The sequence below is a fragment of the Primulina eburnea genome, chromosome 14 (assembly GCF_022965805.1).
Source record: "Primulina eburnea isolate SZY01 chromosome 14, ASM2296580v1, whole genome shotgun sequence".
In the NCBI taxonomy this organism is placed as follows: Eukaryota; Viridiplantae; Streptophyta; class Magnoliopsida; order Lamiales; family Gesneriaceae; genus Primulina; species Primulina eburnea.
This window is the reverse complement of record NC_133114.1, coordinates 18,445,019-18,517,107: the sequence shown is the minus strand read 5'-3', so window position 1 is coordinate 18,517,107 and position 72,089 is coordinate 18,445,019. Positions and strand designations below refer to the sequence as shown.

The following is a 72,089-nucleotide window of genomic DNA, read 5'->3' as shown; positions in this document are numbered from 1 at the left end:
CACATGTACTTCCTAGGCTAAGAATATATAACTTTGGATTACAGCTGGTTAGGGTATGATATTTTAATTCAATGCATTGAAAATGGGGTAAATGTAAAGTTCAAGGCAAATCAAATGTTCTCATTCAAGGTCCCAATTAGTGACTTATTTTCACGGGTTTACATGCTAAATCAACTCATAAATGATGCCTTTCAAGTTAACCACACACAACCTTCAAATTTCACCATTATTCCTACCAAATTCTAGTTCCCACACATATGTGCTCAAAAAGTTCAAACTTGGTACCAAAATTCATGCTTTAACAATCAAGAGTACCATTCATGAAGTGACCCAATCAATACTTTTGTATACTATCAATTCAACATCATCATTGGCTCATAAACTATGTCTTCTCACCATAAACGACACCAAACATGCAATACTATAACGGACTAAAAACAACCAACTCAAAACAAGCAATACTAACAACACAAAATAAACTCCCATAACTGAAACTTTACACCACCAAAGTAATATAAACTCCACCAAACAAAAGAAATGCAACTAACTTAAAACCAATTAACTAAGCAAACATAACAATCTACCCCCCTCATACTAGAGTTGTGCAATGCCCTCATTGCACAAAACGAAACAAACACTAAAAACATCAAAACTCATGAATGTAAATGCAAAGACAGAATATGCAAACTAAAAAGAAAGGGGAAACAGTAAACTCCCCTGATCAGAAATCATCCTCCTCCTCATTCTCTGGCGGTGGAACTCCCTCTTCAGCTGCTGGGGGCATAGGATAATTGTACTGAAAATGGAAGGGTGGCGGGTATGCGGGTGTAGGTGGCCGTCCGGAAGTGTCGATGCCCAGATGAGTTGAGATCCCCTGCACCAAGTATTCGATGTTCTGAATGTGAGCCTGATTAATGGCTTGGTACTGAGTCTGATAATTGGCCCAAGCGCCCAATTCGTCGACGCGATCTCGCATGGCACGGCGGCGTGGCTGCGGAGGTGGTGGTGCATGTCCTAAGGCCGGAGGTGGTTGAGCTGCTCTCCCATAATCGAAAAATACCTCCTCGGGCAGCTCAGCCTGCCTTTTCTCCCTCTTGGATTTATAAAGAGCCTCATCAATGGCTCTCATCGGCGGTGACCACTCAGCATCATCTGCGAATATCACCCCCGCTCGGGCACACAGCTCAGTCACTATCGTCGGGAAGTAAAAAGCCAAATTGCTGCTATTAATACACATGTTAAGCTGTCCGAAAATGAGCTTGCCCACATCAATCACCATCCCAGTACAGATGGCATAAAGAACAACTGCTCGCTCACGCTGCACATCACTCGTATGGCTGACCGGCATCAATCTCTTAGACAAGAATGCATACCACAATGCCTCTTCCACTTTCAAAATTTTTTCAAGAAAGATCGTATAAGTCCCCGGTTGTTTCCACGTGGTGCCCAGATAACAGAGTGTGCGAATGATCAAATCATAATCCGGGTTAAGCACCCACGCCTGAAACACCGAATCGTCCACCGACGGTAAACCCAACATTTCATTGATCGTCTTGGAATCATACGGGACTAGATGTCTCCTCACAAATGCCTTATACTCATTCCCTTCCGGAGTATTGGCATAAAATTCACGCACAACCGGAACCACTGCTGCATTCGGTTGTGCTACAAAGATATTCCACCCTCGTCTTTCTATTTGGGACTCCGAAAACTGATCGATAATGAACGAGCTAAATCCACGCTCAGGGATTGGTTTCCTATGTAGTCTAGCATGTTCAAATCTCTCCCTAGCTTTTTCATTCACAAACATAAATGGAGTGGATCGAGAACTAGAAGCACCATGAGTTACCTTAGATCTTTTGGGTGCCATGTCGAGACTGGAGTGCACAAAGTATCAAAACGCGGGAAAATTTTTGAGGGTTGCCGGAGATGCTCACCGGAATCTGTGGAAGATGACCGGAGTTGCTTGAAAGACCACCGGAGAAGAAAATATTGTAGCCTAAATGCTTCCTGGTGGAGTGTATAGACCAAGATTGAGTCTTTGCCCTGAAAAATCACCAAATAATAAGTCTTGAGCACAAAAGATGGAAGGAGGCGTCGAAAAAGAGGCGGCGGTGGCCGGAAATCGCTTGGGTTCGCCGGAGAGTTGAGTTCTTGACCGGAAAAATCGCGTCTTGATACTCGGTGAAGGTGAGGGTGCACGATTGTACCTGAAATTTGGTGAGAAGAGATGAATTGAGTGAGATTGAGAGAGTGGGGGCGAAAAATTCGGAAAGGGGGGCGAGGGTTTCGAGTGGGGAGAAGAGAAAAAAGTGTAGCAGATTTTAAGTCTGCGCGATCCGCCCGAGCGGCTATAAGTTTCCGCCCGGGCGGATATTCCTTGAATTTTTTTTGAAAAGGGAACGCCCGGGCGGATATAAATTCCCGCCCGGGCGGAAGCTTCACGGCTGTGCACACCAAAATTATTTTGTTTTTTGTTTTTATTTGTTTTTGTTTTATTTTTTTTTTATAAAACTAAACAAGAGCAAGAGAAAATAAACAAATCGACACGAAAGAAAAATTAAATCAAATGCAAGAGAAGGGGAAGAAAAGTAGTTCTCAATTTATAGTCGAGAGCTTGACTGTCGGTCCGTCTCAGTTCGGCATGTCTTGGAACCGGGTGATTCCAAGTTGTGGCTCGATTGTGCCACCCATGTAGTGCTTAAGGCGCTGGGCATTGACCGTAAATGTCTCATCCTTCCCATCTTTCAACTCTACCGCTCCCGATGGGTATACTTTCGAAATCACGAATGGACCGGACCATCATGACTTCAGTTTTCCGGGAAATAGTAGCAACCGGGAGTTGTAGAGCAGGACGTTTTCACCTTCTTTTAATTCTCTTTCGATGATCCGCCTATCATGAGCCTTCTTTGTCTTTTCTTTGTATGACAGTGCTAGATCATAGGCCAGATTCCGGAATTCCTCCAACTGATCTAGTTGAAGCAAACGTCGTTCACCTGCATCAATAAAGTTAAAGTTTAGTGCTTTTGTTGCCCAATATGCCCGATGCTCTAACTGCTACAGGTAGATTACATGCTTTACCAAACAAAAGCCTATACGGTGTAGTGCCTATAGGTGTTTTAAAAGCAGTCATATATGCCCACAGAGCATCGTCTAACCTCACCGACCAATCTTTCCTATTGACACCTACCACTTTCTCCAAAATTCGCTTTATCTCTCGGTTCGACACTTCCACTTGACCACTTGTCTGGGGGTGATAGGGGGTAGATATCTTATGTGTGACACCATATATGCTCAAAAGTTTTTCAAATAGTTTGTTGCAAAAATGCGTGCCACCATCACTAATGATTGCTCGTGGTGTTCCAAATCGGTTAAAAATGTTTTTCTTTAAAAATTTTAGGACCACTTGTGTCACGCCCCGAGTCCGAAGCATCGGTGACATCCGGCATTGTTTAACAATTAAATTGAAAACAATAAAGCCTCGTATCAAATCAAACCAGTCTTTTTCATAAATGAAATATTGTCTTACAATGACAAAGGAATAAAGTACATCAGAGTTTCTAATAGCGGAAACGAAAGAAAAGTAAAATGTTGAATTCTGATCTTGATCTCTGATTCACCAACCCCAGAAAGCATCTTGCTCTTCCTCATTCAGTTGCTCTTCATTCTTATCTGAAATTTGTAAGGGGTGAGTGTTTTGGGAAACACTCAGCAAGTGGGGGTCGATCGATTCCAAAGATACATATAGAACTTAATTCCTTAAAACATTTCTTTAACATACTTTCAAAACTAATATTCTTAACTTGGCACAACGGAAACGAATCGAATAAGAGACAGAACTTATCGAATGATTCAGAACAAAACAGAAGCAATACCGATCATTTCAATTCAGAACAGAACATATCAGAACAGATAGAACACTGTTACTCATCTCATTTCCATGGTCAAATTGTCCTCAATATGTTAGTCCTCTAAGGGGTGAGGCCAGAACATGGTTTTATACCCACCAATGGGGGCCAGACAGAACATGGTTTTATACCCACCAATGGGGGCCAGACAGAACTACAATTCTCGTCCCATTTCAATTTGAGTCGTAACAGTGCAAACAGAATTCAGACAGAACTTTTCAGATATTCAGACTTCAGAGTTATTCGTACTGACACAGCGGAACCAAGAATTTCGATGCACAAAGAGAACACATAATCGATCGAAATTTTAAAATAGAACACAGTTATTTTCGAAAATGACATACTAGCATGCATGTCACGTTATTTCATATCAAATTTAAAAATAGAAATGAATTATATAACAAAAGCCCACTTACTTGAATTGTTATATGAAATTCTTTCTTGGAATTCCGGCAGCACCTCGGTGTATTTTTCAAAAATACTGCTTTCACTTCGACAGTATGATGACGCAAAACTCCAGCACGTCAATCGCCCGAGCTTCTTCTCTTCCTTGAAATTTCGGCCGAGTGGTTTGAGAAGGGGGAAGAAGCCGAAATTTTGAGGTTTTCTTGGGGTAACCTTTTCTATCATCCTAGAGTCCTATTTATAGAAAATCCCTTGCCCCTTTGCCTCCCCTTAGCCGTCCCCTTGGCCTCCAAGAAATCGAGTAATGGTGGTCAAAGGTTATTAAATCATCAAGCTCCATACCAAGCATCAAAAGCCATTTCTTGCATCATTATTGTGTCTTGATCTCCTAGCTCATCCTTTAGCTCTTCCATGGATTTCCTCAAAGATCATTTCTTGCACCATTAGCTTGTCCAATCCTTTAGCTCTCATTTTAGGACAAACATGGTTGAGCTTCCTTTAGCTGAAAGATTGTGTCCTTGAGCTGGGGTTTTACTCCTCCCTTGGCAACACTTAAATGGATACGGTTACTTGTAGCTTGACCTCCTGTTGAGCTAATCCCCGAGCTTAGAATCTACTTTCTCGAGTTAAATTTGATGAGATTTAAGTTATTATTCCAGGTGTTTAGTTAAAACAAAAATTACTGAACTCATTTTAAATAATTTTTATATTACTTACTTGATTTGCTTCGGTCGAAATTTTCGGGTTCTCACATCCCTCCCTCCTTATTGAAAGTTTCGTCCTCGAAACTTGCATTAACTTGATCATTCAAATAGGTGAGGGTATTGCGACCGCATCTTTTCTTCGAGTTCCCAAGTTGCCTCTCTTTCAGTATGATTTGACCATTGTACCTTGACATAAGGTATTGTTCGGTGCCTCAACACTTGGTCTTTGGTGTCCACTATTCGAATAGGGACTTCTTCATATTTGAGTTCCTCGTTCAGATTACCTTCGATCATTAGAGGTGTAACTTTAAGTGCATGATTCGGGTCCGGGACATATTTTCGTAGTTGTGAGATGTGGAAAACATTATGTATTCTGGACATCTCCGGCGGTAAAGCCAGTCGATAAGCTAAATTTCCCACCTTATCCAGTATTTCGAACGGTCCCACATATCTTGGGTTCAACTTGCCGGATTTGCTGAACCGAACTACTCCTTTCATGGGAGAGACTTTGACGTAAGCTTTTTCTCCGATCTCTAGTTCCAAAGGCCTTCTTTTCAAATCAGCCCAACTCTTTTGTCTGTCCTGAGCTGCCTTGAGTCTTTCTTTGATTATGGCTACTTTATCGACAGTTATTTGAATGAGCTCTGGCCCGGTGATAGCTTGTTCTCCGACTTCATCCCAGTATAAGGGCGACCTACAGTTCCGACCATATAGGGCTTCATATGGGGCCATCTCAATGCTACTGTGATAACTGTTGTTATAGGCAAATTCAATCAGAGGTAACTAATCGCTCCAATTTCCAGAAAAATCCAATGCACATGCTCTCAACATGTCTTCAAGGGTCTGAATTGTCCTCTCAGTTTGGCCATCAGTCTGAGGATGATAGGTCGTGCTGAGCGTAACTTTGGTTCCCATGGCCTTTTGAAAACTTTTCCAAAATCTTGAAACGAATCTTGGATCTCTATCAGACAATATACTTGCCGGTACTCCATGCAGTTTCACTATATTATCCATATACAGGGTAGCTAACTTATCCAAGTTATAATTCATCCGTACTGGCAAGAAATGGGCAGACTTGGTTAATCTGTCAATGATTACCCAGATTCCGTCATGACCCTGCCTCGATTTTGGTAACCCGACTACAAAGTCCATGGAGATATTATCCCACTTCCACTCGGGTATTTCTAATGGCTGCAGAAGCCCTCCAGGTCGCTGGTGTTCCGCCTTGACTTGTTGACAGACTAAACACTTTGCAACAAATACCGCTACGTCTTTCTTCATTCCATTCCACCAGTAGTTATTTTTCAAATCCCTGTACATCTTGGTGCTTCCTGGATGTACTGAAAATTTTGATTTATGTGCCTCGGCCATCACCTCTTCTCGAATTCCATCGATGTCTGGCACATATAATCGCCCTTTCATCCAAAGGATACCATCTTTATCAATTTGAAATTCTGGAATCTTTCCTACCTGAATTTGTTCCTTTATCTTGAAGATATTGGTGTCTTGACTTTGTTTTAGTTTGATGGTCTCTTGGAGATCTGGTTGCACTGATAATGAAGATAAGCTCACTTTTCCGGGGTTCCTCCGACTCAATGCATCTGCCACTTTATTTGCTTTTCCCGGATGATAGCTGATTACCAAATCGTAATCTTTAAGAAGTTCCATCCACCTTCTTTGCCTCATGTTTAATTCCTTCTGAGTGAAAATGTACTTAAGGCTCTGGTGATCAGTAAAAACTTCGCATTTTACTCCATAGAGATAGTGCCTCCAGATTTTAAGCGTGAATACTACTGCGGCTAGCTCCAAATCATGAGTGGGGTAATTCTGCTCGTATGGTTTCAATTGTCGGGAGGCATATGCAATTACCTGACCCTCTTGCATAAGCACACACCCTAACCCTCCCTTTGAAGCATCACTGTAAATGGTAAAATTCTTACCATCCTCGGGAAGAATCAGTACTGGTGTGGATGAGAGTTTTGTCTTCAGGGTTTCAAAACTCTTTTCGCAAGCTTCATTCCCAATGAATTTCGAATTTTTCTGAGTAAGTTTAGTGAGTGGGATAGCTATTGACGAAAATCCTTCTACAAATTTTCTATAATAGCCTGCTAATCCCAGAAAACTTCTTATCTCTGTCACTGTTTTAGGTTGAGGCCAATCTTTAATTGCCTCCACTTTCTTAGGGTCTACTGACACCCCTTGTTCTGAGATTATATGACCTAGGAACGCCACACTTTTCAGCCAGAATTCACACTTCTTGAATTTGGCATAGAGTTCTTTCTCTCGTAATGTTTGCAAAGTAAGACGCAGATGCTCACTATGTTCTTCCTCACTTGGTGAGTACACCAAGATGTCATCTATGAACACTACCACGAACTTATCGAGATACGGTTTGAATACTCGGTTCATAAGATCCATGAATGCTGCAGGAGCATTGGTTAGACAAAACGGCATTACCGTGAATTCGTAGTGCCCATACCTTGTCCTAAAAGCAGTCTTAGGGATATCTTCTGCTTTGACTTTTAACTGATGGTAACCTGATCTGAGATCAAGTTTTGAGAAAACTTTAGCTCCTTTTAGCTGATCGAAAAGATCATCTATTCTCGGGAGTGGGTACTTATTCTTTATGGTGATCTTGTTTAGCTCCCGGTAGTCGATACATAGCCTCATGCTTCCGTCCTTTTTCTTTACAAAAAGCACTGGGGCTCCCCACGGTGATGCACTGGGGCGAACCTGCTTCTTGTCCAGTAGCTCTTGCAGTTGTTCCTTCAGCTCTTTTAATTCAGCTGGAGCCATTCGGTATGGTGCTTTAGAGATTGGTACAGCACCAGGGACCAAGTTGATTTCAAATTCTACTTCTCTATCGGGTATCTCTCCTGGTAATTCTTCGGGAAAAACGTCTGGAAATTCTTTAACAATTGAAATTTCTTCCAACTTTGGAACTTCTTCTCCTTTAACTTCATTAAGTACAGCTAGGTAAATATCTTCTCCTCCCTTTATAGCCTTCCAGGCTTGTGAGGCTGACAGTAGGGATTTTCTTTCTTTGGATTTCCCGTGAAATAAGACTTCCCTCTTTGCTGGAGTTTGAAGTCTAATTTCTTTCTTCTGACAGTCTACTATGGCATGGTTCTTAGCTAACCAGTCCATTCCAAGAATGATGTCAAACTCCACCATATTGAGTTGAATCAATTCTACTTCAAAAATTTGTTTGCCGATACAAATTTTACAGTTTCGATATACTTTGTGTTTCGATTATTTTACTAGCCGGTGTTGCTACTCTTAACGGTTCACTAAGAATATCATGCTCAAGTTTAAGCTTCTTAGCATATCTTCTAGACACAAACGAATGGGTGGCACCACAATCAAACAAAGCATATGCAGGCATTTTATTGAGTAAGATGGTACCTGCCACAACTTCGTTGCTATTATCGGCTTCCTCTTGTGTTATGGCATAAACCCGAGCATTTGTCTTGTTTTCATGTTGTTTGTTGGGCCCCGACCCTTTGTCCTTGTTGTCTGGACAGTCTTTAATTCTATGGCCCACCTTCCCGCACTTGAAACAAGCGCCTGTCTTCCGATAACATTCTCCAATATGTTTTTGACGACATGTATCACACCATTTTCCTTCGGTGTTACCAGTCCTGCCAGAACTTCCCTTGAAGGACCCTCCTGAATAATTTGGTTTCTTGAACTTGAGATTATTCTGTGTGGATTGATTGTTCATTGGTCTCTTGTTCTTGTTTTCTTCTTCACGTCGCTTGATATCGGTTTCTGCGCTCATTGCAGCGCCCATCAAGTTTGCAAAGCTGCTTGGTTTGTACACTGCCAGTGCCGACTGAATTCGACTGTTGAGTCCCTTCTTGAAACGGTGCATTTTTAACGTCTCATCTGACATGATTGTCGGGACGTAAGTTCCCAAATCGTTGAATTTTGACGTGTACTCCATTACCGTCATATCTGGTGACTGTCTGAAATTCTCAAACTCATTCAACTTTTGTAGACGAAACTCGGCCGGATAGTTTTGTTTCAGGAATTCCCTCTTGAAAATTGGCCACGTGATATCTTCTACTTCAGCTAAAGGTAGCGACACAGTTTCCCACCATTTCCTAGCTCGATCTTCCAAAAACGGGGTTACGACTTCTACTTTTAATTCTTCCGGTATTTCTAGCAAATGTAGTTGTGTTTCCACGTTCTTGAGCTAGTTGTGACTGACTTCGGGGTCTGGGTTCCCATCAAAAGTTGGAACTCGATTCCTCCTCAGAGATTCGTAGTGATACTTGATCCCACGAGGTTGAGGTTCTTGGGGTGGTTGGATGGCATTGGCCAGTGGATTCACAAATCCTTGTAATGTTGCCGCAACGATAGTTGCTATTGCCATCATATCCTCTTGACTAAGGTTCACTCTGGGTGGTGGCGGTGGTGGTGGATTATTGTTTTGGTTGGCGTCTCGAGCGTTACGGTTGTTTCGGGGTGGTCTGCCTGCCATTTCCTATAAACATGTATTTTTTTATTAATTTGTTTGCCATAACATTTAATCAAAGAAATAATTTCATTAATATTGAAAATGATTTGCATACAACCAACGACTAAATCAAATAATCCTAGATACAATCAAGATTTATTCTAGAGTTCTTTTCTCCCTATTCATCTAACACTTCGCCGTCTCCTATAGCTTCGTTAATTTCTTCTTCTTCTTCTATTGGATTTTCTTCCATTTGCTCCATGAGTTCTTTCATGTTGACCATCTCATTTTGTAGATGCTCGATGTAATTCTGCAGTTGCGTGTTGTGGTGATCAAGGTTGTTCACTTGGGCTTGCAGTTCTTGTATTGTTGATTGGCTTACTTTCTCATCGATTTCTTGTTCTCCAATCTTTTCCTCAAGACGATGTTGAATACTGAGAAGGCCATCACTTCGGATTTGGAGCGTAAGAATCCTATCTTGCGCCTTCTTCAGTTCTTGTTTGGTGATCTCATGCTGTCGTTCCGACTCTAGATGATAAGCAGCGTATCGTCTGACATCATCGCGTAATTTCTTTTCCTCAACTCTGGCTTCCCGAAGGTCTTCCCCTATACATATATTGTTTCCATCCAATTGGTAGTTATCTCTCTCGAGCTTATCATTTTTTTCTTTTAGTGATTTAATTTCTGACTCCTTTTCTCGAAGTTGACTCTGAAATTCATTTATAACGTTTTGGAGGTCCATGTTGTTCCTATAAAGATAAAAAAAAACCTTTTATAGATAAGATACTTATCAAATTTTTTGTAAACATGCAATAATATAAGTTGATAGAAAGTTTCAAAATAATTTGGTACACATAATATTTTTCTCAGTTACAATTTATTACAATTCAGATACTTTGATATAATGCTAATCTAGTCGAACAACTCTCCGCTGTCACTGTCGCTGTCGTCCACAAATACTTCCATGGGTACCACTTCCTCCTCTGCCATGTTTTCTGCCACAAGATGTAAATAGTTGTTCTGATCCTGCAGTCCGTCCATAGTGGCGTGGATCCTTGAGATGTAGCGCTCTTGCTTTGCAATAAACTGGTCCTGACGCTGACGAGCCTGAGCAGCGTGATCCTTCTCTATCTCTATCCTCTCGAGTAGATCCATGTTGAGTGCCACCAAGCGCGCAAAACGAGTTGCATTAGTCGGTGTCTGCATCATTTGGCTCTCCGCCACATCCAAGTGATGTGTGAGTCGCTGCACGTCCGACTCCAGCATAATCCTGATCTCAGTAAGCTCTTGCTTTTCCAATTTCTCCTTGGCGAGTTGCGCCTTCAACGTTGCAATTTCCCTCTTCTGATTGTCTATGGTGAGCTTACGCATGCGTAGGGCAGCCTGGGCACGAGTACGGGGAGCATCCATTTCCTAGAATTAATGGAGGTAAAATATCAGATTCTCATCAAAGATAGAAAGGCACAAATAATAAAGTTGTCGTGGAAATTTTTGACGCTGAATATTTTCGGAACAATTGAAGGGATAGATTTTTGGAAGCTGATCGAAATTTTTAGGGAACAGATGAAGGTTGGTTTCAGATTGGGATGTACTAGGCTTTTGCCAAAATTTGACTTTGTCAAATTTTGTCTGTCAAAATCCCAGCGGGATTATGAACCTGGCGGCTCTGATACCACTTAAATGTCACGCCCCGAGTCCGAAGCATCGGTGACATCCGGCATTGTTTAACAATTAAATTGAAAACAATAAAGCCTCGTATCAAATCAAACCAGTCTTTTTCATAAATGAAATATTGTCTTACAATGACAAAGGAATAAAGTACATCAGAGTTTCTAATAGCGGAAATGAAAGAAAAGTAAAATGTTGAATTCTGATCTTGATCTATGATTCACCAACCCCAGAAAGCATCTTGCTCTTCCTCATTCAGTTTCTCTTCATTCTTATCTGAAATTTGTAAGGGGTGAGTGTTTTGGGAAACACTCAGCAAGTGGGGGTCGATCGATTCCAAAGATACATATAGAACTTAATTCCTTAAAACATTTCTTTAACAAACTTTCAAAACTAATATTCTTAACTTGGCACAACGGAAACGAATCGAATAAGAGACAGAACTTATCAAATGATTCAGAACAAAACAGAAGCAATACCGATCATTTCAATTCGGAACAGAACATATCAGAACAGATAGAACACTGTTACTCATCTCATTTCCATGGTCAAATTGTCCCCAATATGTTAGTCCTCTAAGGGGTGAGGCCAGAACATGGTTTTATACCCACCAATGGGGGCCAGACAGAACATGGTTTTATACCCACCAATGGGGGCCAGACAGAACTACAATTCTCGTCCCATTTCAATTTGAGTCGTAACAGTGCAAACAGAATTCAGACAGAACTTTTCAGATATTCAGACTTCAGAGTTATTCGTACTGACACAGCGGAACCAAGAATTTCGATGCACAAAGAGAACACATAATCGATCGAAATTTTAAAATAGTACACAGTTATTTTCGAAAATGACATACTAGCATGCATGTCACGTTATTTCATATCAAAGTTAAAAATAGAAATGAATTATATAACAAAAGCCCACTTACTTGAATTGTTATATGAAATTCTTTCTTGGAATTCCGGCAGCACCTCGGCGTATTTTTCAAAAATACTGCTTTCACTTCGACAGTATGATGACGCAAAACTCCAGCACGTCAATCGCCCGAGCTTCTTCTCTTCCTTGAAATTTCGGCCGAGTGGTTTGAGAAGGGGGAAGAAGCCGAAATTTTGAGGTTTTCTTGGGATAACCTTTTCTATCATCCTAGAGTCCTATTTATAGAAAATCCCTTGCCCCTTTGCCTCCCCTTAGCCGTCCCCTTGGCCTCCAAGAAATCGAGTAATGGTGGTCAAAGGTTATTAAATCATCAAGCTCCATACCAAGCATCAAAAGCCATTTCTTGCATCATTATTGTGTCTTGATCTCCTAGCTCATCCTTTAGCTCTTCCATGGATTTCCTCAAAGATCATTTCTTGCACCATTAGCTTGTCCAATCCTTTAGCTCTCATTTTAGGACAAACATGGTTGAGCTTCCTTGAGCTGAAAGATTGTGTCCTTGAGCTGGGGTTTTACTCCTCCCTTGGCAACACTTAAATGGATACGGTTACTTGTAGCTTGACCTCCTGTTGAGCTAATCCCCGAGCTTAGAATCTACTTTCTCGAGTTAAATTTGATGAGATTTAAGTTATTATTCCAGTTGTTTAGTTAAAACAAAAATTACTGAACTCATTTTAAATAATTTTTATATTACTTACTTGATTTGCTTCGGTCGAAATTTTCGGGTTCTCACAACTTGAGCATCATTAGTGGCATACGCTTCCGCCTCTACCCACTTAGACACATAATCCACCGCAACCAAGATGTATTTTTTCGTGAAAGAACTAGGAAACGGTCCCATAAAGTCTATCCCCCACACATCAAAAACCTCACACTCAATGATATTATTTAAAGGCATTTCGTGACGGTTAGAGATGTTACCTGTCCGCTGGCATTTATCACAATGTAGCACATAAGAACGAGCATCTTTAAAGAGAGTTGGCCAATAAAAGCCACTTTCAAGTACCTTGGATGCCGTCCTTATTGGTCCGAAATGACCACCTACCTCACGGTCATGGCAATGGTTGAGAATTTGATCAAACTCTTCCGCCGCAACACACCGTCTTATCATGGAATCTGCACAAATTTTAAACAAAAACGGTTCCTCCCAAAAATAGTATTTCACGCCAGAAAAGAATTTCTTTCATTGGTGAAACGATAGGTTTGGTGGAGGTGTGCCTGTGACAAGAAAGTTAGCGAAATTTGCATACCATGGACAATATTTCATCTCAAGCAATTGTTCATCAGGAAACCAGTCATCTATATCATCGTCACTGCCCTTAATTCTAACATGCTCAAGCCTAGACAGATGATCAGCAACTACATTTTCCACACCCTTTTTATCTCGAATCTCGAGATCAAATTCTTGCAATAATAAAATCCACCTAATTAACCTAGGTTTCGCATCTTTCTTAGCAAGCAAGTATTTTAGGGCAGAATGATCTGTATACACAGTTACTTTAGACAGAACAAGGTATGAATGAAATTTGTCGAAAGCAAATACTATAGCAAGTAATTCCTTTTCAGTAGTAGCGTAATTCAATTGAGCATCATTTAAAGTCTTACTTGCATAGTAGATGGTATGAAATACCTTGTTCTTCCTTTGACCCAGCACCGCACCAACAGCTGTATCACTAGCATCGCACATCACCTCAAACGGTAACTCCCAATCAGGGACAGTCAGAACAGGTGCTGTCACCAAGCTTTCCTTGAGTATTTCGAATGCATGCAGACAAGTAGAATCAAAATTAAATTCAACATCTTTCATCAACAAAGAGGATAAAGGTTTAGCAATTTTAGAAAAATCTTTAATAAAACGCCTATAAAAACCAGCATGCCCTAGGAAACTTCTAACTCCTTTTGTTGATGAAGGTGGTGGTAGGTTTTTGATTACTTCCACCTTGGCCTTGTCGACCTCAATTCCATTCTCTGATACCTTGTGTCCTAACACAATCCCCTCTTGAACCATAAAATGACACTTCTCCCAATTTAACACCAAATTGCTCTCTTCACATCTAATTAACACCAAGTTCAGATTCTCTAAACATTCATTAAATGAGGAGCCAAAAATAGAGAAATCATCCATAAAAATTTCAAGGAAATTTTCAATCATGTCATGAAAGATAGCGGTCATGCATCTTTGAAATGTTGCAGGTGCATTGCATAAACCAAAGGGCATACGCCTAAACGCAAAAGTACCATAAGGGCAAGTGAAAGTAGTTTTCTCTTGGTCCTCAGGTGCAATTGTGATTTGATTGTATCCCGAATATCCATCTAAAAAGCAATAAAATTCATGACCTGCTAATCGTTCAATCATTTGATCGATAAATGGCAAGGGAAAGTGGTCTTTACGGGTTGCATCATTCAATTTCCTATAATCTATGCACACACGCCAACCCGTAACAATTCTAGTGGGAATCAACTCATTTTTTTCATTAGTAATAACAGTAATCCCACCCTTTTTAGGCACACATTGTACAGGACTTACCCACGCACTATCAGAGATAGGATAGATAATACCTGCATCCAGAAGTTTAATTGTTTCAGCTTTTACTACCTCTTGCATCTTTGGATTGAGTCTCCTTTGTGGTTGTGCTAGAGGTGAGTATTTATCTTCCATCAGAATTTTGTGCATGCATATCGAAGGACTCATCCCTTTTATGTCCGAAACCTTCCAAGCGAATGCTCCTTTATGCTCTTTGAGGACTCCCAAGAGCTTACTCTCCATATCATCTGTCAAAGAAGAGGAAATAATAACAGGAAATTTATTATTTTCTCCTAAATATACGTACTTGAGATGTGGAGGTAGTGATTTGAGCTCCAAAGTAGGTGGCTCCTCTAGGCTTGACTTTTGAGGCATTAAATCTTTTCTGTCTCCCAATTCCTCTAGTCTAAGCCTCACTTGCTTTCTCCAAGGTGGAATGGCGTTCAAGTGAGCTACCATCTCCATCTTTTCCTCGTCTAGCTCGTCCTCCTGCTTTTCAGTAGTGAGAGTGGCCTCCAATGGTTCTTTCAATCCATCCTGCATAAAATCACAAACGAGAGAATCCAAGACATCAATACGAAAACAACTATCATTGTGCATTGTGTGCTTGAGAGTATTGAAGACATCAAAAATAATTTCTTCTTCTCCAACTCTCAGTCTCAATTTCCCCTCTTCAAAATCAATCAGTGCTTTCCCTGTAGCCAGAAACGGTCTCCCTAGGATTAAAGGCATCTCTAAATCTTCCTCCATGTCAAGTACCACAAAATCTGCAGGAAAAATAAACTTATCCACTTTCACCAAAACATCTTCGATAATCCCACGTGGATACTTGACAGATCTGTCAGCCAGCTGTAACGACATCCTAGTTGCCTTGGGTTCACCTAATCCCAGTCTCCTAAACACAGAAAAAGGCATCAGATTAATACTCGCACCAAGATCACATAGAGCTTTATGAAAATTAATGTCACCAATAATGCAAGGTATAGAGAAACTCCCTGGATCTTTTTGCTTAGGAGGCATCTTGTTTTGAACTAAAGCGGAGCAATTTTCAATCAAATTCACCGTCATATGATCTTCTAGCTTCCGCTTATTTGCTAAGATATCTTTCAAGAATTTTGCATAACTTGGCATATTCAATAAAACATCAGCAAAAAGAATGTTAATATGCAATTTTTTAAATATCTCAAGAAATTTACCAAATTGTGCATCTAATTTAGCTTTCTTCATTGCTGCAGGAAAAGGTGGAGGGATAAAATTTTTATTTTGTGCAATAGGTGTAGATGTAGAGTTAGAAGACTTACCTCCTCGATTTTCCACCTCATCCTCACTGTGCTCGGTCTTTTCCTTATTAAACTCGAGTGCTTTTTCACTACGCAATTCCACAGCCTTCACATGTTCTCTTGGGTTAGTTTCCGTGTTGCTTGGCAAAGCTCCTTGCTCCCTATTAGCAATCAACTTAGCCAATTGTCCAATTTGATTCTCTAACCCCTTTATGGATGCATCTTGGTTCTGAAATCTCGTCTCTATTGCAGAAATAAATTTAGTCATCATTTGCTCTAAATTGGACTTCTCCTCCCGAGGCGGTTCTGGCTTGAATCCTTGGTGCATCCCATACGGTGGACCTCTTTGTTGGCGATTTTGGTTGTTTTGACCTCCCCATGAAAATTTTGGGTGATTCCTCCATCCCGGATTATATGTGTTCGAATAAGGGTCATTTCTAGGACGGTTCTGGAATCCCACTTGTTTTACCGGTGCTCCCTCAGGCACATAGAATGGATTGCCATCTTGGCAATCCTGCACGTCATGCTCACCCCCACACTTATGACAGAAAATTTCTTGCAGACGTATAGCCGACCCACTCATGCTCATCCCATCAATCTTTCTATTCAAAGCCTCTAACTGTGCTGAAACCGCCGACAAATCATTAACTTGATTAACTCCAGGACCTCGTCTCTGCCTATCAGACTGAGGATGATAGCTACTAGCAGCCATCTCCTCCAATAACTCATATCCTTCCTCAGCCGTTTTTCTCAGCAAGTTACCACAGGCAGCAGCATCTATCATAGTACGGTTAGGAGTAAGCAGACCGTAGTAGAAAGTTTGAACAACTAACCCAAGCGGCAGCTCATGGTGTGGACATCTCCTAAACAAGTCCTTGTAGCGCTCCCATGCCTCGTAAAGTGACTCTTGCTCAAATTGAGCAAAAGTAGTAATGTCGGCTCTAAGCTTCATAGTCTTCGACGGAGGAAAATACTTGATCAGGAATGCCTTTGCCATATCCTCCCATGTAGTAATAGACCGATGCTTGGACGTGCTCCATCAAGAGACGGCTGTGCATAATCCATCATCGGTATACGCCTTGGCTCCTCTCTGTGTTGATCGTCTTCCATTCTTTCCTTCGCTCTTTGCTGATGTAGTCGACGTCTAGCTGTGCGTTCAATCTCGGGGTCAAAAGGCTCAAGCTTAAACTCGAGTGATCTTCGCATGCACCACAAGAAAAATCTGCAACACAATGAGAGTATCAAATAACAATAAAATAAATAATACTAAAGAATTTAATTGAAAAATAAAAATATTGTGAATCAACAGTCCCCGACAACGGCGCAAAAAACTTGATCGAGCAAAACTTGCACAGTGAATAGTCCCAAAATTTATTTTATAAATGAAAGCTCGATTTAAATATCGCAAGTGCACGATAGTCAAGTTATAATAAACGTAATTGAATACGAGTATCGTTCCACAAGGACTGCGTTACACTATTTTTTATTTTCAAGTAAAATTTCTTTAGCAACGATAAAATGAGTTGATGATTAAATTAATGTAAATTAAACAACTAAAATAATTAAAATGCAAAGAAAAAGTATTCAAGAATGCAATGATTAATTTGAATTAAATCAATTGAGAAATGAATTTGTTGGGAAATAGCAGTTCACCTACCACTCGTGTTTAAATAATTACACTCGACTTTTACTCGTGCATTCGACGGAATTCCCTAGACTAATTAATATACTCTCTCGAGCTATATTGATACTAATCATAAACATGCAGTACTCAAGTGTCCTCAATTATTTAACAGTTCAAGATTGCATTACTTTCTATGGAATCCACTAGCTTTCATCCGGGTGAACTATCACTATCGACACGTACCCAATTCCGTATATCTACTAAAATTGTAAATCCGTGGTTTATACTATTTGATCCTATTGTTAATTGTTCTATCGAAATCATCAACAACATGAAATAATCAAGGGAAGTTAGCTAGGCTTCGATTGAAAAAAGAAAGAACAATAGCATAAACAAATCACTAATAAAAACGTCGAGAAATAATGTTAAACACCGAGTACGGGGTAGGATCCCCTCAAATCCCAACAAATCTAGAGTTTAGCTACTAGATTCATGATAAAAACCAACAATCAATGTAAGAAATAAAATACTGAATAATGAAAATACTAAAGATGACGATGGATGACGGCCACGACGCGTGGAAATCTCGAGGTCTTCGAAATCTCCTTTCTCTAGCCTCCCCTCCAAGAAAAGTGATGAAAAAAAATATGATAAAAGTCCGCCAAAAGGAGGCTGATCTCGTGTCTTAGGTTTTGGTGTAGGATAGAGTCCATAAAAAGTTGGAAACAAATCTTCCCGAATCTCGCTTCTCGCTAGGGCGGTATATTTTGACCGCCCTAGCGAGAGGTCCTCGCATAAACTTCCTCGAGCATGTCCCTGATTTCGCTGGGGCGGTCACTTTTGACCGCCCTAGCGAGACACTTGCGCATAAAATCCTCGGCCAGACCAAAATGCTCGCTGGTGACCGCCCTAGCAAATCCTCTTCGATATTTTGACAAATTTTCTCCCAGTTTTTGGTTCAATTCCTAAAAAATAACCACAAAATACACGAGATCATACACATGCTAAATAATGCTAAAAAAATGCAGAATTAAACTAAAACAAACTAATATGATGCATGAATGCGACTCAAAACCAACACTAAAAACACCTAAAAACGAGTCCTGTCAATACTCTAGAACACATGAATTTAGTATAACAGAACAAGCAAACAGAACAGTCCGAATATCATATCCTGCAAAATCAAGAATGAATGACTGTTGAAATCGCCCCATAGGTTCAGACATAACAACAACAATCTGTCGAACAGGTCGAAGAAGTTCAAGTGACTCTGACTTTTTTGAAGGCCTTCCGGAAATACCATTGACTACAACAGCTGAGATGCTGAAAACTCTGGACAACAACATTGCACAAGAACTAATCCAAGTTTCTGCTCCACAGGAAAATTATTCCGTAATGACAATGGCCATTCCTCTACAGCAAGGGGTGGTAGTGGAATATGCCTCATATACATCTTCTCCAATCATTAAACATATTGAATCAACAAATAAGTGGATTATTCCAATTTTTCCTTAACAGAAAGAAGTAACAGAAGAACAGATTGTTGCATCTCCTCCGTCACTACCATCCTTTGACAATCTGATATGTAAAATGTTTCAAGATCTTCTGTTTCTGACTCTTCAGCAGTTACTAGCACAAGAAGGAGAACAACAAATTATTCCAAAGATTCAAGAAATTCTCACTGAAGAAATTGTTGATGACCCTGAACCACAAATGGGTCTTCAACTTGGTTTAGAACATAATTTGCTAGAACTTGAGATGCTGCAAAACTCTTCATCAATTTCTCATCCAAAAGTTCAAGAAGCAGATCAAGGAATTGAATCATAATTTCCACAATTTGATGACGTGAACATAGTTCATCGTTCTTTATCTCAACTGTAGAATGAAGTTTCCAGTATTAGAGCAGATCATATGGCGTATTCACTTGATCTAGATGTGTTCCAAAAATAATTCAATACCCAAATTCCTGAAGTGCTTCAAGTGGTGAACATGTACTAAAGTCAGTTATTTGAGCTCATGAACTCTTTTCAAAGATCCAATGCTGATGTGGTTTTCCATATCGACAAGAAAGATAAGGTGATCACAGGTCATATTGAGACTTTGGGTAAACAAATTTCCGAGGTGGTTGTTTTTCTTCAAGAAGGAAAGGCTGATGTCAAAAAAGGGGAAAATCAAAATAATAGCCTAAGCCCTCTGCTTCCTTGTCTCAGAAAAACCATCTCATGGAAGTTCTCATGGTGGTGGTCATCATAACAGCTCAAGCGGTGGACATAGACCCAACTACTCTATACATCATTCTTTTAGAAATTGATAAAACAGGAGATATAATTCCATTTATCTATTGTTGTTATTTTTCTTAAATTATCTCTGCATCTTATTAGTTCAATTGTTAAAAAGTTCATATTCAGTTCAATCTTTATTAATTACTTGCACAAACAGCTTACTTTTGATATCAATAAAAAGGAGAAAATTGTTAAGATAAATTTTGAATACAAGTTTTGGTGATCATAAACTAAACTGATACTAACTTAAGAAAAATTACTAAATACATGAATTAGTGAACTGAATGACAAGACTGTAGATGAAAGAACATCATTTGTGTTGTTCAACCACGCTGACACAAGATGAAACAGACAAACTCATATAGACAAATCAAGTGATAGAACTTAACCGATCAGATAAGAATCTACGACAGCTCGAGTGGAACAAAATTGTTATAATTTATTCTTTGAGCATAACAGATAAACTTTAGAATAATCTGACAACATTCTATGAATACAAAATACTATCTCCGAGTTTATTTCAAGAGTTGTCAGCAAAAACTAAATGAAGATCTATTGGTTACTCCTTTCAGCTAATGTCCAAGGAAATTGAATTAACCGCTACTATATTTGGAAACACGACAAGGACACATGGCATTTTATGCTTAATTTCATGCTATCCAGTAAATTTGTGACTACCATATCTATTTATTCCCAACATCTATAAAATGGGTTGCATCAGGAACGAAGACACCACTGTGACATTGATCTTCATCAAGCATTCTCAAATCGCACATCATCTCTTACAAGATTTGTTTAAGTTGTCCTTGCACACACACACAAATTTTATCATATTTATAAAGGATTGTATTGTGCACTTTGTATTCTCACTTATCTTTTGATTACACGAGTTTCATAATATTGTGAGAATCACTGTAATTATCAGAAGCATGTTTCTGAATAGATCGAGTTAATAAAATAGTGTACTAGGAGCTTCGATTAGGTAAAAGATAAGTCCTACATCGAAGTGAGTTTGCACAAAAGATTGTACCGATCAAATTTTCTAGTGAATCTTTTTTGAAACAGAGAAACGAGAGACGTAAACGTTTAGTCTTTGAACTTCCATAAACTCAACAAACTTTTACCTTACTTTACTTTCGGTCATTTTACTAATATTGTTTGTCATCATATGTGATATTGACTCTTTGACTTGAACTGATCTGTTGCACTTTCATATCATATTTATTTAGTAACTTGAAATGTTTCCACGCCTTAGTATTTCAATAACTTGCTTTTCTAAGTCTGATTGAAATACTGAATAGAGTTGTTAACACAATTTAAGTTTCACATTATTTGTCATAATTTTGTAACAGTTATAGTTCATTCATTCCCTTCTAAATGTTATCTTTGATATTAACAATTAACGGTAAATTCCAAAAAAATGCATCTGCCCATTTTTCAATTAAGAATCAGTACCTAGTCATAATTTTTTTGAAATCAGTACCTGACAAATCTATGCTTTTAGTTTTAACTCCTCACAAAACAAAATTTACATTTTTACCCTTTATTATTTAAATAAATATATTATTTTAGTCACAAAAATTACATATATATTCTCCATTTAAAATATAATTTTGTAAAAAATTTGTTTCTCAATTATCATGGAATAAAAGTAAATACTTATTTTGATATATAAAGTACCTATTATAGGATTTCAGATACTTGATTTCGCTATTTGAATACTCCAAATATATAAGAAAATAATATATTTTCGAGCATTCACCATAAATTTTGTAATTGTTAGTCTTTTCATGAAAAATGCATTATTTTTTATTTTTTTTATAAAAAACATAGGTCATCATTCATCTTGAAATAAAATTAAGTATTTATTTTGACCTACAAAATACCTATTTTGGAGTTTCAAATGCTTTGTTTGACTATTTGAATAATCCAAATGTGTAAGAAAATACTGAATCTTCGAGCTATCACAATAAATTCAATAATTGTTGTTCTTTTCATTGAAAATGCATTAAGATTACTTATTCATGTCATCTAATTTTTTAAAAAACATAGTTTCTCACTCATTGTTGAATTAGAAAAAGTACTTATTTTGGGGTTTCAAATATTTGATTTGGCTATTTGAATACTTCAAATGTGTAATAAAATACTTAAGTTTCAAGTAATATTAAGTGACTTTTTATGGTGTCATTTGTGAAGTTAAAATGTGATACTTAAATTGGCACAAAGAGTACCTAATTAGATTCTATAAATACATGATTTTACCTCGTAAATACTCGTATACAATAATTTGAGGATGCCTAAATATAATTTGAAGTTAATATTAATTGACACCGATGATAATATTCGTGAAGTAAAAATGTGATACTTAAATTAATACAAATAATACATAATTCGAGTCCACAAATACTTGATTTTACCGTTTAAATACTCAAATTCGATTGAGTATGTAAAAATATATAGTTTGAAGATAACACTGAATGTTCTTTGATGATAATATTTGTAAATAAAAAATGTGCTACCTAAATTGGTACAAATAGTACTTAATTTGATTTCACATATATTTGATTTTATCTTTTAAATACTCAAATTTGATTATTTTGAGATATAAAATAATATAGTTTCAAGTAATATTGAGTGACTTTTGATGTGTCATTTTTGAAATTAAAATGTGATACCTAAATTAGTACAAAAAGTATTTATTCGAGTCTACCAATACTTAATTTTACTCCCTAAATGAGAAGTACTTAATTTGAGCAAATACTTGATTTCGTAAATGAGATACTCACAATATGTACTAAAATACTAGATATTCGAATAAGCAATGTAAGTTCACCAAGTGTTGGTATTTTTATGGAATATACATTTGGATGACATATTCATCTCATTTAATATATTTTTTTATAAAAAAATAAATTTTCAACTAAGTATGAAAATTTTAAAGTACTTATTTTTACTTGAGAAGTACCTAATTTGAGTTTGCAAATACTTGATTTCGTAAATGAGATACTCACAATATGTATTAAAATACTGGATATTCGAATAGTCAACGTAAGTTCATCAAGTATTGATATTTCCATATAATAAGTATTTGGATGGCATATTCATCTCATTTAAAAAAATGTAAAAGAAAAAACAAATTCCCAACTAAGCATGAAAATTCTAAAGTACATATTTTTATTTGAGAAGTGCCTAATTTGAGATTAAAAATATTTGATATGAGATACTCATAATATGTAATAGAATACTGGATATTCGAATATGGAACGTAAGCTCACCAAGTGTTTACCGTTCCTTGGAAGATGCATTTGGATGACATATTCATCTCATTTAAATTTTTTTTTTTGTAAAAACAAAAATAAATTCTCAACTAAGTATTGAAATTTTAAAATACTTAGTTTTATTTTAGAAGTATCTAATTTGAGTTTACAAATACTTTATAACTTGAATAAGATACTCACAATATGTATTAAAATACTGGATACGAAGATACATTGATGCGAAGAGTATCTAAATTGGTCTTTCCATGGAAGATACATTGATACATTGATACGAAGATACATTGATACCAAGTATTGGTCTTTCCATGGAAGATACATTGATACGAAGAGTATCTAAATTGGTGAAATTAAAATATGGTAGCTAAATTGGTACAAAGAGTATCTAATAATGCGAGTTCGCAAATACTTGATTTTACTCCCTAAATTCTTATATCCGACTATTCGAGTATGTCAAATTATATAGTTTGAAGTTAATATTGAGTGGTCTTTGATGATGACATTCGTGAAGTAAAAATGTGATACCTAAATTAATACAAATAATACCTAATACGAATCCACAAATACTTGATTTTACTATTTAAATACTCAAATTCGATTATTTGATAATGTCAAAATATATAATTTGAAGTCCATATTGAGTGGTCTTTGATGATGAGATCCGTGAAATAAAAATGTGATACCTAAATTGTTACAAGTATTACATAATTAGATTCCACTGATAATTGATTTTACCCTTCTAAAACTCAAATTTGATAATAGGTATAATGAAAGAATATTGATACATATAATGAATGATTACTAATAAGTATTATGTCAAATAAGTATAATTGTCAAATAAGTCATTCAATGAATATCAAAAGTATTGTAAATTAATATTGATGGGTATTTTATAAATATTTAATCTTAGAATCGATAGCTATACTTAAAGTGCAAATTTCAAGCTCATTTACGAACTATGTTCATAATGTATCTTTCAATTAGTCCATGATGAACAATGAACTATGTTTATTTATTTAAATGACATGAATAAGTATCCTAATGAATTTTTCATGGAAATATTGCATATTCGAATATCCAGTATTTTAATACATATTGTGAGTATCTTATTTACGAAATCAAATATTTGCAAACTCAAATTAGATACTTCTCAGGTAAAAGTAAATACTTTAAAATTTTCATACTTATTTGGGAATATTTTTTACCAAAAAAATATTAAATAAGATGAATATGTATTCCAAATGCATCTTCCATGGAAAGACCAATACTTGGTGAACTTACGTTGCATATTCGAATATTCAGTAGTCTATTACATATTATGAGTATCTCGTGTACCAAATCAAGTATTTGCAATATGAAATTAGGTACTTCTCAAGTAAAATTAAGTACATTTAAATATTCATGCTTATTTGAGAATTTGGTTTTTTTTTTTTACAAAAAAATTTTAAATGAGATAAATATGTCATCCAAATGCATTTTCCATAGAAATACCAACACTTGGTGAATTTACGTTGCATATTCGAATATCCAATATTCTATTACATATTATGAGTATCTCATGTACTAAATCAAGTATTTAAAATATGAAATTATGTACTTCTCAAGTAAAACTAAGTTTTTAAAATTTTCATGCTTATTTAAGATTTTTTTTTACAGAAAATATATTAAACGAGATAAATATGTCATCCAAACGAATCTTCCATGGAAAACCAACACTTGGTAAACTTACGTTGCATATTTGAATATCCAATACTCTATTAAATATTATGAGTATCTGTTGTACCAAATCGAGCATTTGCAAACTCAAATTAGGTACTTCTCATCCAAATACATGCATATTTCATGAAAATACCAACACTTGGAGAACTTACGTTGCTTATTCGAATATTCAATATTTTAATACATATCGTGAGTATCCCATTTACGAAATCAAGTATTTGCGAACTCAAATTAAGCACTTCTCAAGTAAAACTAAGTACTTTAAAATTTGCATACTTATTTGGGAATTTGGTTTTTTAACAAAAAATATTAAATGAGATTAATATGTCATCCAAATGTATTTTTCATTGAAATACTAATACTTGATGAATTTATGTTGTCTATTCGAATATCCAGTATTTTAATACATATTGTGAGTATCTCATTTACGAAATCAAGTATTTGCAAACTGAAAATAGGCATTTCTCAAGTAAAACTAAGTACTTTAAAATTACATGCTCAGTTGGGAATTTGATTTTTTTTTTTTACAAAGAAATATTAAATGAGATAAATATGTCATCCAAATAAACATTTCATGAAAAGACAAACAATGACTGAATTGATGGTGATCGTTCAAGATCCAGTATTTTCTTACATATTTGGAGTATTTAAAGAGCCAAATCAAGTATCTGAAACTTAAAAATAGATATTTTTTATGTCAAAATAAGTACTTAATCTTATTTTAATGATGATTGATGAATTATATATTTTTTAAAATAAAATGACATGAATAAGTCATCATAATTTATTTTTTTATGAAAATCCAACAACGACTTAATTATGGTGATTGTTCGAAAATATAGTATTTTTTTTACACATTTGAAGTATTCAAATAACAAAATCAAGTATCTGAAACCACATAATAGGTACTAATATTTTGGTAGATAGAAAACACACAATTAATTTGGTGGATAAAATAATATATTTATTTAAATAATAAAAGGACAAAAATGTAAAATTATCTTTGTAGGTAGTTAAAACTAAGTTTGTAGTGTTGTCAGGTATTGCTTTGTAAAAAAAATCTTTTAGGTACTGAATCTTAAATGAAAGAGTTGCAGGTGTATTTTTTTCAAATTTACCCAACAATTAACTTCCTTCAAAATTCTATTTTCTAAAAATACCTTATATTTATATTTAAATGTAAAATATGAAAATCTATATACAACATTAAATCGAATTAATACACTGATCAATTTTTTAAAAAAACAAATTGGTGATTTGGAATCCGAAAACCTTGATTAGATTTATCGTCACTGTCAATCCTTGTCAACTTTATTTGCAGATCGAAATGATTATGAAATCCACATTAGGTCGACCGATAGTAGTTTGCATGACTTAGGTTATTCTCTTTGCATGATCATATACTTATTATTTTATTATATCATATTAATTAATTTATTTAATTATAAAAAGTGCGAAGGGTCATGAATATTAAATAAGGGAGACCTAAATTGTAATTAGACAATATAAATCTATATTGGACTGAAAAAATTATTTTTGTTAATTTAATCGGACCAACCAAATGATATAAATATTTTTTTTAACAAAGAGCCGTACATTTACCGAATTTCTTTTTATATTTTAAAAAATAAATATAAGATCGATCCCTTGTTATTTTTCAAAATTTAAAATTTTATTGAAAGTGGACATTTTTTTTATCACTTCATACGTAGCAGCACTATGAAAACTTTGTTCTTAATTGTGCCTAATTAGTGGGGAAGTGGGAACACATTGATTTTTTCCTGCCGAAGCCAACTTTTCCAAGCTAGTTAAACATTTTAATTCTTTATTATCTTCTTAAAAATACTTTTTACAATAGTGCCTTTGAATTAGGCCAGGTCAAAAGATTGAAGGTCGAGTTATATATATATATATATATATATATATATATATATATATATATATATATATATATATATATATATATATATATATATATAATTTGTTACCCTGCACACCAGGTGTGCAAGTTATCATGAGCACCGCCTACGTGGCGGTGCCTGATTGGTCAGCCTTTTTTTAAAAAAACAAAACAAAAAATTTTGTGTTGTTGTGGGCGTGCCACGTAAACAGGCGCTCATAGGTGTGCAGGGTATCATTGCTATATATATATATATATATATATATAGATAGATATATATAATGTAGAAATTTAATGAACGTTCTAATAGTTTGTTTAGTCGAGAAAAAACAACCGTATGTGTATTGTCACGTGCATGTTTATCGGTGAATTAATGGAAAAATGGCGTAAATCATAATTTCGATCATCTTATTAGTAAAATTGTCGTAGTGTAATAAATTTTTTTTTCCATCATTGTGGTGATATGAAACTGAATATAATTGATATATTTTCCACTATATCAATACTTTGGCCAAAGGAAAAAAGTGCAAAAAGTGCAAAAGTAAATTATTGTGCTAAGATCTATTTTACTCTTATCAATGGCTGATCAAAAGCCGATTTAGGTCATTTTGCAAAAAGTATTTTTTTTATATATATTTATATAAACATAAAATTTTAATAGTCTTCAAATTACAATGTTTAAATCCTGCATTTTTGTATAATAAATTTCATTTAAAAATCGAGTTACACCCTGTTTAGGAGCTCAGCAAATGTCAGGAGGAGTTAGGTAAGGTCAAAGTATATTTTCCTTTATTTAAAGTTAGAAGAGAGGGTGAGTTATGGAGTTGTTATACCTACATTTAAGTTGCTAAGTTTTGTTGATGAACGGTTTGATATATATGAACACATACATATATATATATATGTATGTGTGTGTGTGTGTAATAATTTGGACATGGATTGTGAGATTTGTTAGGTAAATGAAATATATAGTATATATATATATGTGTGCATATTATATATATATATATATATATATATATATATATATAGACACACACACACATATATATATATATGTATGTGTGTGTGTGTGTAATAATTTGGACATGGATTGTGAGATTTGTTAGGTAAATGAAATATATAGTATATATATATATGTGTGCATATTATATATATATATATATATATATATATAGACACACACACACACACACACTATATATATAATATATATATATATATATATATATATAGACACACACACACACACACACACATATATATATATATGTGTGTGTGTGTGTGTGTAATAATTTGGACATGGATTGTGAGATTTGATAGGTAAATGAAATATATAGTATTTATAGATTTTTATCATAATCTTAACATAATCACATTTTCATAATACCTTCAATGATTTGGATCAAGTACTAGCTAAATCCTATACAACATGTTAACTGATAGACAAGTTTTGATTTCGACTATTCCATGTTTCAGTTTTTTGAAATACTCAAATAGTGAAACCATCCCTAAACTTATGTCATATAACATGATAAAGTTATCAACTTTATTGGAATGTTAGAAGTTAATGGATTTTATCAAATTATTTGAAACACCGATTTCCTGTGACAGTTAGTATCTTTATTCACTCAACACATGACACGTGTGTTGAATTAGTGACCACGATTTATCCACTCAACACACGTGTCATGTGCTTAGTGGATGAAGACACTACTACCCATATAGGTAGCATCTACTAAACCCAAACGGATCGATATTGGGAATTAATTTTTTCACATGTGCTGAGTGGATGAGAGCACTATCTATATGTGTAGTATCTATCAAGCCCAAATGGAACGATATTCCGAATTTATTTCCCACAAATTTACCTTTTCTCTACAACTTGGTGGTGAAAGAAAAGCAACGGTAGACGACTAAGTTAGGGAAAGAATAAAGAAGTTCGGAGGAATTTGAAATTTCAAAATGTGCAAAATTAGGCATATATATTACAATTTAATTTCTCATATTTACTAGAAACTGGGGAATTAACAAGGTACAAAAGAATTCACACACATCATTAAATCGTTTGCAAATTCAAAATGTGGACCGCATCCCCATTAAGAATATCAATATTCCTTGTATTTGACAACACATTTTATGGTAGTGTGTCTGCTATTGATTGATTCTTGAAAGCAAAGTTGGATCCCTTTTACACACGTTTTCTTCCTATGAAGAATTTCTTGGCTGGCTAGAACTATAGCAACCCACTATCATTGTCACCTGTCCTATGAGCACAGTGTATAATTTAGTTTTTTCTCTTTTAGATATATATATGGAATTTTTATATTAAGTTATCGCTTCACAAAAAAATACAGTGGTGTAACAATTCTCAATATTAGGAAAACGATCAACACGTGATACTTGGGCTGATGTTGTATAATTTAAAAGAATTGAGTAGCACCATTGTTGTAGTTTTTGGTAGAGAGATAAACATTCGATCGTACAATTAAAATATCAGATAATTTCTTTTTCATACTTAAATGAGATAATGTTTTGTTACTTTTAAGGGTTTTGTGCCGATTTATATATGGATTGTAACGATATTAGGTTTTAAGAAACAATACATATAAAATTTTACGCGACTTTCCTTGAAATAAAAATCTACACGACATTTTTAAAAAAATAATAAAGATAAGCATGAGATAAAAATATAATAGTGATAATATCTTATGAAATTCAAGAAAATACTGATGCAAGTATATTATTAAATAGGAAAAATTATGAAAATAGTTCTTTAAGTTGTTATATTTTAGATTTTGGTTTTTTTTATTTTATATTTCACTGGAATACTGACATGATCAGACCAATTGAAACTCTATTTCAACCACTGAAAAGATCAAAAATCCAAAACTGACAAACTTATAGTACAAAGTTGACTATTTTTCTTATTAAATACGACAATGACAATGCTGTTAGATAAATGTCTAGTGAAGCAACTAGCGGCTTGGGTTTTATTGACTCTTATATAAAAACAATATTTACTTCAATAATATTTTTCGGTTTTATCCCATTAAGACAATTACTTTATATGTTTACTCATGCAAGCTGTATAGATAAAGTCCTTAAATATACAATATGTACCACAAGGTCTGCCTGGTAATGTAAGATTATGAAACTCATTAGAAATTGCATCATATATTATAAATAGGTTCCTTGACGAATCAGTCAGCTAAAATAAGGATGAAGGTCGATTGAGCTTGAGACTACCACTTGTGATATAAACATCGTGTTTTATTGGTAAGGGCACGATGATTTTCGTTCATACAGATGAGTTATCATTTATTATGCACTGAACAACCATCCCTCGGATCTTCCAAGTGATTATTACTTACAAGTAGAAAATTATGTGGTTATGGTTGTACATCATTAGTAATTTAACTCGAGACAACATGGATGCTCTGTATACTAGCACTGCACTTTGACTCGTTACCGACTCCATTGAGGGTCATTAAGTGGCGAGGTTGGATGCAGTTTCGAAACACATAGGAGCCAATGCATTGTAGCTGGGAATTCACCGTTTGCATACAATTAAGATATTCTATTTTATCTAATGAGTTAATAGTACAAGGAGTTTCTTACCAGATCGAGCAAGACATATGTTTTAGGGAAAAAAAATTTCTTAGTTGCACATACAATTTCACTATTATTACTCAAGGATACATAACATCGTTATCAAATTCATTTGAACCTGTCGATATAACAGTAGTTGCATATTCGATCGGGATTTTTAATTGAAGGGACCGTACGATATGTTAACCATAACTTAAGGTTTTTGCAGGCAGTGACAGTAATACCTAGAGATAATGGGAGATACTACTATATTTATATACTCTTACCATCATCTGATGAGTTTGATCAGAATTGAGTTCTGAAATTTTTTATCAATGGGGTCGATGAATAAGCATTTGATCCACGAACAAAAGACATTAGATCCAGCTTTGGGCTCAGTACCTCCATTATAATGTGGCTAATTAGGGTAAGTTCATACAATTAAGAATAAATGTTATTTTTGAATCACAATGTAGTTGTTAAGACACGACTAGTTGTATATTTGAACCATTTAGAGTCACACAAGTATTAGATTTTGTGTTCTTGTTGAGATAGTCAAGTGTAAAGAGTTGAATTTGACGATTTTAGTTTGATGATGATTAAAAAGATTGCTTATAAAACGAGTTTTTAATTAGATATCATGTATTGGAATTTGTGGAAGTCAACTTAATTGTTAATTAAATGAGGACAATAGAACTATCTGTTTTGGTGAACGAGTTTAAAAAACTGACTTCTACAAAAAATGAATCAATGAAAATTTTGTCCTTCCAAATTTTAAATTTTAATTATATGAACAAGATTTGTACCCTCGATACATGGCGTAGTCTAAATGTCATTCGGAGCTATAATGAGTTCACAATTATTTATTTAGTAATTTTAAAATCTATTAATTAAATAATAATGTTAGTAGGGGTGAATACTAAACGTACATTGTTCTCATGAAATATTTTACAAGGATCTAGAATTGATTAACGATTAATTAAGAAATTAAATAATGACTATTTAATTTTACATATATGTCTCTACATACATATATGTCTATACATACATACATACATACATACATACATACATACATATGTGTGTGTGAGTGTGTGATGTTCTAAATGAGAATTTTAATTAATGAAAATAAAGAAATTCTAATGAGATTATGATTATGAATCCTAGTACTATTAAGTTAGTGTATTTTTATTAATTTTTTAATGTAACTATACAAGAAGAAGACAGAAAATTCTCTCCACCTACACAAAGAAAAATTTCGGCAAACTTGAATTTTTGAAGGAAAAATTCGGCCACCCTCTTCCACCGCGCCGTCACCCTGACGTCCCTACAACAGTGCCAGATTTTTGAATTTACGACGATCCAATCTCGACGCCAAATTTTCTTTAGATCTCTTGTGCGATCTATATGAGGAATCCAATATCTGATTGTGGACCTTATTTGACGATCAAATGAAGAATATTCTTTCATAAGTATTACAAGAAAGACTAACTCCGCTAATTTCGAAATGGATTGGTATTCAACGTTAAATACACAAATGTAAACAGATCTAAACACCATATGAATGTTTTAGATCATACGACGTTCAATGAACATTTTGAACGTTAAAACAAAATTTTTTAAACTTCCACTGTACATTGGTCCACGAAAACAGTATTTCAACAAAAGCTACATTCAATTTATTATGGGTTGTTGCTTTCCCTGTAGATCATAGTTTCCTTCCCTTTGCTTTTTGATATTGGGGTGCGGGTTGGTTTAGAGAGTCTGGAACTAAATATCTGTCCCATTTTTTGGAACACATTGTGCCACTAGGCCTAGAGACCGTTTTCTTAAAAGATGAAAAATGGGTGAATCACTATCATGAGCAAATTTTGTAAGTGATATGTATACATCTGATATAGTATCACATTTCATAAGCGCTTAATATGAAATGGAAAATATATTAGAATTAACTAATCACACTTTCTTGTGTGCCGCTCGGAATATCATTCTTATCTTCTTCACACTGGCCTTTTACAACTTTCCAATATTCTCGACATTGGACAAGCGTATAATTTTAATATTAAGAATTTTTCACGTAAAAAAAGTTTCAAATAACACTCATCTTGAGTTTATTTAAAATTCAACACAAATTAGTATTAAAGTTACAAATTTTGATATATAAGATAGATTTGATATTCATTATTTTGTCATTTCAAAGGAGTCGATGAATTCACTATCAAAAGTATGATTATTTATCAAATGAGTGTAATAATTTTGTGATATGAATTGAGAGTAAGAATAAAAGCAGAGACATTTTATTTGCACTTGTTTTATAATTAACTACGCCGACCATCTAGAAACAAATAAAACTGATAAATGACTTGGTCAAGTTTGAATTAGTTCTCAACACCCTCCTTTAATTCAAACCTGCAGACACCAAGCTGAGATCTTAGATAAACATGTTTTTCTCTAGGAAGAGACTTTGTGAAGATGTCTGCAACTTGCTCCTTTGTATTGCAGTAAGATAACCCAATTTGCCCTTCAACTAAATGTTCTCTGATGAATTGAACACGAATACTGATATGCTTGGTCCTGCTATGAAAAGCAGGATCTTTAGTCATAAAAATTGCACCTTTATTATCAAAAAAGATCTGAGTTGCTTCTTTTTGTTCCTGACCAAGTTCTTCAAGAATTCTTCGCATCCATACTGCCTGAAATGTTGCTGAAGTTGCAACTACATATTTACCTTCTGAAGATGACAAAGCTACTGTTGCTTGCTTTTTTGAGCTCCAATAGATGGCACCCGACCCAAGATTGAATTTATAACCTATTGTACTCTTTTGATTTTTCAAGCACCCGGTCCAATCACTATCAGTAAAGCCAATTAATTTAAATTTAACAACTTGACTATACCATAGACCAAAATCAATTGTTCCATCAATGTAACGCAATACTCTTTTGGCTGCTCCAAGATGATGCTTTGACGGAGAATGCATAAATCTTGAACTTACCCCCACCGAATAAGCAATATCTAGTCTGGTGTGGGTTAAATATATCAAACCCCCCACTAAGCTCCTGAAATATGTTCCATCAGCTGGTTCAGTTTCATCGTTGAGTTGCAATTGCTTATTCGAACTCATTGATGTTGCTGCAACTTTACAATTGAGCATATTAAACCTATTGAGAAGATCAGAAGCATATTTCTTTTGATGGACAAAAATCCCATCATCAGCCTGATTCACTTCCAAACCAAGACAATAGCTCAATTTACCTAAATCCGACATCTCAAATTTGTTCTTCATACAAACTTTGAATTCTTTAATAAAACAAGAAGAATCAACGTAGATAATATGATCTACATATAAAGCAAACAAATAGAAAATTGTTACCAGGTGTCTTCAAATAAAGCGTGGGTTCATTTTTGTTTCTCTTAAAGTCATTTTCTTGAAAGTAAGAATCAATCTTGATGCACCATGCATGCGGGGCTTGTTTTAAGCCATAGAGAGTCTTTTTCAACCTGTGCACCATTCTCTCTTCACCATGAACAACAAAGCCTTCAGGTTGAGTTACATAAACTTCTTCTTCCAACTCACCATTTAAAAAGGCATACTTAACATCAAATTGATAAACAATCAATCTTAATTGAGCAGCTAAGGCTAGAAGAGTTCTTACTATTTCAAAGCAGGGTACGAGAGAGAAAGTATCTTCATAATCGATACCTTGTTGCTGTGAGTAACCCTTGACCACGAGTCTTGCCTTGTATTTTTGAATTTCTCCATCATGAATTATACTTAGTTCTAAATACCCACTTTACTCCAATGTCATTTTTTTCCTTCTGGAAACTGAACCAATTACGAGGTTGAATTTTTGTTAATTGCCTCCAATTCTTCTTTCATTGTTGTCCACCATTCTTCTTTGCCCACAGCTTCTCCAAAGTTTGTAGGATCAGCTACAGATAAAGCTTGTGTAGTCTCATAAATATCTGCTAATGATCTGAATTTTCTCGGTGGAGTTTCATCATCGGATGAGTTATTTCCACTTGAGTTTGTGGATATAGAGTTTGTTGAGGCTGATCGTAAAGAACAATTTGATGAGTTATTGTTGTTGGAGTTAGAGGATATTGAAGTTTTTGAGGTTGAGCTGACAAGTTCAGGTGTGTTCTGTAGAACTTCATATTCAGTTGTGTCAACCTTAACACCATCTGATTCTTCATTCCATATCCATCTTGAATTTTCATCAAAAACAACATTCCTGCTAATAATCTCTTTTCCATTTTTTGGATTATATAGCCTATATGCTTTAGATTGATCACAATAACCAACAAAAATACATTTTGTTGATTATCATCAAGCTTACTACGATTGTGTGAATCAATTAAAACATATGTGTTACTACCAAAGATGCGTAAGTGGCTTACCGAAGGAATTCTTTCTTTCCACGCTTGATAAGGAATTTGATTCAGGACAACTTTTTTTGGAGATAAATTTAGAAGATAAATTGATGTAGCTACTGCTTCTGCCCAAAATATATTCGAAAGACATTTGGCTGTCAACATGCTTCTTGTCGTCTCTACTACCGTGTAGTTCTTGCATTCAGCCACACTGCTTTGTTATGGTGTGTAAGGCACCGCCAATTCCCTGTGAATGCCATTTTCTTCACAAAATACAGAAAATTCTTTAGATAAAAACTCACCAACTCTATCAGTTCGAAGCACCTTAATCGGTGTGCCACTTTGCTTCTCAACATAGGCCTTAAACTTCTAGAAATTTGAGAATGTTTCTTACTTGATTTCTTGAAAATATACCCAAATCATGCGGCTGTAATCATCAGTAAAGAGTAGGAAATATCTGCTCCCACTAAATGATACAGTTTCCATTGGACCACATAAGTCAGCATGCACTAACTCAAGAGTTTTAGATGCTCTCCAAGGCCTACTTATAGAAAAAAGATGCTTGCTCTGCTTTCCGTAGACAACCTTCACATAACTCAAGTGAATCAATTTGAGGCAGCCAACTCACCATTTCTTTTTCATTTAACAATTTCAGACCCTTGATATAAAAATATCCATACTTTAAGTGCCATAGTGTGGATTCATCATTTTCTTTCATAGCAAGACATAACTCTCTACACTAGAAAGTTAAAGATGAAATAATTTGTTTCTAGTCATTGAAACATTTGCTACAACATGACAAGAAATTTTTTCTCCAATCACACAAGAATTATCAACAAACAAAGAGAAAAACCACTTCCTATTAACTGCCCAACACTCAACAGATTATGTGACAAGGATGTGATAGTGGATCGGTTAAGGTGCCCGAATGCGCAACAAAAGTTTCAAAATATTTTTCATGCAAGAAAAATAAAGCACCCTAAACTATAGTGTGTAGCAAATACAATAAAACACAAAATGACATTCATAGAGTGTTTTAGAAAATATACCTATCAATCTTAAGAGATTGATTATGGCTCCAACTTAGTTTTCAAACAATTAAGCTCTTCAATGGCAAGATTGATCTACAAGCTTCTCTTGAGCACTCCTTGCTCAAATTCAAGCCCACCACCAACAAGGAAGATCCACCTTACACTTGCACTAGAAAATGTAAGGCATTTTTCTTTGAGAAGGGAATGTTTTTCTTCAACAATTGAAGAACAAAAATTGAGGGGAAAATCACTCTAAAATTTCGGCCATATGAGTTGGGGAGGAGAGAAGGATGATTTTTCTTGGTGCTTGAAAAAGTTAAAGTGGGCATGTGCATGCCATGCCATGCCTTGGATATTGAAAAAATAGCTTCCAACCTTGCACCTCCCTTGCATGCTTTCTACTTGGGCTTGTAACAATTACAAGGCCCATGAACGTTTTATTTAAATGACTCAAACACATTTAGACCATTTAAACTTTACTTGATTTTACTCAAGCCAACTATTTTAATATTTATCTCTAATTGGGTTCTACAAGGCCCGATGTTATTTAATTAATTAAACACTTGAATTAATTTAATTTAGTCCATAATAATGTTTATGAAAATCACAATTTCAAATACATTATTTATTTGACCAACTTTTAATTTAGGAACACTTCCTCAAAATTAAAAGTCATATTCCCCTTATAGAAGTCATACTTCTAATTTTCTTTGTGCTTATAAACACATTTATAAGACATTCAACATATTGAACTATTTTACTTCTGAACGGGATCTAGAAAGTTAGCACTTGTTTGGCCCTCAATGGTTCATTGATACAACTAGCCGTGGGTTCACACCTCCATGTGATTCGGGACTAAAAATGTCCTTATATGAGCATACCCCAATTGCTCAATTCTTACTTATCAACTTCTTGATAATAAGAACGTCAGAACTCAAGTCTGATAGTACCCAATCAATCATGTTAAACGCCTAGCAGCATCGCTCACATGATTCCCTATGTAACGTACCGTACTTTTTACTGCTTAAAATTTGCGGAAAAATTAAAAATTTTCTTAAATAAACGTGAACATTCAAAATTTGATAAAATAAACCATACGTCTCACAAGTTGTTGCAACAAAAGATTTGAAATTTAAAGTTTGACAAAAGTATTGAATGTTTTCATAAAACTTAAAACATGACGGTCCTCGAGTTTAGCCTCCCGCTCAGTCCAAGCCTGCTCCTCGGTCACCACCTTCAGTCTCCTCATAAACATCTTCACCTGCATCGATCAAATCTAGTGAGTCTAAATACTCAACACGTATAAACTAGAAGTAACAAGTACTACATAATAAGATCACATGCAACTTTAAAATAGGACGTACATACTTAAAACTTGAACTTGCATATCAAAACCTGTTACATACTTAGACGTGCCATCAACATAAACTTTTCTTAAACATGCTTGCATACTTGAACATACTTGAATATACATAACTTCATAATTTTTGCGTAGAGGCATGTTTCAAAGCAAGTGACCCATAACATAATTCGCCTGATCAGACTAAACCACAGTACTGGGATGACAGGGACGTATCCACTGCCACATACATGAGATCCCCGTTCATAATTTAACGGGCTGATTGGTCCCCGTTCATAATTTAACGTTTTCCAATAACGATCTAAACTCGTTTATAATTTAACGGGTGGATTGGCCCCCGTTCATAAGTTAACGCTTTCCAATCCTAAATATAATTTGGTCACAAGACATTTAGCATACCTCAAAAACTTAAAATATTTTCTTGCACGTCAACATACTTACTTGGCGGTGAGGGATTTGTTGGACTTCGATTGAGGCCGTTGTTGCACATACTAACATGAATTCAAATGCTTAACTTGCATAACTTAAACGTAAACGTCATGCTTACTTACGAGCTCATTCCATTCCTTAGGACGTTCTAAAATTCCCATGACTCGACCTTGTAAATCATTGTACTAAACTATGACGTCAAACCTCAAATCATACTATAAAATTTTCCCAAATTACGAAGGACACAGACCCCATGCCTGGGTCCGTGTAGGTTCGAACACTAATGACTTGAAAAGAAGGGAGGACACGGACCCCGTGTCAGGGTCCGTCTAAGGGTCCGTCTAGTCTCTGTAATTTGGCACCGCAAAGGAAACAAAGACACAGACCCCGTGCCCTGGTCTGTGAGGGGGTCCGTGTACCTACGGGAAGTGCAAACTCACGAAATTTCAATACACGCGATGCTTATCACCCTAGACTTAATTGTACGGACCATACCGATACCCCAAGAACCATCCTAGTATACCCTAACATTGACCCAAACTCGTACAAACACCCCTAAGCAACGATATCCAACCTACTACACAATGCAACTCAAAACATGGAATTTGACACCAAATTGTTTCCTACGTCTTCTAACGAGTTCAAGTGCCTATCGACACTAACTGGCATACCAAATACAAACCCAACATCATATTAAGCATACCTATACGCAGTAACGATCACCCGTCGATTCCCAACGAAACCTGCAACAATATAACTTCAAGAACACATCAATACATAATTTTCTGAAAAACGCAGTTTGGCCAGTCTCACGAAAAACGCCATAACTCACTCAATGTTTATCCAAATATTTCGAATTTACCGTCAAATCGAAGGTATCAAAAAGTTCTACAATTTTCCTGCTGAAAGTTTTCTCAGAACCACGACTGAAAAATCTCAGTATTTAAAAAGACAGCAAAAACGAGTTTTCAGATCTAAAAATTATTTCAAAACTGATCCAAACCATTTTCTGCTCAAACGACGAACGTCATACATAAATTTTTACGCATAAAAATAACACAACACCTAATATGACGAGATCGATGCAGAAATAACAGAATATAAGTGCCTTTTGATATTTAAAAATACCGTAACGACGATATCGAAGCGGGGAGAGATGCGAGGTTGATCCAGATGATCGTGGCGCTAAAATCTTTGAAGAAAACACACAAAAATACGCTGGAAAAATCATAGGGGTAGGGGCGGCTGCTGAAAGTGGAAGAACCCTAGGTTTTTCTCTCTTTTAAAATCTGAAAATAAGATGTGTAGGGTGTGTTGTGTGTTTTAGTGTGTGTAAAAATGTGTAAGTGTATGTGAGTGTGTGTAACGTGTGTGAACACTCGTCAACACTTGGCTCGACGGACACCTACTCTAACATGATGAAATGAAATAAACATCATAGAGAAACTTGACACTTCAATCGTGCTCATTCTTTCTCGAAAGTATCTATTTTTCTGGAAACATGATCAACCAGTCTTAAAAAGAAAAAGAGAGGGAGCACATGGTATATCGCACTTAAGGCCTTTCAACTCGTGCTGCTCACACTGCTAGATCTTCACGACACCGCCTTTAAGCCTTAACAAGAAAACTGGGTTTACAGAACTGTGATCATTCTTTATTGCCACAATACCCTTTCCTTCAACTTGCATCTGCTTATTGTCACCGATTCTTACCTTCAACTTGTAAGAATCATCAAGTTCCTTTCGTAAAGACTTTTCATTAGTCATGTGATTAGAACATCCGCTGTCCAAACACCAAATATCGCTCATGATCTTTGCATAATCATGATAGGCCATAAGCAACTTAGCTTCGTTTTCTTCCTTTTCTTGAACAACACAATTTGCTTGTATATATGTCTTTTTCTCTTTTCCAACAAATAGCTTGTACATGTCCAGATTGTTGGCAATAATAGCATTGGATATTACTTTTGTTGTTTTCACGTCCTCTACCGGACATTTCTCCCTTCACGTGAAAGGCCTTTTCTTCATCTGGTTCATATTTCTTCAGTCTTACTTCATGGGATTGTAGAGATCCCATTAGCTCATCAAATGAGTAAGTTGTCAAGTCTGTAGACTCCTCTATAACAGCTACTTTATAATCAAACTTTGAATTCCAACTCCTCAGTACCTTTGCAACAACGATTTGGTCTTTGATTTCCTCTCCATAGGACCTCATTTGATTGACAACAACATCCACCCTTGTAAAGTAGTGTTGTACTGATTCTCCATTTTTCATTTGTAAGGTTTCAAAATAACGACGAAGAGATTGGAGTTTTATCGTGATTACTTTTGAGGAGCCCTGGAAGGATCTCTGCAATGTTGTCCAGGCTTCTTTGGCAGTGTTTGCTGCTGAAATCTTAGTAAAGATAGACTCATGAATAGTCTGCTGAATAAAAAACAAGGCTTTTGCATCCCTCTTCTTGTTCTCCTTTACCTTCTCTTCTTCATCCTCCCCAGAATAGCCATTTTCAACTAAATCCCACAAGTCTTGAGATTTAAACAAAGTTTTTATTTTGATACTCCGGAAGTCATAGCACTCACCTTTGGAAACTGGAATTGCTGGTTGAGAAACGTTCACAACATGGTAGTTTGCCATAAGCACGCCCCATTACAATCGAACCTAGCTCTAATACCACTTTGATAGGATTTGAGAGTAAGAATAAAAACAGAGACGTTTTATTTGCACTTGTTTTATAATTAAAAATTCAAAAGGAAATGAAGTGTCTGTATATAGGCTTACAAAAAAAACTGACTCCCTAAGAAATCTCAACTAACAAGTAGATTATTAGGGCACCACGCCAACCATCTAGAAACAAATAAAACTGATAAATGACTTGGTCAAGTTTGAATTACTTCTCAACATTTTGTAGGTTCTATGTACCTGTACTCTCACTCTAACAGCAATGTATATTTCCCCTCGGTAAATGGAAAAGTGATCGAGCATATTCTATTAGTGATTTTATTTTGTATATAAAAGGAATATTTTATTCCTAATTCAATTGAGATTTTATTTTGATCTTGCACTTCTAGAAACTGATAAGATTTACTTTCCTAGATATAGTGAATCCTATTATTAGGAATTATTTAATTAAGTTAAGTACCTATCTATAAGATATAGTACAATTACCTTGTATTAGAGTTTGATTACTATTAAACTCTAATTTCCTTATTTATAGGTGTGAAGGATCTATGAAGATCTAGGTCAAAAAGGGACTATATATAAGTAGGTCAATTATCAATAAAGGTGACGAGAGAAGCAGGAAGATATTCTGACGGCTACCGGAGCTTTGCTGAAGGATATTCAGTTTTTGAAGATTTGCAATAGGAGCAAGAGTGGTCTGCCTACCTTGTGATTGTGTTGCTGATTGATGTTGCCAACACTCAAGAACAATACTGACACAGAGTGTTGATCGAAGAGTGGCTTCGTTTGATTTTAAGCAACATGTTTTTTTTTCATTCATCTAGTATTTACTTTAAGAGTTTGATGCATGTTAATTCCTTGGAGTGTCAAGGAATTTAGTTTTGTTACTTTCACTATTATTGTTTAAGTGTAAACGATTTACATAATTTTTCTGGTGAAATTTTTACCATGAGGCGTCGCACAAGTCTTTGTACTTTTGCAAAATTTAATCCAAGTGTTTATTTATTAAAGCTATATCTGAGTTAAATATCAAATTTCCGCTGCCTTGTTGTGTGCTGGTGTTGTCAACACCGAGCAAAACACCAAATTCTGATATACTAGTTTTTAATATTTATTTCCTGTTAATTTGTGAGCAATAATTCTTTCAAGTAGTAACAGAGCCAACACTTGATACATTAAGTGATTGATTCTGTCATTCTGTTGTTCGTACAGGAAATACACTGATAACCCGATGGATTCGCTAGCATCAAGTACTGCGTTTAGAGCACCAGTCTTGGATAGTTCAAACTATGCCCTCTGGAGAGTTAAGATGAGGATTTACATCAAATCCATCGAAGAAAGGGCTTGGCAACGAGTCTTAGATGGTTGGTCTCCACCGAGGACAATTGACGCTGATGGTGCTAGCAGAAGTAAACCAGAGAATACTTGGACCAATGATGAAGTCCAAACCTCGAACTTTAATTCGAAGGCACTCAATACTATATTCACTTCTGTTGACATCAACATGTTCAGTCTAATCACCAACTGCATTTCTGCCAAAGAAGCCTGGGATATACTTCGAAAGCATTGCGAAGGGTCTGAAAGAGTTCGCAGAACCAAAATCAGAATGTTAACCTCAAAATTTGAAAGCTTAAGGATGGAGGAGAACGAGACTATTGTGGAATATGATCGTAGATTACGTGATATTGCAAATGAGGCCTTTAGTCTCGGTGATCCTATGTCAAATGAAAGACTGGTTAGCAAAGTACTGAGATCCCTTCCTGAGCGTTTTAATATAAAAATATGTGCTATTGACGAATCCAAGGACACCTCTACACTTAATCTGGAAGACCTAATTAGCTCCCTCAGAACATTTCAGATGAATCTAGAACTACAGAAAAGAAACACTGGGAAGGCTGTTGCTTTACAAACCACTGATGATTCTGTGAATATCCTAATTCAAGAGGCGAAGGATTCTGGTCTTGGTGAGGAATCAATCTCCTTAATCACAAAGAAGTTCGGCGACTATCTGAAAAGAATGAGAGAAAATAATAAGATTGTGTCAACATCAAGACCACAGTTTGTTCCTTTTGAAATGAATAAAATAACTGCATCAACTCAAGGAAGTTTCAGATCGAGAAATGATTCATTAGCTCGAACAGAAACAAAGAAACATGATTCAGTCCAATGTCGAGAATGCTCTAGATTCGGTCATTATGCAAATGAGTGTGCCAACCGACTCTGCATAAATAAAAACATGGCAGTCTCCTTAAGTGACGATGATACCGATGAAGAACGCGACTTGAATGAAGGAGATGATTGCACTTCTCTATATGCCATTCAGAAAGATAAATATCAACTACATGTCAATCCTTCTGTTGTTGCCACTGGTGTTGCAACACCAAGTCGCAACACTGTGTCAAAATCATTATGTCTTAATGCCAAATCATTATAGAACACAGTTACTGACAAAATCCAGGAAACTCACCATGAAGAGCTCACTGTTGAAATTGTCCAGATGATGTATTAATAACTTTATGATGACTGGCTTAAGAGGAATAAGACAAACTCCATACTCTCAAAAGAAAACACTGGTTTAAAAAGCAGCATGTCTCGTCTTGAAGTCTTGTTGAGCAACAAGGATCTCGAATTGTGTAAGGTAAAGAATGATCTTGAGAAGGCATCAAAGACTCTTGCTAAATTCAATACAAGCTCATCAAAACTTGACACAATGTTATCAATGGGGAAGTATAACAGATCTGGTCTTGGCTTGTTGAAAGAATATTTGAACAGGGTAAAACATCCAACGCTGGTTCAAAGACTCCATTATTCGTGATGGGTGTTGAAGACTACACTATCCCCGTAATGTTGGATCCACCTACGAAAATTGTACCAATCACAAAATTAGCCATTGAACAGAAGCTGAATTCATCAAGTCAAACTTCCTCACCTTCAAAAGTTCTCCCTTCATCAAACAAAGCTCATGTCAAGAAGAAAGTCTCAACTTCTCAAACTAAGCAAAGAAAACATCGTTCGTATGTCACTACTGTTATAAGTCTGGGCACATCAAACCCTTTTGCTACAAACTAATAAATGATTACTGACAAACATAAAAATTTTACATTAATTAAATGTTTTATAATATAAATTTATAGTTTTTGTTTTATTAAGCGTTTAAATATTATATGTTTTATAATAAATTGTATAAAAAATAAGTTGTTGTGTAATTATAAGTTTTTACTATTTTTACAAGTTCGATAAAACAAGAATAACCTTTGCGTTGCAAATAGGATTAAGGTGATTCTTGAACCTGTAGAAAGTTGATGATAATATCTACAATATTGGTGACAAGCATCAGATAAAAATCCTCTCACAATTGGGATCAAATTAAGCAACAAATAAAGTTACCAAAGGAGTGCCAGTTTTACCATGCTCTAGTATTTTGACCATATCTCTCAAATTACTTAGTCAAATGGTCTAAAAAAATACCACAACTAGACAACTCAATTATCCACATGTTTCTTTTTGTGTGAAGAAGCAAATTCGGAGAATAAGATTTTCAAAAGTGATGTGTAATATAATATAATATCTTGGAGCACCAATGAAGACTTATGTGTAAAAAAATAATATTTTATTTGTTGTTGTCTCTCCAAATTTGGCTATAAATAGGGGTGCATTGTAATGTATTGAGATATCTCTCATTCTATGAACAAATCTTTCAGTTTATAATATTTCTCTCTTTATGTTTCTTTTATTTCTTCATTTCAATATAATTAGCATGTTAATTTCATATTCAAAGTTTTATACTTTGAATAATGAGTATCTAACTTCCTAAAGTTGAGATGATAAGGTGAAACTCTTGGCATGATAATAAGGTTATTAAAAGATAAGAATCTATGTTTTATATTATTTAATCATTATTTATTGTTTATGTTATATTTATTTTTTAAGCATTTTTATACCCTACTTATAAGTGAGAATTTTGATTTATTGTTGCTATATGTTAAACTAAATTCTTGGTACCATTTAAATGTTCGTTTGGTATTACCAACTATTTAAAGTGGATGCCTTGATTTATTATATATGAATATATTATAATATTAAATTCTTGGAACCATTTAAATGTTAGTTTGGTATTACCAACCATTTAAAGTGGATGCCTTGATGTAATATATATCAATATATCATAATATTAATTTTTTGGTACCATTTAAATGTTTGTTTGGTGATACCAACCATTTAAAGTGGGAACCTTGATTTAGTGTTTACAAATATATATAGCACAATAAATACTTGACAACATTTATAAGTTTTGATATATATTATATACTTATAAAATAATAATATATAACATAATATAAATATGATTATTTAATATATTGGAACCATTTTATTAAGTGGATTTCAATAATGTTCATTAATGTTAAATTTATTAAAATACCAAGAGTGGATCCTTTAATCTCAACTACTTCAATTAAAATTTACCCATTAAAAATTCAAAAAATTAAAATAATAAAAAATAAAAACAAAACAAAAGACATTGTAGTGGACTTGTAATTATCTTAGCTTCCCTGTGGATACGATATCGGACTCACCGAATTATACTACTTGTGGACAACCTGCTCTTGGGAGTACAACAATCAAAGTCGCAACAAGTTTTTGCGTCGTTTTCGGGGAAGTAAAATTTAATTTCAAGTCTATTTAATTTTGTTTATATTTTATTTTTCTTTATTTGAATTTTTATTGCTTTTGTGTGTTTTTATTCTTTTTCTTTTGCATTTGCATGAGCATTTGGTCACGTACACTTAGTGGTCGACTCATTCGAAATAACCCTTTATTTTCATAAAACATGACGGAAGAACCCATCCAGGAAAATGAAGATGAAATTCAATCTCAACATGATCATGATAGGCGAAGAACACTTAGAGATCACATGAATCCTACACGTACTAATGCACCTTCATGTCTAGTTTTTCCCCCTGATGCATCTCATTTTAATTTTAAGCCTGATATTATCCAACTTTTACCCAACTTTCATGGCTTAGATTCTGAAAATCCATACATGCATTTACGAGAATGTGAAGAAGTGTGCAATACGTATAATGATCTAAATTGTAGCATGAACACCATTCGACTTAAGCTTTTTCCTTTTTCTTCAAAAGATAAAGCTAAAACTTGGCTACAAAATCTTAGATCGAGATCCATTCGAACTTGGGATGAATTGCAGCAACAATTTTTGAAAATTTTTCTTCCATTTCTTTCAAAAGGCAAATCATCACTTTCACTCAAAAACAAGGAGAAACTTTTTATCAATGTTGGGATAGATATAAAGAGTTGCTTAATCTTTGTCCTCATCATGGTTTTGAAATTTGGAGAGTTGTTTCTCAATTTTATGAAGGCTTAACACCTAAAGATAGGCAAATGGTTGAATTTATGTGTAATGGAACATTTGAAGATAAAGATCCAAACGAGGCAATTGAGTATCTCTATTCATTAGCTGAAAATACTCAAAATTGGGACACGATAGTTACAATTGAACCATCAAACAAGATTCAATATCTCACATCTGGTGGAGGTATGTACACTCTCAAGAATGAACATGATCTCCAAGCCAGATTTACCTCTTTGGCAAAAAAAGTTGAGGCACTTGAATTGAAAAGGAATGGTCAATTAAAATCTGTTCAAGAAATTGCATGTCACATCTGTGATACAAGTGATCATTCTACAAAAGATTGTCCCACTTTGCCTTCTTTTAAACAATGTCTCCATGAACAAGTCAATGTTTTAAACAATTTCAAAAGGCCAAATTTTGAACCATTTTCTCAAAGTTACAATCCAGGTTGGCGAAATCATCCAAATTTTAGTTGGAGGAATGATAATGCTGCACAATTTTCACAACCACATTTCCAAAATCAACAAAATTTTCAAAATTATGCACCTTATGTTCCTCCACCTAAAAGGAAATTGGAAGATATATTGAATTCTTTCATTGCAAAGCAAGAGTCTATCAATACTCAAACTGCTCAAATTATGACAGATTTGAAAGATACTCTTGCTAAATTTGCATCTGCCCTTAATGTTCATGAAAAAGGTAAATTTCCTTCATAACCACAGCCTAATCTCAAGGATCATCATTCACAAACTGGAACTTCTGTAACTCAACCAATGGATCAGGTAAAATCTGTTATTACCCTTCGCAGTGGTAAGGTTGTGGAAAAATCCATTCTTGAACCTTGTGAAGATGATGATCAATCAACTCCAAAGGGTAAGGAAGTGGAACCCATAACTTGCGAAGAGGAGGATCAACAGATAGTGTTTTCAAAAACTTATTGTCACTTTGATTGTTGTACTCCCAAGAGCAGGTTGTCCACAAGTAGTATAATTCGGTGAGTCCGATATCGTATCCACAGGGAAGCTAAGGTAATTACAAGTCCACTATAATGTCTTTTTGTTTTGTTTTTATTTTTTAATATTTTAATTGTTTGAATTTTTAATGGGTAAATTTTAATTGTTAAAATTTTAATTGAAGTAGTTGAGATTAAAAGATCTACTCTTGGTATTTTAATAAAGTTAACATTAATGAACATTATTGAAATCCACTTAATAAAATAGTTCCAATATATTAAATAATCATATTTATATTATGTTATATATTATTATTTTATAAGTATATAATATATACCAAAACTTATAAATGTTGTCAAGTATTTATTGTGCTATATATATTTGTAAACACTAAATCAAGGTTCCCACTTTAAATGGTTGGTATCATCAAACAAACATTTAAATGGTACCAATAAATTAATATTATGATATATTGATATATATTAAATCAAGGCATCCACTTTAAATGGTTGGTAATACCAAACTAACATTTAAATGGTTCCAAGAATTTAATATTATAATATATTCATATATAATAAATCAAGGCATCCACTTTAAATGGTTGGTAATACCAAACTAACATTTAAATGGTACCAAGAATTTAGTTTAACATATAGCAACAATAAATCAAAATTCTCACTTATAAGTAGGGTATAAAAATGCTTAAAAAAATAAATATAACATAAACAATAAATAATGATTAAATAATATAAAACATAGATTCTTAACTTTTAATAACCTTATTATCATGCCAAGAGTTTCACCTTATTATCTCAACTTTAGGAAGTTAGATACTCATTATTCAAAGTATAAAACTTTTAATATGAAATTAACATGCTAATTATATTAAAATGAAGAAATAAAAGAAACATAAAGAGAGAAATATTATCAACTCAAAGATTTGTTCATAGAATGAGAGATATCTCAATACATTACAATGCACCCCTGTTTATAGCCAAATTTGGAGAGACAACAACAAATAAAATATTATTTTTTTACACATAAGTCTTCATTGGTGCTCCAAGATATTATATTATATTACACATCACTTTTGAAAATCTTCTTCTCCGAATTTGCTTCTTCACACAAAAAGAAACATGTGGATAATTGCGTTGTCTAGTTGTGATATTTTTTTCAAACCATTTGACTAAGTCATTTGAGATATATGGTCAAAATACTAGAGCATGGTAAAACTGGCACTCCTTTGGTAACTTTATTTGTTGTTTAATTTGATCCCGATTGTGAGAGGAATTTTATCTCATGCTTGTCACCAATATTGTAGATATTATCATCAACTTTCTACAGGTCCAAGAATCACCTTAATCCCATTTGCAACGCCAAGGTTATTCTTGTTTTATCGAACCTGTAAAAATAGTAAAAACTTATAATTACACAACAACTTATTTTTTATACAATTTATTATAAAACATATAATATTTAAACGTTTAATAAAACAAAAACTATAAATTTATATTATAAAACATTTAATTAATTTACAATTTTTATGTTTATCACTCCTCCCAACCAGCTTATTGCTAGTCCCTAGCAATTTAAGCGTTAATAGCAATACAAAACATACTGATTATTTTAAATAGAAATGTAATCAAAACTATCTAAGTGTTTAAATTAAATTTGAAAACTGTCAAAGTTATATCAAGATCATCATAATTATAATTTATGAAATAATTTGAGATGATCAATTCAAAGCTTATTTCAGGTAGTTAAATGTACACGGCCCTCAGAAATTCCTAGTAAGAGTCTCAACTCCATATCCTCACAGGTTAATAAATGTTTCAATTTATGGCAATGATTTCTCTCACGGAGTTGGAATACAGATAAATACTCAGAAAAATGGTTACAGAATGCAGACAAACAAACGAGCCAAACTCATCAAAAGATAGAAAATCCATTGATTCAAAATCTAGTTGTTCTTATTATATATTTTTTCCTGATATATTTATTTTTTTAAGCATTTTTATACCCTATTTATAAGTGGGAGTTTTGATTTATTGTTGCTATATGTTACACTTAATTCTTGGTATCATTTAAATGTTAGTTTGGTATTACCAACCCTTTAAAGTGGATGCCTTGATTTATTATACATGAATATATTATAATATTAAATTCTTGGAACCATTTAAATGTTATTTTGGTATTACCAACCATTTAAATTGGATGTCTTGATATAATATATTTCAATATATCATAATATTAATTTCTTGGTACCATTTAAATTTTTATTTGGTGATACCAACCATTTAAAGTGGGAACCTTGATTTAGTGTTTACAAATATATATAGAACAATAAATACTTGACAACATTTATAAGTTTTGGTATATATTATATACTTATAAAATAATAATATATAACATAATATAAATATGATTATTTAATATATTGGAACCATTTTATTAAGTGGATTTTAATGATGTTAATTAATGTTAAATTTATTAAAATACCAATAGTGGATCATTTAATCTCAACTACTTCAATTAAAATTTGAACAATTAAAATTTACCCATTAAAAATTCAAACAATTAAAATAATAAAAAATTAAAACAAAACAAAGACACATTGTAGTGGACTTGTAATTACCTTAGCTTCCCTGTGGATACGATATCTAACTCACCGAATTATACTACTTGTGGACAACCTGCTCTTGGGAGTACAACAATCAAAGTGACAACAATTACCTGAACTGGAACTCAAATCAGGTGTTGCACAAAGTGTTGCCCAACACCAAGCACAACACCGCTGTCAAGAAATCTTCCACAAAGAAAATATGGGTACATAAAATTTAAATTCATTGCAATGTCATTTATACTTCTCTGAAAACTAACATTGCAGGAATATGGTACTTTGATAGTGGATGTTGACGCCACATGATTGGAACTAGAGAATACCTCACTGATTATGTTGAAGTAAAAAGTGGGCGTGTAACTTATGGTGGAGGTGCTAAAGGAAAAATTGGGGGCAAAGGAACCCTAAAAGTTGAAGGACTTCCACAACTACACAATGTTTTATATGTTGAAGGACTAACTCAAATCTAATAAGCATAAGTCAACTTTGTGACGATGATTTACATGTTAAATTCAACAAAAACAGTTGTGAAGTTTTCGATAATGCTAATATATGTATAATGACAAGTGCTCGATCGGCCGACAATTGCTACCAGTTAGGAAAAGGTGATGACTGCAGAAGTGCCAAAACAAATGAACTAGATCTCTGGCATCAAAAATTTGGTCATGTGAGCTTCAAGACTTCAAAGAATCTGTGTAGGTTTGATGCTGTGAGAGGTATGCCTAATTTAAGTTATGCAAATACTTATGTTTGTGGACCTTGCGAGAAAGGTAAACAAACGCGTGTTGCCCATCCGGTGTTGCAACACTTCGGGACAACACGGTGCCTTGAACTCTTGCACATGGATCTAATGGCTCCAATGGACGTTGAAAACTTGGGCGGTAAGAAATACTCGTTTGTGTGTGTTCATGACTTCTCGCATTTCACTTGGGTATGTTTTATAAGAGAAAAATCCGACACCTTCGACGTCTTTAAAAAATTGCATGCTACAATTACGAAATTACATGATGAGAAAGTGATTAAAATTCGAACTGATCATGGAAAGGAGTTTGAAAATTCCTTGTATACATCATTATGCGAAAAGAAATGAATAATACATGAATTTTCAGTTCCTAAAACTCCTCAACAAAATGGAATAGCAGAAAGCAAGAATCGGACTCTTCAAGAAATGGCTTGGGTCATGATAAGCTCTAAACATGTGTCAAAACGCTTTTGGGCTGAAGCCTTGAATACTGCTTGTCATATTTCCAACCGTGTGTTTTTGAGAAATGGATCTACCATGACATCCTATGAGATCTTAATGGGAAGAAAAACAAATCTTAAGTACTTTCATATCTTTGGTTGTGTCTGTTACATCCTAAATGATCGTGATCACCTTGAGAAATTTGACTCCAAAAGTGATAAATGTCTGTTTCTTAGATATTCAATGAATAGTAGGGCTTACCGTGTTTTTAATCTGAGAACTAGAACTACGATTGAATCAATTAATGTAGTGTTTGATGATTGTGCTGACCTAACAGGAAAGTCTAAAGAAGATGAAATTGAAGGACTACTGGATACAAGTGAGCCATTAACCAGAACCGGTGTTGTGACTGGTGCTGAGACCAGTAAGACAACACTAGATACAACACCACCACCAAATAGAACAGAAGTCGTGGAAAATGAAAAAGATGATGATGATGACGTGATAATCAACATTGAGAAAGATATTCCCAGCAAGATTCAGAAGAATCACCCATCATCACAAATCATTGGAGAAGTATATGAAGATATGCATACAAGGAAAAAAGAAAAGGTTGACTACCGAAAAATGATTGGTTTAGTGTGCATGAGCTCCACGTTTTCTCAAGTATGTCACTCTTTCTTTATATATTTGGTTGAACCCAAAAACTGTTAACGATGCATTAAAAGATGAATTTTTGGGTCAATGCCATGCATGAAGAACTAAAAAATTTGATCAAAAATTTCTCTACTGATAGCTCAAAACATGTGAGAACACCTATGGGGTCGAGTGAAAAACTGTCTAAGGATGGTGTTGCTGAAGGTGTTGACAACACCATGTATCGCAGCATCATTGGGATTCTTCTATACTTAACTACCAATCGTCCCGATATCATGTTCAGTGTGTGTTTATGTCCTAGGTACCAAGTAGATCCGAAAATTTCGCACCTTAAAGCAGTGAAACATATATTAAGATACATTGCAGGTACGCTAGAATTTAGTTTGTGGTACACTCATGACACAAACACAAACATGGTAGGTTTCTCTGACTCTGACTGGGCAGGTGATTTAGACGATAGAAAAAGCACATCGGGAGGGTGTTTTTATTTGGGAAATAATCTCGTATCATGGGCTAGCAAGAAACAAAACTGTGTCTCCCTGTCAACGGCTGAATCTGAATATGTGGCAGCTGCCAGTTGCTGTTCACAACTTATGTGGGTGAACCAAATGATTAATGATTATGGGTTGCATAGTGACATAATGATTGTGTATTGTGACAACTCTAGTGCCATAGACATTTCTAAGAACCATGTTCAACATTCTCGAACTATAGATATAAGACATCGTTTTATTCGAGACTTTGTTGAAAAATGTATTATTCGACTGGAGTTTGTCAGTACTGAAAACCAGATGGCCGATATCTTCACTAAACCGTTGGATTTTGAGAGATTCTCCAATATTTGGAAATCTCTCAGCATGTGCGTACTTTAAATCATTTGTTCAGTGTTGTCCTTGGTGTTGCCAACACCAGAAACAACATCTGTTTTGTGCATGTCTATTTTTAGGATGCTAGGCATACTGCATAATTGTAGAGGCCCATATTTCGTATCTGTAAATTTGCGGAATTATTTAAAAATTTTCTCTTTAAATAAATAACTTGCATCATTCATAAAATAGACTGATAAGAAGATTTAATTTTAAAGTAACAGCGAAGTAAATATTGTGTCCAAAATCACATCTTAAAAATAATTCAACATAAAAAGAAAACTGAGCTTGAACATGAAAAGTAAATGATAAAAAGTGAGGTCCTCGGGTTCCTATTACTGCTGATCCAAGCTAGCTCACTGGTCCCCGCCCTCGGTCTCGACCTCATCACTACCTACAACAATCAAGTCTAATGAATCTAAAGACTCAGCATGCATATATCGCGAATACAAGTAAATATATCATAAAATCGCATGCAACGTGAAAATATTGTATCGTAAAGCGTAAGGTAAAAATCGTGTCGTGCGTAATTATAAATACGTGCATAACTCAAAATCGTACGTAAAAGATTTGCTCGATAGAGCCCTGTCATAAAATATCATACTGAGATTTTTCTAGTAGAGATAATGTTTCTACGCAAGTGGCCCGTAAAATAACATGAACGTCTGATCAGACTAAACCACAGTACACTGGGCAGTATAGATCACCACAGCCCTTGGACTGGATTTCCGTACCCATACATGAAAATAAACCAGTCGTAAGTCATTGGGTAGAGATCCTATAAGCGTGAGGTGGCCACAAGACATATCGCATATATCTCAAAAATAAACAATTTGTATTTTATGCATGTAATATAATTATAACCCAGTTTTTACCGAATGAGTTGGATCGTTCCCAAGCTTTTTGCGACCTAATTCTAACATGAGAAACATGGAAATAATCTCAACTTGACTAAAGTTTCATAACCGAACAAAAAACGAGAAAAATGTAACCAACAACTTAGTTTTCCAACCGTTACTTCGTACCAACCCGAACCAACATCGAACCATCGTTTAGTCATGTTCAAAATACACCTAACATGATGAAATAATAGTCATAATAACTGAAATGCACGAAAATTGTGAATGAAGGCCAAAATCGTAAAACGCTCTTTCGAGAGTCACTTTGGCACATTGCACCGTAAATTCTCGTACGACCTCTGAACTTTACCAAATCACAAAAGGCCAAAAACACGACCTTCCTAACTCATTAAGGTACTGTGCAGTCCATGGCCATAGGCTAAAAGCCAAACAAGACCTCGCACAAGCCTCCTGAACCGCAACAATGCTGCTGTCAAATTCCAGTGGCAGCAGCTGTGCTTGTGTTGCTTCGTTTACAAGGCTAATGGCCATTGGGGCTTGAACCACTTATTAGAGTCTCTTTCCAACATCCTAAGGTGTGGCGTGAACCATGGTTAAGGGCCTAGGCCAACCACAATCAAAGCAAACACCTAAGACAAGACAAAACTCCCACCCGAGAACCATGCTGCACGCCGTGGGGTGTGTTGCTTTACTTGCTTTCATGTATCACTCCAATGGCCATGTGATCAACTGTGGCTTGATCTTGACATCATGAGGTATTGTGTGAACCATGGCTAAGGGCTAGAAGCCAACCAAGATCCACTCCAACGCCCAAAGCCGAAACCAACTCACTCACACTAGAAAAAAATGAAACCGAGGGGCACTTGCATTGTTGGTGTAAAAATCTGATGGATCCATGAACCAAGAAGGTTGTCTTGGTCACGTCCTAGGCATGCCAAGGGAAGGTTTCAACCATTGTTACAGGCCTTGGACCAACCATGATTCGAACTATCCCCTTAGACAACCAACAATCCAAAAACAAGACTCAAAATGGCAACTATGGAAGAGTTGCTGTCAAGTCCCTTTCCTACGTGCATGGGCTGAAACCAATGGACCAACACGACTCTAACTCACCCTATTACATGCCTAGATGCAGCTTGGAGCGCCTGGAACCGACCAACTCCATGTAATCATCAAAAACACACAAACCGTGAAGCATGAAAATCGGCCGAGAAATGTTGTCCAGAATTTTACAACTTTACTGTCAAGTTTCGGTTTGCTCTTTAAATTCATGAACATGTAGTGTTTTAAAATATTTATAGAACTTGTTTGAAGAGAAAAGAGCAATATAAATATTCCTGGAATTTTTTTTTGAAAGAAGCAAATCATTGTGACGAACACGGCGCGGCGGAGACGGAGTTGTATTTTCTTTTCTTATTTTCTCTCTTGTTTCTCTTGTTGCTACTCCAGATTTTGCTACTGGTTTTCTCTGCAATTTTCGAATGGGAGGTGAGGGAGAATGTAAAGGCCCTAAAAACTTCTTGCTTGAAAATTTGCGGAAAATTAAAAATTTTCTTTTTAAAAGAACTTAAATGGCCTCATTCATAAAATCACTGATGAATCAGTTCAATGTTTCCGAAATATTGCAGCGGAAGAAAATGAAGTTGCCAAAAATAACAATTTTAAAATTTATCCAACGACTGATAAAATGTTTGCGGAATAAAATAACAACTGCTGCACTGAGGTCCTCGGGTGTCACTACTGCCGACCCAAGCTGGCTCACTGGTCCCCGCCCTCGGCCCTGGCCTCATCAGTACCTACAACAATCAAGTCTAGTGAGCCTAAAGACTCAGCATGCATATATCGCAGATAACGAGTAAAATCTGAAGTAAAATATGCATGGGATAAAATATCATGACATGAGGCATGCTGAAAATAATCTGTACTCATGCTGAAAATAGTCTGTACTGAACAATTATAATACGTGCATAATTGAACTGATAATCACAGTAAAAATGTTTGCTCCTTGGAGCCTGTACTGAAATAACTGGTAAAATTTTCTGTTGAGATTATGTTTTACGCCTGTGGCCACTGCACTAAGCTGAAACTGATCGGTAACTGGCTACCGGGGAGGCTGAAACTGAACTGATCTGGCCGGTCACTGGCGACCGGGTGGTACCATACTGAACTGATCGGTCACTGGCGACCGTATAAAATAACACTCCCACATAGTGAATGAACCATAAGCCATATCGCATAAATCTCAAAAATAATCATTTTCTGTTTTCATGCACATAATATAATTTAACTGGCATAATGAAAAAAATCCTGTAATTTTACCAACTGGATTAGATTGGATCGTCCCCCAGGCTCGCTGCAACCTAACTGTGCTATGAAAAATATGCAAATGCTAAAACTTTCCCAACTATGCAATTTACGTACAAAAGATGCGACTATGACGCCTAATGACTTCGTATTTAATCATGACTCTGAACCAAACCCGAACCAACACTGAACCGTCATTTAGCCAGGATTAAAATACGCTAAAAATAATGAAATAATGCTCCTGAAATGATTAGGGTCGAAATCTAGGTGAAATGGAGGCCAAAACACGAAACGCTCTTTCGAGAGTCAATTTTACACATCGCACCGTAAATTCTCGTACGACTTCAAAAATGATCCGAATCACAAACGGTCAAAAACACGACCTTCCCAACTCAAAGGGGCACTGTCCAGTCCAAGGCCATGGGCTAAAAGCCAACCGAGAACTCAAACGAACCTTTTAAACAACACAGCAACTTGCTGTAAATTCCAGCAGCTGCGCACCCGTGCGTCTTGTGTTGGTTTCATGTCTATCGGCCATTGGGGCATGCACCACCGACCAGAGACCCTTATAAACATCCCAAGGAATGATTTGAACCATGGCTAAGGGCTTTTGGCCAGCCATAATTCGCACCATTCCAGCAACCAACCGAGAAGATCCACCGAGAGCACATTTGATGCGCGTGTGGTGTGCTTTGCTTGCTTGTTGTCTCGTCTCGTTCCAGTGGCCATTTGATTGACCATGGCACGATCTAGACATCTAGGGGCATGGTATGAACCGTGGCTAAGGACCATAGGCCAACCAAGATCCACATCAAACCCCCCACAATTCGAAATACATATGCTGTCAAAAGAAGGGAAACCGAGAGGGGAGGGGCTGTTCTTGTTGTTCATTAAAAAAAACGATGAGCCATGGACCGAGCCACCAAAAGGACAACTTGGTCACGTCTTAGACTTGCTAGGGGAGTGATCTAACCATTGCTATAAGCCCTAAGGCAGCCAAGATCAAATCAAATCCCCTTGACATAAAAACTGAAATTTTGAAAAGCATAAATGGTAGAATTGAAGTTGCTGTCAAATTCTGAATTTCCAGCGACAAAGGGCTTGAACGAACGGACCAATATGACTCTAATGCATTCTATTACGTGTCTAGTAGTCACCATGGGAGCCTGGAGTCGATCCCTGACCTGAAATCACCAAAACTCAGAAAAAAACGTGAGGTTGCCAAGGAAGGTGCCGAAAATCTGCATGCATTTTCTTTAAAAAAAAACTGATATGTGTTCTGTTTTAGCATGATGAAATCTGATCATATACTGAAAAATACTTGATAATATGACTTGACTGAGGTTTAGAAAAAGTATATACATGCCTTGGATTCGTTTGAAATAGAAACGAAAAGAAGAGACGAGACGGCGCGGAGGAGGGGAACGTTGCTCTTGTTTCTTGCTCTCAGTTTCTCTCTACTCCTAGGCTATGAACTCACGACTTCTACACTGAAAATGGATCTGAATGATGAGGTAATTCGGTGGTGAGGGAGGGGAGATAAGTGGTTATGGGAGTGAGGAGGATAGGTGCAAGATATTAGGATCATATCAAGACCAAGTCTTCATGCATTTGAATTTTGAATTCTAGTTTACTATCAACCCTTTGTTAGATGCTTCTAGGAGGGGTGGCCGATTATTCCCTTGATTTTTAGGCTAGGATAAGTCCATTAATTAATTAAATGGTGCTCCCAAAATTCTAGAATTATCCTACAACTTATATGCAAAGAAATGGTCAAAAGGTTGATGAGTTGGCAATTGAATTGCCTAGCAACTATGGGGGCCGAAATTTAATAATAAAAGGTAGGGGAATTATTTCCTAACTAGTAAATTTATAATCCTTAAAAGCTTTACTTATCCCTTAATTAATTTAGTGAATAAAATCCTTAATTAAGTAACTTAAATGAACTAATTTTCTACTCACCTCAAATAATTAAAATAAATCCTCAAACCTCCTTTTTAACTTAAATTAGCTTATTTTCTAGCTAAATTAAATCATGGAAATATTTTCTAAATCTTAAATTTACCTCTAAACTCCAACTCCGGTCCGGCCTCACTGAAATAACTGAAATGCTAAAAATCAAACTACTGAACTGGAATAATAAAATAATTAACTTCAAGAAATGCATTTAAAATAATCATGTAATGAAGTCAATTAAATTTAAAAATCTAGAATTATGCATGGCTATACGTAGACTGATTTACGGGTTCTACAGAGAATGTCTAGGTAATGAAGGGGAAGGTTACTAATTAAACGAGGATTTGAATGACAAAACAAATCTTTCTATCCTTGAGCTTGTGAGATATGGAAATGATATGATATGGTTGGATTGATCTAGGGAATTAGGGAGTGAGTTGGCGAGATTTGATGGTCAAATGCAAGGGAGAATATTGCTTAAATTATTAATTATAGGTGATTTAAAGGTGAGAGAATTAATATCCCAAGAAATGATAAGGAAAGGTTGCAATAATAGAGAGTTGCCAAACATGATTAAATTGTTTGGGGGGGTGGCCGAAATTTAATGGTTAAATGCAAGGAAACATATTGCTTAAATCTTCTATTTTAAATCCTTAAAGTTTTATACACCAATTAAGTATTTTAGTGAATTAATAAATTAAATTAGGATAATAATTTTCTTGCATGGCATGACTTGGCCTATAGAATTAATTAATAAAATGTTAGGTTATAATTTCTTGAGTAAATTAGACCTATATAAATTTATTCCAATTGGCTCCACATTTTAATTTAGGCTACTATCTAAATAGACATGAGAGAATTAATTAATAACTTAAGTCTAATTAATTAGATAAAATCTTAAAACATTTTCTATCATTAAAATAAATTATTCCTTGGCTTAAATTAAATTTAAGAATATTTTCTTATTATTAAATTTTATCTCAATACTCCAACTCCAGTCCGGCCTCACGTATTTAACCAAAAAGATAAAAATAAACTTCTGCGATTTAAAATAAATGATCATGACTTAACAAATTTTAAAATGCTTTAAACACTCCATAAATATAAAAGAAATCATTTTTAATTTAAATAATAGTAATTATGCATGGCTTATACGTAGTCTGATTTACCGACCATCCTATTTATTTGTGTAATGTCTGAACAGCGAAGGCAATTTCTAAAAGGTACTCTCTAAGTGTTCAAACTTCCAAACAAATGTTGAGGATTAAATTATGCTCAATCCAAGGCATCGAGTAGTTGAGGATGTTCATGGAAATCGTGATATTGTCCAATGTGAAAAAAGTGACTTGGTAAATATGAGCATAAGGAGAAAACCAGAAAAGAGGTAAATTAAAAAAAATGTTTAGAAGAAAATGGAAAAAGCCATCTAGAGGAGTCCATTGAAGACCGTTCTTCTAGTGTGGGAGCTACCACTTCTAAGTAGTAATAGTAATGGAAAAAGCTACCTAGGGGAGTCCATTGAAGACCGTTCCTCTAGTGTGGAGCTATCATTTCTGAATCAAAAGAAAATTTTATGAAAGTTTGAATATAACTCAGTGGTGTTTTCAGGAGGTGTTGTCAACGCCAAGTTCAGACACTGCATAATTTATATAGTGTCTGACATTTTGATAATTCATCATATTGGAGGCATATGTAGGACATGAATATTGATTTTTGTTTCGTGAATTCATCATGTACAGTGACATATTAGTGTTGACACATGATGGTTGATAAAAACCTTAAATTGGCCATGTTGAAAAGAAGTGACTTCTTATGGATGTGGGGTGTACTCGATGTGGGGTTGATTTGGCTGTTCTTTGAAATTGTTGTGACTCCAATTGTCATTTACCGTTTGATGTTAGGGGTAAAGTTGTGATTAGGCAGAAACTTTTTTCGAAAAAGGTAACCGTTGAGTCCGGATTTTTTTACCGTTACTATGCAACATTCCGATATCAAAACTTTATTACCGTTGCTGATAGGGTTTTTATACCAAAATCAATTGAATCTTGAACAATTTCATTTTGCCCTTCTCTCTCTGACTTCACAAAATTGAATACTGCTCCCTATTTCTTCCTTTATCTGTGAAAATTGTTTCAATTTATCATTTAACACTCTCCTTCTTGTAAAAAAAAATGGCAGATCATCATCTTGATCCACAGGATATACGAAGCGAAATGGCGGCAAGTCGTTGTGTTTCTCCTCCGGAGACAACACCACCACCAACACCACCGTCTGAGAGCCTCTTGAGAATCGATTACAGATAGTGGTTGTTGACCCAGAACCGATTCCGTTGGAAGAAATTTCTCCTGGAGAACCAAGAAATCCTTGGGATGCTGATAGTCCTCTGGATTCCAAAGCATATTGGCGGGCTTTTCCCCCACAACCTCCGATTTATCAACGACGTTCAAAACGGCAAGCAGGGTATAGCCAAAATTTAGACCAACCGAAGAAACCCAGAATGGCCACATATTTTACTCTCGATCCAAATTTTTCATCAGGAGATGACTCCAATGATGAAAAATTTGAGCTGGTCACTCGGAAACGGCCTACTCTCTCGAAAAAATCATCTACCTCCACCTATACCCCTGCAGCTCCACCTGCGAAATCTCCTGAACATCCTCAAGAGGTAGGTTTCTCATTCGAGGACGGACAATCGCTGGCTGATTTTCTTAACAGCCTGTGAGAATCAAAGAAAAGACAAGAATCTGTGGATAAAGCAGGTGATGTTCAACCTGAGTCACTAGAGAAGAGCCCATCGGAAACTGAGTCTATGCCTGAAGCTAATAACTCTGAGGATGGCTCTGATCAAGGGGCTGGGTCTGATGAAGATGTTGAGCCCGATGTTGAGTCAGGTGCTGACAACACTGACTTGGAGGATCACAACCTTGCCTCATCTTTCTCTTCTAATTTTTACTCCGAGATGGCTGTGGCTCAATGGTGTATGCTCACAGAGAGTTTATCAAGGAACGCAACATCGAATTTGAAGGATATGGGAAATACAACCTGACCACTTTTCTTCATTCCCGTCGGTTGAGTTCAACAGTCAATTCTGTGCTGCCCTATGCGCGAAAACCAATCCTAGAATTCTACTGCAATTTGGTCTCCAGTGTTGGGGATAGGAGCTCTGCCAAGTTTGGGAGGGTGTTTGTTTGAGACACCATATATGATTTCTCTCCCTACATCATCAACGAGTTCTACAACACTGCTATTTCTGATACTGAGGATGCTCTCCCAAACATTGATTACATCACCTCTGCTTTAACCAGGGGCCTTATCACTCAATTTCCGAGTCGTCCCAAGCGCCTTGATGCTGCCAACCTGCCGTCTTTTTACTCTATTCCCCACAAGACCGCCATCCGCAACTTGAATCCCTCATCCAACACTAGTGTGGTTACGATACTACAGGCAGTTACTCTTTTCTCCATTGGGACTTGTTTCAACTTTAATTTTGGGCTGCTATTATTCACCATTGTCCTTCCATTTGCGGAGGGTGGAATGAAATCGATGAAGCTCCCGTTTTCCTCCTTAATTTTTAGCATACTGGAATCTCAAGGCTTTGTTATGGATGATGAGGATCAGTTGGTGGATATAGGAGATCCACTGAAAATTGCACCTGCTTACTTTAAATGGAACAGAATCGTAGATCTTCCTTGGTCTGCCACAGGTGTTGCCACAAGTACTTGCCTCACTACTCCCTCATCTGCTCCCCCACCTACTGATGGTATTGCTCCTGGTGTTGGCAACACTACTCTTCCATTGTCCTCAGCTCATGAAGACAGTATCTTATTAACCATTCCAGAGGTTCATGCCCAAATTGACTTTAGGCTTCGGCAAATAAAGCAGGACGAGGAGGTGATTGCCTATTTTAAGGATCGGATTGCTCATTATCGCCTATTCCTCGAAGGGGTATGGTTTCCGCACAAAAAATGGGAGATGTTACTGTTGCACTGACACCGCCAAAAATGGGACAAGAGGCTGGACCTTCAACTCGAGATGATGAGGAAGACACTACTGATGAGGAAGACACTGATGAACGAATTGATTAGGCACACAAGTCTACTTTTACTTTTGTTTTAATGCTTTGTTTTGTGTCTATTTTACTTATGCCTAGGTCATCCTAATGCTCTGTTGTTTCATGTATGCTGTTGAAGTAATGAAATCGTGATTAAGCCTTGTCCTCTTATAAGAATATTTTGGTAGCACTAACTTGTCAAATTCAGGAGGAGATGCAATTTAAAATTCAGGGGGAGTTGTGATATAGTCGTCATTGTTGGAAGTTTTGTCCAGAAATGCAAAAAAAAAGGAGATTGAAAGGAATATTTTATTCCTAATTCAATTGAGATTTTATTTTGATTTTGCACTTTTAGACTAAACTGATAAGATTTGCTTTCCTAGATATAATGAATCTTATTATTGGGAATTATTTAATTAAGTTAGGAACCTATCTATAAGATATAGTGCAGTTACCTTGGATAAGAGTTTGATTCCTATTAAACTCTAGTTTCCTTGTTTATAGATGGGAAGGATCTATGAAGGTCAAGGTAAAAAAGGGACTATATATAAGTGGGTCAATTATCAATAAAGGTGACGAGAGAAGCAGGAAAAGATATTCTGACGGCTACAGGAGCTTTGTTGAAGGATATTCAGTTTTTGAAGATTTGCAATAGGAGCAAGAGTGGTCTGCCTACCTTGTGACTGTGTTGCTGATTAATGTTGCCAACATTCAAGAACAACACTGACGTAGAGTGTTGATCGAAGAGTGGCTTCATTTGATTTTAAGCAACGTGTTTTTGTTTTCATGCATCTAGTATTTACTTTATGAGTTTGATGCATGTGAATTCCTTGGAGTGTCAAGGAATTTAGTTTTGTTATTTTCACTAGTATTGTTTAAGTGTAACGATTTACATAATTTCTAGTGAAATATTTGCCATGAGGCGTCGCACAAGTCTTTGTACTTGTGCAAAATTTAATCCAATTGTGTATTTATTGAAGTTATATCTGAGTTAAATATCAAATTTCTGCTGCCGTGTTGTGTGCTGGTGTTGTCAACACCGAGCACAACACCCAATTCTGATATACTAGTTTTTAATATTTATTTCCTATTAATTTATGCGCAATAATTCTTTCAGTATAAATTGATCGACAATAATAAATTATTCCGGTAAATTTATTACTTCGCACTTCTCATTTTTAGGGAAGGAATATTGAATGGATCGCAAGCAAAGAGAGTGGACAAGGTTGCGAAAATAAAGAATCCAACACATATGAGGGTCACCAAGCACAACACCAAACTGGTAATTCTTTGCAATCTACATGGGGGAAACAAAACGATAAAATAATTTCAATATCTTTGTGAGGAGAGTTCGCAGTTTGACGAAGAAGCGGAACTAGAATTTTTGGATATTCGACAAGCATGAACAGCAAAAGTCGCCTGCTCATAATGAACTCACTGCCAAATTGATTCACAATCGGCAAAGAATATTTCGAAGAAAATTTAGATTGTACATAGTTTATTAATAGTTTTAGTTTAATTGGATTTGTTTAGTTTTATGTTTACCTGATAGAAACTTAAAAAAAAAGTAATTCCTTTTATTTGAATTTGATTAAATTGAAAAAACTACAAGTCCTATGGAACAATCCTTGCAAAGTGAAAAGTACTAATATAATTCAATGAATATACTTGCGAGGTATAAAGAATGACGAATAAAATGACAACAAAATCCTTGATTCTCTCCATTGATTTATCCACTCTCCCTCCTTTTCAGATAAGGGAACTGACCATTATGAACCTAATGGACAATGTTGGTTGAAACTCTGCAAGTTGAAAAGTTAATGCAAACTTCTTGTTAATTTTGATTGTTGGTGGTCAGCCAATGTCTTAAATCTCATGGTAGAGAGTTTCCGTCTCCAAATCATCACTATACAGTTCATGTTAATAATACATTCTCAAAGGACTGTTGCTCATAAACGTACATGAAAATAAAATATTGTGTGTATCAGAAGTTAGTATTGTTATCTGGTGTTGTCAACACGAGCGCACAACATGCATCGAAATTGATTATTTAACACACGCGTAAAATTTTAATAAATAAACACCAGATTAAAATTATGCACAAGTACGAATACTTGTTCGATGCCTCATGACAAAAATTCACTAGAAAAATATGTAAATCGTTTACACAAAAAATTACTAATGAGAATAGAAAAACTAAATTCCTTCAACCTCCAAGGAATTAAAAGCATCAAAAACTCAAAGTAAATACTAGATGCATAAATCACAAACGTATTGCTTAAAACAAAACGAAATTAAACTACTCTTCAATCAATACTCTGCGTGAGTGTTGTTTTGAGTGTCGTCAACACCAATCAGCAACACAGTATAAATGCTTCAACATCATTCCTTATCATTTTTGGTCCTCCTACTCCCGCTTTTTTGCCAGAATGTAAGTCAACTTCCAAAAACGCCATCTACTCAGCCACATGTTATTCTTAGTAAGCAATGAGTTCTTTGGCCTTATGAATCTGCTATAGACCAAACTCGATTTGTTCCTGTAAGTAAGAAGCATAGAGCGTGACAAATTCATTGGGAGTGGAAGTCGACAAGAACGCCGTGTTGCCAACACCAGTGCCGACACCAGTAGCTGACCAAGGTAGGTCCAGTTTACTTTTACCCTTGAAATAAGGTGAAGCGATCTTGAAGGTTGCGGTCACATCAAAAAAGGGTCTCATCATCTTCTTTGATAAAGCCCCTATAACTCCAGTATCCCAAAAATTAGGGAGGAAAAAGAAGTACATGTCTTCTGTGATTTAATTTTCTTCATCCGCGGGGGTATTTTAGAATTCATTGATGACAGTCGGGGAGAACATGATAATTATAGCAAGTAGTCATTGATCTTTGAAGAATTTAAGCCGTCAAATTTTGTTGGCCATACGTCTCCATTTTAATGTTCTTCTTTTCAATCAATTCTCTATTCACATAGAGAACCCATATGGCTAAGGTAGCTTCAATGTAGAACTTGGTGGAGACAGAATGACTCAAATCATAATCAAAAGAGTCAATGTTGTCAGCGGTATCGGCAACATCGGACTCAACATCAGCAGTATCTTCAACCACCTGTAAAATGTGAGAGAAAATTATAAAGGTATATAAGGAGTTACGCACAAAAACCCACAAAGAAATCATGAGAGCAATGAAAGATTGCGAGGATAAATGAGAACAAACAAGAGTAATTATCAGGCATTTAACGACAACAAAACATATTTGATCTTACAAAAAAATCGATTCAATCCTTCAACTCCGAAAAATCCGCACAGTAACATTAATAATTTGCAGACTTGATTTCCAGTTTACACGTCACACCCTCAATCAACAGTAAAATTGATTCAACCTCGTGTTACGACCATTCAGAAGATTATAGAATGAAAACCCTTGTCGATTATAACCCACTGACACATGGAAACACATAAATTCAAAATCTGGGTATTTAAGGTTTTCATCAACCGTCATAGGTCAACATTGATATGTCACTGCACATGATGAATTTACGAAAAAAAATCCATATGCATATCCTAAATATCCCTCCAATATGATGAGTTATCAAAATGTCAGGCAGTGCATAAATTGTGTTGTGTCTGAACTTGGTGTTGGCAACACCTCCTGGCAACACCACTGAGTTTTAGTCAAATTTTCATAAAATTTTCTTTTGATTCAGATATGGTAACTCCCACACTAGAAGAACAGTCTTTAATGGACTCCCCCTATGTAGCTTTTTCCATTACTATTTTTACTTAGAAGTGGTAACTCCTATACTAGAAGAACGGTCTTCAATGAACTCCTCTAGGTAGCTTTTTCCATTTTTTTCTGAACAATTCTTTTTAATTACCTCTTTTCTATTTTTCTCCTTATGCTCACATTCTCCAAGTCACTTTTTCACATTAGACAAGATCACGATTTCCATGAATATCCTCAACTACTCGATGCGTTAGATTGATATAATTCATTCTTCAATATTTTGATTGGAAGTATGAACACTCAGAGGTACCTTTCAGAAATTGCCTTCACTGTTCAGACTTTACACAAAACAGGATGAATGTAAATATGCAATATGTCTAGCATCCTATAAATAGACATGCATGAAAGGTGTTGTCACTGGTGTCGGCAACACCAATGACAACTTGCGTGTGTGATCATTGTGCACACATGCTGAGAGACTTCCTAAGATTGGAGAATCTCTTAAAGTCAAAAGATTTCGTGAATATATCAGCCAGTTGGTTTTCCGTCTTAACAAATTCTAGTCGAATTATGCCTTTCTCAACCAAATCTAGAATAAAGAGATGTCTTATGTCTATGTGTTTTGTTCGAGAGTGTGGAACATGATTCTTAGAAATGTCTATAGCACTAGAGTTGTCACAATATACTATGATGATGTCCTTGTGAAAGCCATAATCTTCCATCATTTGATTCATTCAAACAAGTTGTGAGCAGCTGCTACATATTCAGACTCAGCAGTGGACAGTGACACAAATTTTTGTTTTTTACTGTACCAAGACACAAGTTTTTTCCCTAGATATAAACACCCACCCGAAGTGCTCTTCCTATGATCTAGGTCTCCGGCCCAGTCAACATCAGAAAAACCTACCAAATTTGTGTTTGTCTCTTGTGTGTAACACAATCCTAATTTTAGTGTACCTGCAATGTATCTAAGTATACATTTCACAGCTTTCAGGTGTGATATTTTTGTATTTGCTTGGTACCTAGCACACAAACACACACTGAACATGATATCGTGGCGAGTAACAGTTAAGTACAAAAGGCTTCCGATGATGCTGTGGTACATGGTGTTGTAAACACCATCGGCAACATCATCTTTAGATAGTTTTTCACTTGACGTCATAGGAGTTTTCATTTGCTTATAATTATCATTAGAGAACTTTTTACTCAGATTCTTAGCATACATGGATTGGCACAGAAATATACCATCATGTAATTGTTTAACTTGTAATCCAAGAAAGAAATTCAACTCTCATACCATGCTCATCTCAAATTGCGAAGACATGCACTCAACAAAGTTATCAATTTTTTGTGATGAAGAACCGAAGATAATATCATCTACATAAACTTGACAAATCAGAATATCATGCTTCAATTTTTGAATAAAGAGAGTTTTATCAACCTTACCTCGTTTAAAACCCAAGTTGATCAAATAATCATCCAACCTACCATACCATGCTCGTGGAGCCTATTTCAGTCCATATAGAGCCTTCTTCAACTTGTAGACATGGTCCATGTGATGTGGATCTTCAAATCCTTTTGATTGGCTTACATATGCTTCCTCATTCAAAATTCCATTTAAAAATACACTTTTAACATCCACTTGATACAATTTGATGTGCATATGACGTGCTATGTCAAGCAACAGTCAGACTGACTCAATTCAGGCTACAAGAGCGAAGGTTTCATCAAACTCCACCCCCTCAACCTGTGTATACCCTTGAGCTACCTACCGAGCTTTATTTTGAATAATGTTGCCGAATTCATCTGTTTTATTTTTGAAAATCCATTTTGTTCCAATAAAATTGGTATTCGAAGGTTTAGGAACCAAATCCCATACATCATTGCGCACAACTTGTTCAAGTTCTTCATGCATTGCATTGACCCAAAATTCGTATTTTAGTGCATCGTTAATGTTCTTAGGTTCAATGTGAGACACAAAACAAGCTTGACTTACCTGGGAGTACTTGGAGCTGATGGAGATTAAACCAATCATTTTTCGGTAGTCCACCTTTTCTTTCTTTCTTGTTTGCACATCATGTACTTCACCAATGATTTGTGATGAAGGGTTATTTTTCTGAATCTTGTTGGGAACTTATTTTTCACAATTGATTTCCACATCCTCATCATCATCATTATCATTATCCACTGTTTCAGTTCAGTTCAGAGTGCTTGTGTTGCCTCACTAGACTCAACTCCAGACTCAACACCATTTCTGGTCAGTGGCTCACTTATATCCAGCAATTCTTCTACATCATCCTCCGATGATTTAACTGCCAGATCTGCAAGCTCATCAAACACAACGTTAATTGATTCAACTGTAGTCCAGGTTCTTAGATTAAATGCACGATAAGCATGACTATTAGTAGAGTATCCAAGAAACAGACATTTATAACTTTTGGAATCAAATTTAACTAGATTATCTCTATCATTCAACACATAACTTACACATCCAAAAATAAGAAGATATTTAAGGTTTGGTTTTCTTCCCATGATAATCTCATATGAGGTCATTGTAGAACCACTCCTTAAATATACATGGTTGGAAATGTGACATGCCGTATTTAAAACTTCACCCCCAAAATTTTTTGACACATTCTTGGAACTTAGCATGACCCAAGGCATTTCTTGGAGGGTTCGATTTTTCTTTTCAGCTATGCCGTTGTGTTGAGGGGTCTTCGGAGATGAATATTCATGAGTAATACCTTTCCTATCGCAAAAAAAAATAAAATGAGAATTTTATAACTCTTTAACATGATCGGTTCTTATTTTGACCACCCTCATATCATACAGATTTTTTATCCTAGCATGCAATTTCTTAAAAGCATCAATTGTATCAGATTTTTCTCTAAGGAAACTTACGTAAGTAAAACGCGAAAAATCATCAACACAAACAAACACATATTTCTTACCACCCAAGCTCTCAACATCCATCGGACCCATTAGATCCATGTGCAAGAGTTCAAGGCACTTTGTTGTCCCAAAATGTTGCAACACCAGGTGCGCAACACGAGTTTGTTTACCTTTCTGACACGGTCCACAGACATATGAGTTACCTGAACTTAAATTTCGCATACCTCTCACAACATCAAATTTACACAGATTCTTCAAAGTCTTGAAGCTCACATGTCCCAGTTTTTGATGCCATAGGTCTAAATCACTCACCTTGGCACTTCGGCAACCAGCACCTTCTCCCAATTGATAGCAATTGTTAGCAGATCGAGCACCTGACATTACACAAATATTGGCATCATAACAGATTTGACCAATGCTTATTAAATTTGAGTCGAGTCCCTGAACATGAAGCACATTGTGAAGTTTAGGAAGTCCATCCACATTTAAGATTCCCTTGCCGAAAATTTTCCCTTTTGCATCACCTCCATAGGTCACACGTCCACTTCTCACTTCAACATAATCAGTAAGGTGTTTCTTGGATCCAATCATGTGGCGTGAGCACCCACTATCTAAATACCATATACATGCAACTTTAGTTTTAAAAGACGTATAAATGACATTGCAATGAATAACAGCTTTTGATACCTAAACTTTATTCAAGGGAGGTTTCTTGAATGTTGTGTTGTGCCTGGTGTTGGGCAACACAGTGGGCAACACCCGATTTGCATGCCAGTTCATATATTCATTTCTCAGCTTAAAACACAAAGGTTTGATGTGGCCTGGCTTATGACAGTAGTGGCAAATAAAGTGGCGCTTCCATTGTTTCGGGTTTTGCATCTTAGTTGGGAGAGTCTTCACCACATGATCAATCTTTGAATGGATCAGATCGACTTTCCTTTCCCTTATGAATGCAGTTGATTGTCATCCGGAGTTGGAAGTTTCTCCATGTTCATATTTGCTTTTCACGTATACAAGACCAGCTCTACTGTCATTTCCCATTATTAGCATCGAGTCAAGTTTTGTTGAACTTGAGTTGAATTTTCCAAGAGTTTTTGAGGCCTTCTCAAGATCATCCTTGACTCTACAAAGCTCAAGATCCTTCTTGCTAAGCACAACTTCAAGTCGAGACACACATTCTTTTAGATCAGTATTCTCCTTAGAGAGGATCAAATTTATTTTATTTCTTTTGATCCAATCTTTGTATAGCTCTTCATACATAGCATGCACACTTTCAAAGCTGAGTTCATCAGAATTAGTATCCTGGATTTCATGTTTACTTGAGTCACTATGAGATTTAGCATTGAGACACAAGGATTTTGAAGTGGTGTTGAGGCCTGGTGTTGCAACACCAGAGGAAACACCGTGCGGGTTGACTTGCAGCCATCACTTTTCCTTCAAAACAGCAGACAGTGAAGAGTGATCTTTTCCTTTACAAGATTCCAGTTCTTCTTCTGAGTCGTCATCACTCATGGAAACTGTCATGCCTTTGTTCTTACGGAATCTATTGGCACATTCATTTGCATAATGGCCGAATCCAGAGCATTCTCTACATTGGACCGAATCTAATCTCTTAAGATCAGGTCGAGCCATCAATTCATTCCTCGGCCTCAACTGTCATTGAGAAAGTTTAGGTCTCTTGTTCTTTTCAGAAACAACAAACAGAGGTTTTGGTATTTGAACGATTTTCTTTTTGTCTCTTATTTTTTGCAGATAATCACCGAACTTCTTCGTTATCAGCAAGATTGAATCTTGACATAGGTCGGACTCATTGACTTAATGAATTAGATCATCAAATGAATCGTCAGAAATTTGGAGTGCAATAGCCTTTCCTTTGTCACTTTTCTGTAAGTCTAGATTCATCTCGAATGTCCTGAGTGAGCTGATCAAATCTTCTAGGTTAAGTGTAGAAATGTCCTTAGACTCATCAATAGCACATATTTTGATGTTGAAGCGTTCTGGGAGGGATCTCAGGACCTTGCTAACCAGTCTTTCATTCGACATAGGATCACTGAGACTAAAAGCTTCATTTTCAATGTCACGCAATCTTCGATCATATTCAACAATAGTCTCGTTCTCCTCCATTTTCAAGCTTTCAAATTTTGAGGTTAACATCCTGATTTTGGTTCTACGTACACTCTCAGACCCTTTGTAGTGCTTCTGAATAATATCCCACGCTTCTTTTGCAGAGATGCAGTTGGTGATAAGGTTGAACATGTTGACATCAACAGAGGTGAAAATAGCATTGAGCGCCTTAGAGTTAAAATTTGAGGTCTGAACCTCATCATTTGTCCATTAATTCTTAGGCTTGACTCGGCTGTCACCATCAGCATCCACAATTCTAGGTGGTGACCAACCATCTAGACCCTTTGCAAAGTTCTTTCCTCGATTGAATTTATGTACATCCTCATCTCGACCTTCCAAAACGCATAATTCGACCCATCCAAGACCGGTGGTCTAAAAATAGCACTTGAAGTCAATGCATCCATTGATATATTTACTTTAAAAACAACAGAAAACCAGAATCAATCACTTACTGTATCAAGCGTTGGCTCTGATACCACTTCAAAGTGTTGTTGCTCATAAAGTACATGAAATTAAAATATTGTGTGTATCAGAAGTTAGTGTTGTGATCTGGTGTTGTCAACACGAGCGCACAACATGCAGCGGAAATTGATTATTTAACACACGAGTAAAATTTTAATAAATAAACACTAGATTAAATTATGCACAAGTACGAATACTTGTGCGATGCCTCATGGTAAAAATTCACTAGAAAAATATGTAAATCGTTTAAACAAAACAATACTAGTGAGAATAACAAAACTAAATTCCTTCAACCTCCAAGGAATTAAAATGCATCAAAAACTCAATGTAAATACTATATGCATACATCACAAACGTATTGCTTAAAACCAAACGAAACCACTCTTCGATCAACACTCCGCGTCAGTGTTTTTCTTGAGTGTCATCAACACCAATCAGCAACACGGCATAAACATGAATCAATTACTCAAAGTCTTCACGCGAAAATCTTCAACTCTGAAATATGAGTGTGTTCAGTGAAAACCCCAGTAGTTCTCTTGCGCAGCAAAGTGATCACCCGATCACACAAAAAGTTCCATCATAATAGGTTCGGCTCTCATATTTTTCTTCAATTACATGCACTCCCAAAAACATCCAGCAGCTGTGACCTTGCAGAAGTGATCAACCGATCACACGAAAAACTTCAGCAGCTGCACAAAGTGATCACCTGTTCACATAAAAATTGTATAGAAAATATATATTGGACTCTTGTGATTTTCTCTCTGCGAAAAGCTCTCCCGTCCAACTCTCTGAAAAAAAAAACATAGACTGCTGTAAGGCACTCCATATTTATATCTCATTCTTGACCTAAAAATCTTCCCATAAAAGAGTTCTAAAAAATATGAAAAACAAAATTTGCATTAGATATAAAACTCTTTTAAACAAAGATAAGATATCTTAGAGATACAAATCATATTAAAAACAAATCCTATAATATCTAGAGATAAATAATGCAAGATCTTATCATTTAGAATATAAAATAAGATTTCATAATCTAGAAAGGAAAATTTTTAATTGATATTATAAATTTAGCAAAAAATAATAAAGGAATAAAATATTCCTTTCACCTTCTATAAGGTATGTTTTAGACAGACATGCATTCTTCTACTAAGTGTGTGTGTTGTGGTCCATTGAAGAGTAGTTTATTTATGACATGTATATTCAAAACATAATGAATATGTTTTGTGATATTTAAAGATAGAATACTTTAACAAATGCAATAAGTTGAAGAAAATAACATGGTATTGAAATGATTAGTTCGTATAGTTTCAAATATTGCAAATTAACTAAGACTTAAAGGAGAAAGTACTGACCAGCCGAAGGTTTAGTTCCTACCGACCAACTTCATCCCAGAAGAATAGATAAATCCATATAACTTATCGAAACTCTTGATTAACTTGATTATAGTCAAGACTATTACTTAGCGCCAAGATTTATGGAGTTCTATCAACAAAATATAAAACTAGTGAGTAAAGAATACAGAAAAGTAAATGATATGTCAACTTCGCTAAACAAGAAAGAAGAAAAAACTTCTACAAGTTAATAAGATGGTTACTCGGTACCTAAAGCCTCCTTAGAACATATCATATTATTCTCTACAATCTGAGCAGCCTCGATCGTTCCTTGTATATGATAGGCTCGATCTTCCTCATAAACTCCATAACAGATCCCATTTTTCTACACAAACCACTTTTCCCATATGACATTATCGGAATGTTGTAAGTCATAACATCGGGTTTTATTCGCATTATTTGAAAATCATCAAACCAGTCCTCCATTTCTTTAATCCTTCCACAACTGTCATAACACCCTATAAAAAGTTGAAAGTATTACATCAGGATCAATGTTGTAAATGGTTGGAGGCGGTGGCAGGGAAGTCAGT

General features: G+C 35.5%; 4 protein-coding genes and 1 non-coding gene across 5 annotated transcripts in view; 2 read left to right on the top strand and 3 right to left on the bottom strand.

Moving 5' to 3' along the window:
* Positions 1 to 16,729: 16,729 nt before the first annotated feature.
* On the top strand, positions 16,730 to 16,836 carry LOC140813402 (small nucleolar RNA R71). Its single transcript, XR_012113937.1, has one exon. It is a non-coding gene; the product is annotated as a small nucleolar RNA R71 (small nucleolar RNA).
* A 22,220-nt stretch (positions 16,837 to 39,056) lies between these two features.
* LOC140811228 (uncharacterized) lies at positions 39,057 to 40,104 on the bottom strand. The gene is made up of 2 exons (XM_073169096.1): positions 39,435 to 40,104; positions 39,057 to 39,334 (listed from the first exon to the last, which is right to left on the bottom strand). The coding sequence occupies exons 1-2, from the start codon at positions 40,102 to 40,104 to the stop codon at positions 39,057 to 39,059; spliced, it is 948 nt and encodes a 315-aa protein (XP_073025197.1).
* A 1,276-nt stretch (positions 40,105 to 41,380) lies between these two features.
* Positions 41,381 to 42,583, top strand: LOC140811227 (uncharacterized). The gene has a single exon (XM_073169095.1). It carries the CDS (start codon positions 41,381 to 41,383, stop codon positions 42,581 to 42,583), a length of 1,203 nt encoding a protein of 400 aa, XP_073025196.1.
* Positions 42,584 to 69,397: 26,814 nt separating this feature from the next.
* LOC140811226 (uncharacterized) lies at positions 69,398 to 69,838 on the bottom strand. Its single transcript, XM_073169093.1, has one exon. It carries the CDS (start codon positions 69,836 to 69,838, stop codon positions 69,398 to 69,400), a length of 441 nt encoding a protein of 146 aa, XP_073025194.1.
* Positions 69,839 to 71,802: 1,964 nt separating this feature from the next.
* Positions 71,803 to 72,089, bottom strand: part of LOC140811225 (uncharacterized) — a 5,922-nt gene continuing 5,635 nt past the window's right edge. The window contains exon 4 of the mRNA XM_073169092.1: positions 71,803 to 72,017. Within this exon, the coding sequence (XP_073025193.1) occupies positions 71,803 to 72,017 (215 nt within the window). The remainder of the gene's footprint in view (positions 72,018 to 72,089) is intronic.

Coding starts and splice junctions, on each gene's coding strand:
- LOC140811228 (XM_073169096.1), bottom strand. CDS start 40,104: ATGGCAAACTACCATGTTGTGAACGTTTCTCAACCAGCAATTCCAGTT. Junction 39,335..39,434: donor AGGACGTGAAAACAACAAAA/GTAATATCCAAT, acceptor GTGTTGTTCAAG/AAAAGGAAGAAAACGAAGCT.
- LOC140811227 (XM_073169095.1), top strand. CDS start 41,381: ATGGATTCGCTAGCATCAAGTACTGCGTTTAGAGCACCAGTCTTGGAT.
- LOC140811226 (XM_073169093.1), bottom strand. CDS start 69,838: ATGTTCAACCTTATCACCAACTGCATCTCTGCAAAAGAAGCGTGGGAT.